General features: G+C 44.1%; 1 protein-coding gene across 1 annotated transcript; it reads right to left on the bottom strand.

Moving 5' to 3' along the window:
- Window positions 1–35580: 35580 nt before the first annotated feature.
- LOC139265424 (extracellular calcium-sensing receptor-like) lies at window positions 35581–56658 on the bottom strand. The gene is made up of 6 exons (XM_070882427.1): window positions 56519–56658; window positions 46774–47065; window positions 42197–43033; window positions 39306–39533; window positions 37962–38085; window positions 35581–36505 (listed from the first exon to the last, which is right to left on the bottom strand). Exons 1-6 carry the CDS (start codon window positions 56620–56622, stop codon window positions 35589–35591), a joined length of 2502 nt encoding a protein of 833 aa, XP_070738528.1. The 5' UTR covers window positions 56623–56658; the 3' UTR covers window positions 35581–35588.
- Window positions 56659–72089: the final 15431 nt, after the last annotated feature.

Genomic DNA, 72089 nt, shown 5'->3' with positions numbered 1-72089 from the left:
AGTTTGGTGGGATTAGGGTCAAGGGAGCAGGAAGTAGGTCACATGGACAGGATGAGCTCGGAAAGGTCATGAGGGAAGTATCGAGAGAAACTGCAGAAAGATGTGAGGTCAGGGCTAGGGCAGGGGGGCATACTTAGAGGAAGTTTGACCTGGTGGGCTAGGGGAAGTGTTATGTATGCAATAAAGGTTCAAACTGAGTACTGTTTAACTAAGCAAGGTACAACCTTGGCTCTGCTTTATTTTGGCCCAAATTGCCTGACTCTCAAAATGGCTGGCCTTTTATACCTGAGCAGCACCATGTGCATGCTGCTCAGTGACCTCCAACAATGATGCAATCTGGTGACTACAAACAGAATGTACATACATGACAGGAAGGAACAGAAGAGGCACAGGCAGCTGAACAGATGATCTCAATCCGAGAAACAAAGAAGTCCATGAGCTCCTCACACTTATTGTCAGAGGTGAGGGTGGAGACTGGGAAGAAGGGTTTAAAAAGATGGTTAGCAGTGGAGAATAGACTCTGGAGTTTTTCTCTACATTCCAGAATTATTCTGGAATAGTGAGCGATTTTGGCAGTGAGAGCAGGACCCCATAGTGATTTATATGGTGCGCTAGATCTGGCGGTGAATGGCTAAACAAGTTGTCCACCATATCCATTCAAATTTGCATCCCCTGGACTTAAGGGTGCAAAATTCAGGGCTGTATCAGGGGGCTCAGCAAGGGTGAGATAGAATAATTGTTTTAACGGGGACTAGGGCATCAAAGGTGGTGGTGAGGATGTGATTGAGCAGATCAGTAGCTGCAGAAATGTCATGGTGAATGGAGGGCCAAAGGCTGGACAGTTGGGAGTTAATAAGTGCAGTTGTAAGAGAGTCGCGAGAGAGCTTTTTCCATGGACCGACACAGACAGAGGTAGGGTTGGGGGTGGGGGTATAAGGGGAATGAGGGTGGAGAGCGACACGAGGAAGTGGTCAGAGATGGCCTTATCTGTGATTGACACGGTGGGAGTGGCGAGGCCATGAGAGATGGCAATGACGAGGGGGTGGCTGTGAATATGGGTTGGGGAGTTTACATGGAGGGAGAGATTAAGGGAGGATAGGAGGAGAAAAAATAAGATGAATTGAGATGGAAGTTGAAATAACCGAGGATGAGAAGTCGTTTGGGGCAGAGGCAGAGGGAGGAAAGCAGTGAAGAAATATCGGTAATAAAACTTTTATGATACTTGGGTGGGCAGTGGAGAACAAGAATTTTAAATGAGAGGTGAGAGGGATGGACAGGGGGAAGATGCTCAAAGGAGGAGAAAGTGCCAGATGGGTAGGGGGACAGATTAAGGTATGATTTGCTGATGAGAGCCACAGTGGTCTGATTGTATCAAGTGGTGGAAGGTATAGCCAGGCGGGGAGGCTTCAGTTAAGGGGAATGTATCATCGCCCCGCAACCAGGTTTTGTTCTGGACCATGATGTCGATGCCATCATCCACAATACGCTCATGGATGGGAAGAGCCTTGTTCGCAAATAAGCATATGTTTTGGAGGGATATGTGGAGCGGGTCAGCAATGGTTGCCCCACTGCCTGTGTCCACAGTGTCAGTGATTGGGGGGGGGCGGGGTGGGGTGAGTTGGACGGGGAGGAGATTGGCAAAATTAGTCTGTAGTGGGCATGTTGGGTGGGAAGGTCAGCGAGAGTGTAGGATGGAACAGTTGGGGTTGCTGCTCGTAAGGAGGCAGCGCCGAATGCCAGAGTGGTCCCTGTGTAGGATGCCAAGAGAGGCACAGAGGGAAGCTGTAGGCTTATCTAGGAGAGAGTCTAACTGGGAAAGCGGCAGGAGAGTAGGAAGGTTGAAGAGTAAGGAAGGATTGGAGTAGGGATTTGGGAGGGCAGAGTATCCGAGAGACTAAAGATGAAAGGAGGCATGACGACAAGAGAGAATGGTCAGGAAGGGATAAAGAGAAAAGGAAAGAGGGGCAAAAGTGGAAAAGTGTGTCTGAATATACACACAATTGCACAGCATGGCTTCCAGGTAGAACTGATATAGCACGTGGTTTAATTGTTATTACATCAGTAGTCCACTCGCTGATTCTACAACAGTCACCAAGAAATCCAATAGGGAATTCAGAATACACTTCTTTACTTGGAGAGTTGTGAGAATGTGATACTCACTACCACAGGGAGTGGCTGAAGCGAATGATATAAATGCATTTAAGGGGAGGCTAGACAAGCATATGAGGGAGAAGGGAATTGAGGATTATGCTGATAGATTTAGATGCGAAAGGGAGGAGGCTTTAGTGGAGCATAAACAGTTGGGCCGAATGGCCTGTTTCTGTGCCGTATATCCTATCTAATGGTCATTAGCTGGCACTTGTGCACTGCAAATGTCACTTGCCACTTATCCGCCCAAGGCTGAATGTTGTCCAGGTCTTGTTGAATGCTGGCACCGACTGCTTCCTTACCTGGGTTTCGGACAGGCAGGCGATGGGGTGTGTGTATCCTCACCCTGCCAAATGCACCCCCTCCCCTCCCCTCTCCACCCCGCCCATCAATTTGACGCCCGAAATAGTTTAACTCCTGGGCCTCACTTACATCCTGCTGCCTGTATCTGAACTCGCACTAAGTCCCGTTCACCCATCAACCACTATGCCTGCCAACATGCATTGGGTTCTGGTCTGGCAACAACTCGATTTTAAAATTCCCATCCTTGTTTATAAATCCCTCCATGGCCTTGCACCTCCCTATCTCTGTAACCTCCTTCAGCCCTATAATCTTCCCAGATCACTGCAATACATCAATTCTGGCATCTTACGTATCCCCAATTTTAATTGCTCCACCATTGGCAGCTGTGCCTTCAGTGCCAAGGCTCGAAGTTTTGGAATTCCCTTCCTATACCTCTTCACTTCTCTACCTCTCTCTCCACCTTTAAGATGCTTCTTAAAACTGACATCTTTGACCAAACTTTCGGTCACCTGTCCTAATATTTCCTTATGTGGCTCGGTGTTTGATAACACTCCTGTGAAGCGCCTTGCGACATTTTACTATGTTAAAAGCGCTATATAAATGCAAGTTTTTGTTGTTGTTGGTGGACGTTTACCCGCCCGAAATGGATGTAAAGAGACATCTGGCTGACTGTTAACCGGCCCAGAGACCATCCTCCAGCACATAGGTACGTTGTGGTGGAGAGTTTCTGCTGGGTCTCGCAGGTAGGAAGGAAGGGAGCCCAGGGCAAAAGGCTCTTGCTCCTTTCGGCCCCACTAAGGTAAATGTAACACTTACCTTTGAGGACCTCTTCTTCCTGCGAGCCAGGTTTCATTGAGTGTGCGATTGCATTGAGTCGGAAGTTAAAATGCCATCAGGTCATAATGACATCATAGGACCCCAATATGCAAGTATTCATAAGTTACGTGAGGGCCTCAGACACCTCAGTAAGAGGTTCAGTTATGGTGGTGGTGGGCTGGAATGGAATGGGAATGGAGTCTGATTTCGGAGGTGATTTCAGAGGTGATTTTAACTGTGTGGCAGACCAGTTCCTGCTGGGTGTGTTGGATTAAAATTGCCCTTTCTCCACCACCATATTAGGATGTCAAAAACAATCTTCCACTTGCAATGAAGGAATCCTAATGATGCATCTTTGGAAAGAGTGCACACTGTGCATGCTCAGATTGCAGCAGTTTCCTTCAACTCAGTGTGAAATCTGTGAGGAAAATATGAGAAAGGTTGAGGTCTTCAAGTAAAACATGAATAAAGGTACTTATAAAGACACCAATATCATGGGCCTGAATTTGCGGTCGGAAGCTTCTCATGGGCGGATGCCTCCGAACCACAATAAATCTACGAACCTACCTGATGGCCCTGGATACATGGAGACCCCTGCTCCTGGGCCTCACATGTGGAGAGGCCCATGTATCAGAGGGGCACAGGCAGTTCGCAAGCGCTCCTGGGATCAAGTGGTCCAGTCCAATTAATCAGAAAGAGAATTTCCATTAAGCTTATGGGGATTCTTTTTATATACAGAATCCCCATAAGCTTAATAGGAATAACTCAAAAACACATGTTCGCAACCTTGAAATTAAAAAAAAATCATTAGATGTTTAAAATTAATTAAAATACAATTTCATTAAACATTTAAAGCAAAAATTTTATTTTTTGAAAAATAAATGTGAACATTTTTTGAAAAATAAATGTGAAAATTTTTTTAAGGGTCCAAAAATAACACAAACTTATTTTACAGGTTTATGAATGTAAAATTATTTTTAAAAATGTATTTTAATATTTATTTTCACCCTTACATTGATAAAAGAAGGCCTTATGCCTGCTTTTACCGGGTGTATGTGTTTCATGGGCATTCACTGGGCCAGAGTTGGGCAAATAGTCCAACTCTCCGCCAGTGGATGTCCAATTCCCAGGGCTGCGGAGGATCTGTTTCTTGACAGATCGCAAGTTCTGGGTAATCGTGCATGCGCCGCATATGCAGTCATAAGCCAAAGAAAATCCGAGCCCTTCTTTTTTTTAAGAGAATTATGTCAAAGTTCATTTTTTTATTGTGATATTGACTTCTTCTAAGACGTTATTGTAGGAGATGCACTTGTTATATTGGGAAAGGTAAACTTTAGATTTTAGGGGGAAGGAAAGATAGCTTTGAGGTGTTGGGAAAAAAAACCCTGGACAAGGTGCTGTCTGGATAGAGAGGGTGTAGTATTCATTGTGTGGGAGCAGCAGTTTTAATGGCACTCGAACTTCTGGTTTGTTGCATTGTAATGCTCATTTATCATATTGGAAAAAAGCAGTCAGTTTATTTGTGATTGTTAAGAAGTAATTAGACAAATCACACTGGGGAATGATTTAATCAGGCAGTACTGCCACACATTCTCGTTCGGATGGAAATTAATGAAATATTCATTAGGGAGGTTTCCCTCTGAGGTCCAGAGCAAAGTGTTTGCATGGCCGAGGTAACCACGAAATCAGATAATCTTGTAACTTCACCATGCAAACAGTTATATATTCAACTTATATCAATCATATACTTTGTTAAGCAGATCAGGATAATAGCTCAGAAACAGTTTCTGACAGTCACCTTTGTTGTACTTCGTGACCCAGATGCCAATTTGCTCTAATAATCTTCTCCGTTCCTTCAGACCTTGCCTGTTACCATCACTGACACATGGGGTTTTGTTATTTTTGTTGATGATGTGCAAACGTTTGTAGCAAGGTGGAAACATTGATCAATTGTCAGTGGGATATAAGGGAAAATTTTCATCTGTTTCCAAAGATTCTATTAAACACGACAGAGTGAACACTATGGCTGATTAATTGGATTGTCATATATCATCCTGTTTTAATTAACTGCGATTAAAACCATTAAATTCCTTTCTGTGAAAATATCAACTGAACAACTCACTATAGTTTTAACGTTGCTTAATTTGTTTACTTATTTTTTCTGATTCTGATATCTGAAATTATTTCCTTGCATAATACATTTGCATATGGTCAATTTTCTGCATAAATTCCATCCATTGCAAAACTAAACATTTGTGCATTTAACTATTTATCCATAAATAATTTTGCAGCAAATCGCATAAATATAATGTTATGGCGTAAATTTTTAAATTGCAACCTGGCCATTAAACTGATGTTGCCCTACAACCTTCCGAGATCTCTTTGCTCCATCAATTTTGGCCTCTTGCACACTCCGATTTTCATCGTTCCACCATTGGTGGCTGTGCCTTCAGCTGCCTAGATCCTCAGTTCTGGAATTCCCTCCCTAAATCTTTCTGCCTGTTTATCTCTCTCTCCTCTTTCAACACTTCTCCTGCTTCACACCTACCTCTTTGACCAAGCTTTTTGGGTTTCTATCCTAATATCTCCTTATGTGGCTCAGTGTCAAATTTAGTTTGATATTCGCTTCCGTGAAGTTCTTTGGGATGTTGTATTATGTTAAAGTCGCTATATAAATACAAATTGTTGTTGTGGCTCCACTCCCAGTTATAGGAAATTGGAAATTAAAATCGGGCGGTTTCAATAACGGGTGGCCAATCAGCAACATCAACTTCATCCTGGTTGGCAATTTGAAAGTCTACACCATGGGAACACCATCACCTCCAAGTAACACATTGTCCCGAATTAGTCACATTCCTTCATCGTCACTGCATCAAAATTCTGGAACTCTCTCCCTAACAGCACTGTGGGATTAACTTCAACACATGGACTGCAGCGATTCAAGAAGAAGGTCCACCACCACCTTCTCAGGGCAATTAGGGATGAGCAATAAATGCTGGCATTGCCAGCGACACCCATAATCACAGAATGATTTTTTAAAAAATTGGCTGTAAAAATGCATGCTTCTGTATTTTACTTCTCCAAGGCAGCCCCTCGTGATGAGGATGACGCTCTTCACAACCAAAAGAAAAATGGCCTCACAGGTCTTACAATGAATTACATCTTAAATGTATTTTGTAGTATGGACAGCAACATTCAATTCAATTTAACGTCAATGGCAATTCTGTAATGCAAAACCTAATTAGCAGGACCCACCATCATCATAGGCGGTCCCTCATATTGAGGATGACTTGCTTCCACGACGAAGAGGGATGAGTTCACAGGTATTTCAATGAAGGGCCTAATATTCCAGGCCCCGAACTACATGTTGAAGGGTGGAAGATGCCTGTGCATGGATTTTTTTAACGTGTGGTGGCCGTTGCACACCAGCCACCACACGGGTTTGATGGGTCTTGGTCCAGTAGCAAGGCTTATCCAAGATAACTGGAGACCTGCTCTGCTGCATGGGCCTAGTGCACACACATATCGCAGTGTGGGCTGGCCCGTGCTGCCCCTGGGCCCCTGGCCCTGAACTCATGCCTCTCCTGGGCCCCGATCACATCCCTCCAGTCTCTCGCTGCTTCTGCTATATCTGCCCATGCTCCAATCACTGACCTGGACCTTGATGACGTCACTCTTTACTGCCATAGCCCTGCTGCACCAGCTCGCGTTGCTCCCTGAAGAACTATGCCTCTACAGCGCTCCCGGGACCTCTACACCGCTCCCGGAGCCTCCACGCTGCTCCCGAGGCCACCGCTCACCGCTCCTTTTATTGCCCTGACCTGCCGCTAGTGCTTTCATGCAGGTCGGGGCCTTCACGCTATACCCAGGCCGCCACACCTCCGCTCCTTTTATGGCCCCGAGCTGCCGCTCCCAGACAGAGATAGGTCTTGGTCCAGTGGCAAGGATCAACCAAGAAGACTGGAGACCAGCTCTGCTGCATGGACCTAGTGCGCACACATATCACAGTGTGGGCTGGCCCATGCTGCCCCTGGGCCGTCGCCTCTCCTGGACCCAGATCACGTCGCTCCACGATCACTCACCACTCCCGTGCCCCAACCTCACCGCTCCTCTCCCCATGCGCCAATCAGCGACCTGGAACTTGGTGATGTCTAATCCACAGCCATCGCTCTCCAGCACGCAATGTACCTTGAAGTGGTATGCTCCTTTGGAGGCCTCGACCTGCTGATGGTCCTTGTAGCTCAGGGCCGCTGCGCCGCATAGCAAATCACACTTCTCAACCAAGAGAGGCAGCTCTGTGCAATTCCTCCCCACCCCTGAGGAAGTATTTTTTTAGAATGCAATTATATTGTGGTTATTGATATCATAGAAACATAGAAACATAGAAAATAGGTGCAGGAGTAGGACATTCGGCCCTTCGAGCCTGCACTACCATTCAATAAGATCATGGCTATCATTCACCTCAGTACCCCTTTCCTGCTTTCTCTCCATATCCCTTGATCCCTTTAGCCATAAGGGCCATATCTAACTCCCCCTTGAATATATCCAATGAACTGGCATCAGCAACTCTCTGCGGTAGGGAATTCCACAGGTTAACAATTCTCTGAGTGATGAAGTTTCTCCTCATCTCAGTCCTAAATGGCTTACCCCTTATCCTTAGACTGTGTCCCCTGGTTCTGGACTTCCCCAACATTGGGAACATTCTTCCTGCATCTAAACTGTCCAGTCCCGTCAGAATTTTATATGTTTCTATGAGATCCCCTCTCATCCTTCTAAACTCCAGTGAATAGAGGCCCTGTCAATCCAGTCTCTCCTCATATGTCAGTCCAGCCATCCCGGGAATCAGTCTGGTGAACCTTTGCTAAATTCCCTCAATAGCAAGAACATCCTTCCTTCGACTAGGAGGACACAATATTCCAGGTGAGGCCTCACCAACGCCCTGTACAACTGCAGTAAGACCTCCCTGCTCCTATACTCAAATCCCCTCGCTATGAAGTCCATCATACCATTTGCCTTCCTCACCACCTGCTGTACCTGCAAGCCAACTTTCAATGACTGATGTACCATGACACCTAGGTCTTGTTGCACCTCCCCTTTTCCTAATCTGCTGCCATTCAGATAATATTCTGTCTTCGTGTTTTTCAGTATGAATTATTTCTGTACCTTGCCATTACTGCCTGACTGTGATTCAGGAGAGAGTTCTGCACATGAATGCATACAACACACTCCACTCCAGCAGGTCCAAATACTCCTGCATTTATTATACCACCTTAACTGCAGAAAAAATGTTTTAAGGCAGTTCAAAGAAATGTAATCAGCAAAAAAGGTGGCAAACCAAAGAAGGAGATATAAAAGGGTGTCAAAGGCCTCAGGAGGAGGCGGAGATGATCATCTACTCGGCACTTCTGGCTGAACAAAAGAATTAGGAGCAGGAGTAGACCATACGGCCCCTCAAGCCTGCTCCACTATTCAATAAGATCATGGCTGATCTTTGACCTCAACGCCACTTTCCTCCTCAATCTCCATATCCCTTGATTGCCCTAGAGTCCAGACTTGAATATACTTCATGATTCAGCATTCACAGCACTTTGGGTAGAGAATTCCAAAGATTCACAACTCCCTGAGTAAATAAATTCCTCCTCATCTCAGTCTTAAATGGCGGGCCCCTTAACCTGAAACTCTACTCCCTAGTTCTAGATTCTCCAGCCAGGGGAAACAACCTCTCAACATCTACCCGGTCAATCCACTTCAGAATCTTAAATGTTTCCATGTGATCACTTCTCATTTTTCCAGAGTATAGGCCCATTCTACAGAATCTCTGATCATACGACAACCCTCTCATTCCAGGAATAAATCTAGTGAGCATTTGTTGCACTGCCTCCCAATGCAAATATATCCTTCCTGTAATACGGAGACCAAAACTGTGCACAGTACTTCAGGTGTGGTCTCACCAAAGAGCTGTACAATTGCAGAAAGGTTTCCTTAAGCTTGCACTCCAACCGCTTTGCAATAAAGGCCAACATGGCATTTTCCTTCCTAATTGCTTGCTGTACCTGCATGCTAGGACTGGAAATTTGGTTCCGGTCATTTTGAGCTGTTATTCCTGGCGGGCAGTAAGTATAATGCCCTCTAAAAGTTTGCGCCTCCTACAAGGAAATTTGTTTGAAACGCAGCAAGAGGGAAAGCGGGCGTTAAATTGGGCATGCCAAACCTGCGCTCAGGCGCTCCAACCAAAAACCTCAGCGCTAAAATGGAAGGTAAAATGCTCATGCACAGAGGCCCACGATAGATCCCAGGCCCAACTGACTGTTAAAGGCGCGGCACGATAATTATGCGTGTGTGCAATTCCAACTGTTCACTCTGAGCAGAGCGGGAAAATGGAGGAGCAGAAAGGTCGTCTATGTGCACACCGCTTCTCAGCCACAGCCGCTAAGGTGTTGACAGAAGCTGTTGAAAGGAGGTAGCATGTGTTGCAGCTTCCCGGAGACAGGAGGCCCGTTTCACAAGTTTACCACAGGCTTTAGAGGGAGGTGGCCCAGGAAATCTCAACAAGAGACACGGTGTCACGAAATGGGACACAATGCCTGAAGAAGTTCAACAATCTCATAAGGGTCGTCAGGGCGAGTCCCTTTTACATTAATGCGCCAATGCCATGATGTGAACCTCACTGTCTCATACAAGGTAAAGAGAACTGGTTGGCAGACAGGAAGCAGAGAGTTAGGATAAACGGGTCCTTTTCAGAATGGCAGGCAGTGACTAGTGGGGTGCCACAAGGCTCAGTGCTAGGACCCCAGCTATTTACAATATACATTAATGATTTAGATGAAGGATTTGAGTGTAATATCTCCAAGTTTGCAGATGACACTAAACTGGGTGGCGGTGTGAGCTGTGAGGAGGACGCTAAAAGGCTGTAAGGTGACTTGGACAGGTTAGGAGAGTGGGCAAATGCACGGCAGATGCAGTATAATGTGGATAAATGTGAGGTTATCCACTTTGGGGGCAAAAACACAAAGGCAGAATATTATCTGAATGGCGGCAGATTAGGAAAGGGGGAGGTGCAACCAGACCTGGGTGCCATGGTATATCAGTCATTGAAAGTTGGCATGCAGGTCCAGCAGGCGGTGAAGAAGGCAAATGGTATGTTGGCCTTCATAGCTAGGGGTTTTGAGTATAGGAGCAGGGAGATCTTACTGCAGTTGTACAGGGCCTTGGTGAGGCCTCAGCTGGAATATTCTGTTCAGTTTTGGTCTCCTAATCTGAGGAAGGACGTTCTTGCTATTGAGGGAGTGCAGCGAAGGTTCACCAGACTGATTCTCGGGATGGCGGGACTGACATATGAGGAGAGACTGGATCAACTGGGCCTTTATACACTGGGATTTAGAAGGATGAGAGGGGATCTCATAGAAACTTATAAGATTCTGACGGGACTGGACAGGTTGGATGAGGGAAGAATGTTCCCGATGATGGGGGAGTCCAGAACCAGGGGACACAGTCTTAGGATAAGGGGTAGGCCATTTAGGACTGAGATGAGGAGAAACTTCTTCACTCAGAGAGTTGTTAACCTGTGGAATTCCCTACCGCAGAGAGTTGTTGATGCCAGTTCATTGGATATATTCAAGAGGGAGTTAGATATGGCCCTTATGGCTAAAGGGATCAAGGGGTATGGAGAGAAAGCAGGAAAGGGGTACTGAGGGAATGATCAGCCATGATCTTATTGAATGGTGGTTCAGGCTCGAAGGGCTGGATGGCCTACTCCTGCACCTATTTTCTATGTTTCTATGTTTGCAGTACCTGCCCCTTCTCTGTGTGTTCCAGGCCATGGTCTTGGTTGGTGAAGCCTCCTGAAAAGTGGAGGCTAAGTTCACCAGCCATGCCTTGTGTATGCAAATGTCACGCACCTTCTTGTTCCCTATTCAATCTCACCCCTCCTCACATTACCCTTTCACTCTTGCTTTGCGTTTACAAAACGTCACCCTAATCCACAATCCTGGGTGGCTCTCACCTTGTTCCCACATGCACTGTGCACAGACACACAGATTCTAATGGACATCCAAATACTTCCAGACAGTAGGAGCTAATCTACTATGGAAGGTACATGTGCTGCAGACTCACTCACACCTTCTTCTTTTTCTTATTGCAGGCCAAATTGGCTCATAATCGTCGAGAACAGCAGCAGTGGGGAGCCTGATCTGCACCTCACTGAGGTCGAAGAGCGAGTGTCCACTCTCCTGGGCACACCAGTTGGTGCGGTGGCAGGCGTTGAAGCAGAGCCCCCTGTGGATACTGACGGTATGTGAGTGGCGTTTGCGAACTATGTGAGTTCTGTGACCCTTGATAGCAAATGGACTACCCCCTTTACATATATATGTGCTATGCATCTTCCTCTTATCTCCCTGCCCCCACCCCCTGCTGCTAACCATATGTCTGTTGCTTTCTGCTTACAGACGATGAGCCAGAAGTGCGGCAGCCTGCACCGGACCCCTTAACAGGGGGATGGGGAAATGACGAGGGAGGGGACAACAGTTTGGTCACTGAGCTAAACACTCCATTGTCTCACTGAGTGGGGATACCACATCGGTCGAGGACGCTGAATTCCTGGGGTTTGAAGAGTCTGAGGCTCCTGGCCCAAGTGACCTCCAGCAACGCACAGCTCTAGGGGAAGCACGGAGGCGAGCTCCCTGGAGGGTGAGTTGGTCCAGGAGTTCTGCTGGCCGACTTGTACCTGGACTTGGAGGCTATGTCCAGGAAGTCCATGCAAAATGCAGCGCAAGCTCATGGGCGCATTGGAGATAAAGATGCACTTGGACAGAGGTTGGAGGAGGCACCTCAAGCATTGCCCATGCCTATAACTTGTCCACCAAACCCATTCTTGCCGACTTACAGAGCAAAATGGACTCAACGAGCGACAGTGGAGTCCCAGGGGAAATGACGTGTGCCATGGTTGACTTGGCAGCAGCTATCTCATCAGAGGTCCAAGCCATGCAAGGACTTCATGATGTGATGCTATCAGTGATTGCTGGCATGAATTCACAGACTGCTGTGTTTCAGGCTCAGTGTGCTCTGAGTCAGTCTCAGAGTGATGCCACTGACCGCATGCCAACCTCTCTGTGTTCACCGCAGTCCAATGGGAAAGTTACGGTGCTGAAACAGCTCAGCAATGTGTCCTCGCACTTATCGCTCCAGATGCTGAGGCTCCACCCTGGGTGAGTGTTATTGAGCCACTTCAAATAGAAGGTGCTGTCCTTCCTCAAGATGACAGCAATCCGGCTCCCACCACTGCCACTCCGCATTTGCACCTGCCACGGTGAATAGTGAGCCATCCGAGATTGCTGCCGCCGATGCTGAGGTGGTGGAGTCTGCAGCCAGGTATTCCAGGCGCAGAGCTGGTGCAGGGCATCCTGCTAGCCTGTCTGTACTGTCTCCCCATACACACAGCAACCCTCAAGCAATCTTGCTGTCGGTACTGAGGCCACATTGAGGAGGAGCACTAGGTGTGGAAGTGGGTGTAAAGGTAAGGGGTGGCAAATGTCAGAGGATGTCTGAGTGAATACTTTGCCCACCATGGTCCGATATCCTCATTGTGTAAATAATGACTCTAAATATGTTGTTGCATTGTTTGAAGCAACCTATTGTTGTGAGGGTGTGTGCCTAATATGCCATATGGATGCTGCTCTGGGATGACTAATGGAAGGGGGCCTGTGTCCATACATTGTTTCAGTTCATTGTGTGATGGTCTTTCAACAGGATGTTATGTTTTGTTTTGTTACTTGCTGGGGAAGGGTTTGATGGTGGTGTTTGAGGCCACTACCTTGTTGTCATGAATAAAATTTGACTTTGAATGTTTTACATTGGTGTTTTGTGTAGAACTGTGGACTTTAACGGAGATGTATCATTATCATGGTACATAGCACGGTCAGTATTAGCTACATCACTCTGTTTCATCCATTCAAGAGAACCGATGCATTATGAGCCACTGACATGTAGTAAAGACAAACGTAGGTCCCCTGCAGTCAGAATCAGGGTAAGTCATAACGGGGAACAAAGAAATGGCAGACCAATTGAACAAGTACTTTGGTTCGGTATTCACTAAGGAGGACACAAACAACCTTCCGGATATAAAAGGGGTCAGAGGGTCTAGTAAGAAGGAGGAACTGAGGGAAATCCTTATTAGTCGGGAAATTGTGTTGGGGAAATTGTTGGGATTGAAGGCCGATAAATCCCCAGAGCCTGATGGACTGCATCCCAGAGTACTTAAGGAGGTGGCCTTGGAAATAGCGGATGCATTGATAGTCATTTTCCAACATTCGACAGACTCTGGATCAGTTCCTATGGAGTGGAGAGTAGCCAATGTAACCCCACTTTTTAAAAAAGGAGGTAGAGAGAAAACAGGGAATTACAGAGCGGTCAGCCTGACATCGGTAGTGGGTAAAATGATGGAATCAATTATTAAGGATGTCATAGCAGCACATTTGGAAAAAGGTGACATGATAGGTCCAAGTCAGCACGGATTTGTGAAAGGGAAATCATGCTTGCCAAATCTTCTGGAATTTTTTGAGGATGTTTCCAATAGAGTGGACAAGGGAGAACCAGTTGATGGGGTGTATTTGGACTTTCAGAAGGCTTTCGACAAGGTCCCACACAAGAGATTAATGTGCAAAGTTAAAGCACATGGGATTGTGGGTAGTGTGCTGACGTGGATTGAGAACTGGTTGGCAGACAGGAAGCAAAGATAGGAGTAAATTGGTACTTTTCAGAATGGGAGGAAGTGACTAGTGGGGGTACCGCAAGGTTCTTTGCTGGGTCCCAGCTGTTTACATTGTACATTAAAGATTTAGACGAGGGAATTAAACGTAATATCTCCAAATTTGCGGATGACACTAAGTTGGGTGGCAGTGTGAGCTGCGAGGAGGATGCTATGAGGCTGCAGATGACTTGGATAGGTTAGGTGAGTGGACTATTATCTGAATGGTGACAGATTAGGAAAAGGGGAGGTGCAACGAGACTTGGGTGTCATGGTACCTCAGTCATTGAAGGTTGGCATGCAGGTACAGCAGGTGGTTAAGAAAGCAAATGGCAGATGAAGTATAATGTGGATAAATGTGAGGTTATCCACTTTGGTGGTAAAAACAGAGAGACAGACTATTATCTGAATGGTGACAGATTAGGAAAAGGGGAGGTGCAACGAGACTTGGGTGTCATGGTACCTCAGTCATTGAAGGTTGGCATGCAGGTACAGCAGGTGGTTAAGAAAGCAAATGGCATGTTGGCCTTCATAGCGACGGAATCTGAGCACAGGGGCAGGGAGGTGTTACTACAGTTGTACAGGGACTTGGTGAGGCCACACCTGGAGTATTGTGTACAGTTCTGGTCTCCTAACATGAGGAAGGACATTCTTGCCATTGAGGGAGTGCAGCGAAGGTTCACCAGACTGATTCCCGGGATGGCAGGACTGACATATCAAGAAAGACTGGATCAACTGGGCTTGTATTCACTGGAGTTCAGAAGAATGAGAGGGGATCTCATAGAAAAAACGTTTGAAATTCTGACGGGTTTAGACAGGTTAGATGCAGGAAGAATGTTCCCAATGTTGGGGAAGTCCAGAACCAGGGGTCACAGTCTAAGGATAAGGGTTAAGCCTTTTAGGACCGAGATGAGGAGAAACATCTTCACCCAGAGAGTGGTGAGCCAGTGGAATTATCTAACACAAAAAGTTGTTGAGGCCAATTCACTAAATATATTCAAAAAGGAGTTAGATGTAGTCCTTACTACTAGGGGGATCAAGGGGTATGGCAAGAAAGCAGGAATGGGGTACAGAAGTTGCATGTTCAGCCATGAACTCATTGAATGGCGGTGCATGCTCGAAGGGCTGAATGGCCTACTCCTGCACCTATTTTCTATGTTTCTATGTTTCTATGTGGCTTTTGCACTGGCAGCATTGCCACACTGCTCCCACCATGGTTGCTGCTCCTCCTCCTGGCAGAAAATGCTAGTGGGAGTTGTGTACAGACCACCAAACAGTCATAGTGAGATTGGGGATGGCATCAAACAGGAAATTAGGGATGCGTGCAATAAAGGTACAGCAGTTATCTTGGGTGACTTTAATCTACATATAAATTGGGCTAAACAAACTGGTAGCAATACGGTGGATGAGGATTTCCTGCAGTGTATAAGAGATGGTTTTCTCGACCAATATGTCAAGGAACCAACTAGAGAGCTGGCCATCCTAGACTGGGTTCTATGTAATGAGAGAGGAATAATTAGAAATCATGTTGTGCGAGGCCCCTTGGGGAAGAGTGCCCATAATATGGTAGAATTCTTCATTAAGATGGAGAGTGACACAGTTAATTCAGAGGCTAGATCTGAACTTAAAGAAAGGTAACTTCGACAGTATGAGACGTGAATTGGCTGGGATAGACTGGTGAATGATACTTAAAGGGTTGATGGTGGATAGGCAATGGCAGACATTTAAAGATCACAGAGGTGAACTTCAACAATTTACATCCCTGTCTGGCGTAAAAATAAAATGGGAAGGTGGCTTAACCGTGGCTTATAAGGGAAATTAGCGATAGTGTTAAATCCAAGGAAGAGGCATATAAATTGGCCAAAAAAAGCAGCAAACCTGAGGATTGGGTGAAATTTAGAATTCAGCAGAGGTGAACAAAGAGTTTAATTAGGATGGGGATAATAGAATATGAGAGTAAGCTTGCAGGGAACATAAAAACTGACTGCAAAACTTCAACAGATACGTGCAGAGAAAAAGATTAGTGAAGACAAATGTAGGTCCCTTACAGTCAGAATCAGGTGAATTTATAATGGGGAACAAAGAAATGGCAGACCAATTGAACAAATACTTTGGTTCTGTCTTCACTAAGACAGACACAAATAAGCTTCTGGAAATACTAGGGGATCAAGGGTCTCGCGAGAAGGAGGAACTAAAGGAAATCCTTATTAGTCAGCAAATTGTATTGGGGAAATTGATGGGATTGAAGACTGATAAATCCCCAAGGCCTGATAGTCTGCAAAGGCCTGATAGTCTGCATCCCAGCATACTTAAGAAAGTGGCCCTAGAAATAGTGGATGCATTGGCGGTTATTTTCCAACATTCTATAGACTCTGGATCAGTTCCTTTGGACTGGAGGGTAGCTAACGTAACCCCACTTTTTAAAAAATGAGAGAGAGAGAAAACAGGGAATTATAGACCGGTTAATCTGACATCAGTGGTGGGGAAAATGTTGGCATCAATTATTAAAGATGTAATAGCAGCACATTTGGAAAACCTGCGTGACATGGTACATCAGTCATTGAAAGTTGGCATACAGCATCAGTCCAAGTCAACATGGATTTATGAAAGGGAAATCATGCTTGACATAGCTTTTAGAATTTTTTGAGGATGTAACTAGTAGAGTGGACAAGGGGGAGCCAGTGAATGTGATGTATTTAGACTTTCAAAGAGGCTTTTGACAAAGTCCCACACAAGAGATTAGTGTGCAAAATTAAAGCACATGTTATTGGGGGCAATGTACTGATGTGGATAGAGAACTGGTTGGCAGACAGGAAGCAAAGAGTAGGAATAAATGAGTCCTTTTCAGAATGGCAGGCAGTGCTTAGTGGGGTACCGCAAGGTTCAGTGCTGGCGCCCCAGCTATTTACAATATACATTAATGATTTGGATGAAGGAATTGAGTGTAATATCTCCAAGTTTGCAGATGACACTAAGCTGGGTAGCAGTGTGAGCTATGAGGAGGATGCTAAGAGGCTGCAGGGTGACTTGGACAGGTTAGGTGAGTGGGCAAATACATGGCAGATGCAGTATAATTTAGATAAATGTGAGGTTATCCACTTCGGTGGTAAAAACCGGAAGGCAGATTATTATCTGAATGGTGACAGATTCGTAATAGGGGAGGTGCAACAAGACCTGCGTGACATGGTACATCAGTCATTGAAAGGTGGCATACAGGTCCAGCAGGCAATGAAGAAGGCAAATGGCATGTTGGCCTTCATAGTGAGAGGATTTGAGTATAGGAGCAGAGATAACTTACTACAGTTGTACAGGGCCTTGGTGAGGCCACGCCCTGAACATTGTATGCAGTTTTTGTCTCCTAATCTGAGGAAGGACATTCTTGCTATTCAGGAAGTGCAGCGAAGGTTCACCAGACTGATTCCCGGGATGACAGGGCTGACATATCGAAGAAAGACTGGATCGACTAGGCTTATATTCACTGGAATTTAGAAGAATGAGAGGGGATCTCATAGAAACACATAAAATTCTGACGGAATTGGACAGGTTAGATACAGGAAGAATGCTCCCCATTTTAGGGAAGTCCAGAACCAGGGGTCACAGTCTAAGGATAAGGGGTAACCATTTAAGACCAAGATGAGGAGAAACTTCTTCACTCAGAGAGTTGTGAGCATGTGGAATTCTCTACCACAGAAAGTTGTTAGGCCAGTTCGTTAGATATATTCAAAGGGGAGTTAGATGTGGCCCTTATGGCTAAAGGGGTCAAGGGGTATGGAGAGAAAGCAGGAATGGGGTACTGGTGTGCATGATCAGCCATGATCATATTGAATTGTGGTGCAGGCTCGAAGGGCCGAAGGCTTACACCTGCACATATTTTCTATGTTTCTTTGTTTCCTTGTATGGCTGGCTATTCGTGGCCTGACCAAGCTCCTGTTCCTCATCCTCCTCCTCCTGAGGTGGGGCTGCAAACCCCACTAGTAATGCTTGGCCCCTCATGATGGCCAAGTTGTGTAGCATGCAGCACACAATGAATAGTAACACCTGTTGATGGGCGTATTGAAAGCTGCTGCCAGAGTGGTCCAGGCATTGGAAAGGTTACTTAAGTATCCTATTGTCTGCTCAATGATGTTGTGGGTGGCTGCATGGCTGTCATTAAGCGATGCTCCGCTTGTGTGGTGGGGTTACAGAGGAGGGTCATTAGCCAGGTGGCTAGGCTATATCCTTTGTCTTCGAGCAGCCAGTCGCGCCTTTCCCATGGTGGCCGAAATAATCGTGGCACAGTGCTCTCCCACATGATGAAAGCATTATGTGCGCTCCCTGGATAGCGGGTATTCACTGTGAGGATGCGCTGTGTGTGGTCTCACACCATCTGCAACTTTAGGGAATGGTATCCCTTTCGGTTTCTGAATACCGCTGCATTTTAGAATGGTGCTCGCAGGGCCAAGTTTGTGCAGTCAATGGCTTCTTGAACCCTCGAGAATTCCACAGTCCTACCAAACCCACATGCCCGCTCATTCTGGCTCTCCCTGCTCATTGGGAACATTATGAAGTCCATTCTGCAGGCATAGAGAGCCTAGTGACGTGGCGAATGCAGTGATGTGCAGCGTACTGAGAGACACTGCATATGGCCCCTGATGCAGTCTGGAAGGAGCTGGAGGCATAGAAGGCCAGTGGGACAGTGAACTTGACTGCGACAGGCAGCGCAGTGCTGGTGCTGATGTGAGGCTGTAGGCCTGTCTGTAGGAGATGACATATCTCTGTCTGCACTTCCTTTCAGAATCGCAGCTTTCTCACACACTGCTCCTCAGAGAGGTGGAGGTATAGACGTTGCTGCCTGTAAACTCGTGGGGACTAAGGCCTCCTGTCCAGATGTCTGCAGTCTCTCCTCATTCATGACCCTACACAGTCAACAGCCCTTGTATCTTCATGCCACCTAACCAGAACATGGTGTTGGTGATGCTGGCGAATTGGTCATGCACCCATTAAATTCTTTCGCTCTCAAGTTGTAAGGGCCCTATAATGACAGATCATTCTTCTGATTTAATGTCAGAGCTTCAAGCAGTGTGCTCGGAGGAAACGTTGCGCTCAATGTGACCTCTGATTTATGCTCCGACTTCCTCCCTTTAAATAGGCGGTAGGTAGCGCCAACAGAAGGTGGTGCCACCTGGTTTCTCGGGCGTGATTATGGGCGGGTGCTAAATGAGGCGGCCGCACCTAATTTTGTGACTGGGGCGCTAGCTAGCGGGTCATTGCACGACGAATGACATCATGAACTGACTGAAAATACACAGTGAGGCGGTAAGGTTTTGAAATGCCGCAAAACCAACACCAAATTTCCCGGAGGGGCACTGCAAGCCGCGTCACCAGGTGGTAAGCAATTCAAGGTGCATTAGCACCCATCCAGGCACTGAGAGAGGCACTATACAACCGAATTTCCAGCCGCTTTGTCTCTTGTAATCGAACAATTGAATCTCTCTGAACACAAATATTTAATAGTTTTTCACCATTTAAACAACATTCTACTTTCCTGTTCTTCCCACCAAAGTGAATAGCCTCATATTATACTCCATCTGGCATCTTAGTGCCCACTTACTTAACATGTCTATATTCCATTGCAGGCTCTTTTTTTCCACCGCAAACCTTACTTTAACACTCGCTTTGTATTATCAGCAAATTTTGATACATTCCACTTGGTCCCTTCACTGATCCTAGCTACACTAATTACAGCCTACCAACATGAAAATGACTCCTTTATCCCTACTCTCTGTCTTCTCTCCGTTAACCAATCCTCTATCCATGGAATTATTTTACCAGCAACCCTATGAGCTCTTAACTTGTGCAACAACCTTTTAATTGCTTCATCTTTGTCTTTTACACCCACATGCTGAGCCCACGTCATTGAAGATGGGATGTTCATGGAGCCTCCTCCTCCTGTTAATTGTTTAATTGCCAATTACCGTTCACAACTGGATGCTGCAGGACTGCAGAGCTTTGATCTGATCCATTGGTTGTGGGATCACTGAGCTTTATCTATAGCATGCTGCTTCTGCTGTTTAGCATGCATGTAGTCCTGTGTGCAGCTTCCCCAGGTTGGTACCACATTTTTAGGTACACCTGGTGCTGCTCCTGACATGCTCTTCTGCAATCCCCATTGAACCAGGGTTGGTCCCCTGGCTTGATGGTAATGGTAGAGTGAGGAACATAGTCGGGATAAATGGTTCATTCTCGGGTTGACAATAAGTAAATAGTGGGATGCCGCAGGGATCAGTGCTGGGATCCCAACTATTTACAAACTATATTAATGACTTGGAAGAACGGACCTAGTATAATGTAGCCAAGTTTGCTGATGATACAAAGATGGGAGAAAAAGCAATGTGTGAGGAGGACACAAAAAATCTGCAAAAGGACATAGACAGGCTATGTGAGTGGGCAAAAAATTGGCAGATGGAGTATAATGTTGGAAAGTGTGAGGTCATGCACTTTAGCAGAAAAAAATCAAAGAGCAAGTTATTATTTAAATGGAGAAAGATTGCAAAGTGCTGCAGTACATCGGGACCTGGGGGTACTTGTAGATGAAACACAAAAGGTTAGTATGCAGGTACGGCAAGTGATCAGGAAGGCAATGGAATCATGGCCTTTATTGCAAAGGGGATGGAGTATAAAAACAAGGAAGTCTTGCTATGCTTATACAGGGTATTGGTGAGACCACACGTGGAATAATGCGTGCAGTTTTGGTTTCCATATTTACGAAATGATATACTTGCTTTGGAGGCAGTTCAAAGAAGGTTCACTAGGTTGATTCCGGAAATGAGGAGGTTGAATTATGAGGAAAGGTTGAGTAGGTTGGGCCTCTACTCAGTAGAATTCAGAAGAATGAGAGGTGATCTTATCAAAACGTATAAGATTATGAGGGTGCTTGACAAGGTGGATGCAGAGAGGATGTATCCACTGATAGGGGAGACTAGAACTTGGAGGCTAAAGCTTTCAAAAAGGGGCTGCCCATTTAAAACTGAGCTGAGGAGGAATTTCTTCTCCCTGAGGATTGTAAATCTGTGGAATTCGCTGCCTCAGAGAGCTGTGGAAGCTGGGACATTGAATAAATTTAAGACAGCGATAGACAGTTTCTTAACCGATAAGGGAATAAGAGTTTATGGGGAGCGGGCGGGGAAGTGGACGTGAATTCATGATCGGATCAGCCATGTTCATATTAAATGGTGGAGCAGTCACGAGGGGCTGTATGGCCTACTCCTGCTCCTATTTCTTATGTTCTTATTTTCTATGCCACGCCATGAGGTTACAGATTGTGGTAGAATACAATTCAGCTGCTGCTGATCACCCACAGTGCCTGATGGATGTCCAGTTTTGAGTTGATAGATCTGTTCTGAATCTATCCATTTAGTGCAACAGAACACGATGGAGGGTGTCCTCAGTGTGATAAGAACATAAGAACATAAGGTCATAGGTCAACCCCCTCATCTCCGAAATCAACCTCGTGAACCTTCTCTGAATTGCCTCCAAAGCAAGTATATCCTTTCATAACTATGGAAACCAAAACTGCATGCAGTATTCCAGGTGTGGCCTCACCAATAGCCTGTATAACTGTAGCAAGACTTCCCTGCTTTTATACTCCATCCCCTTTGCAATAAAAGCCAAGATTCTATTGGCATTCCTGATCACTTGCTCTACCTGCATACTAAACTTTTGTGTTTCATGCACAAGCACCCCCAGGTCCCACTGTACTGCAGCACTTTGCAATATTTCTCTATTTAAATAATAACTTGCTCTTTAATTTTTTTCTTCCAAAGTGCATGACCTCACACTTTCCAACATTATACTCCATCTGCCAAATTTTTGCCCACTCACTTAGCCTGTTTATGTCCTTTTACAGATTTTGTGTGTCCTCCTCACACATTGCTTTTCCTCCCATCTTTGTAGCATCAGCAAATTTGGCTATGTTACACTCGGTCCCTTATTACATGTCGTTAATATAGATTGTAAATAGTTGGGGTCCCAGCACTGATCCCTGCAGCACCGTGCTAATTACTGATTGCCAACCCGAAAAAGAACCATTTAGCCCGACTCTCTGTTTTCTGTTCGTTAGCCAATCCTCTATCGATGCTAGTATATTACCCCCAACCCCGTGAACTTTTATCTTGTCAAGGAACCTTTTATGTGGCATCTTGTCAAATGCCTTTTGGAAGTCCAAATACAGCACATCCACTGGTTCCCCTTTATCCACCCTGTTTGTTAAATCCTGAAAGAATTCCAGCAAATTTGTCAAGCATGACTTCCCCTTCATAAATCCATGCTGATTCTGCCTGACTGAATTATGCTTTTTCAAATGTCCTACTTCTTTAATAATGGACTCCAACATTTTCTCAACCACAGTTGTTGGACTAACTGGTCTATAGTTTCCTGCTTTTTGTATGCCTCCATTTTTAAATAGGGGCATTACATTTGCAGTTTTCCAATCTGCTGGGACCTCCCCAGAATCTAAGGAATTTTGGTAAATTACAACCAGTGCATCCACTATCCCTGTCGTTACTTCTCTTAAGATCCTAGGATGCAGGCCATCATGTCCAGGGGATTTATCTGCCTTTAGTCCCATTATCTTACTGAGTATCACCTCTTTAGTGATTGTGATTGTGATAAGTTCCTCCCCCCCTATAGCTCCTTGTCTATCAACTGGATATTATTTGTGTCCTCTACTATAAAGAGTGATACAAAATACAGGCCCAGATAAAATGCATCCCAGGCTGTTGAGCGAAGTAAAAGAGGAATTAGCAGAGGCCTTGACCATCATTTTCTACTCCTCTTTGGATCTGGGCATGGTGCCGGAGGATTAGAGGACTGCAAATGTAGTAATCTTGTTTAAGAAGGAAAAAAGGGATAGGCCGAGTAATTACAGGCCTGTCAGCCTAACCTCAGTGGTGAGAAAACTATTGGAAAAAATCCTGAAAGACAGGATAAAACTGCATTTGGAAAGGCAAGGATTGATTAGGGACAGTCAGCACGGATTTGTTAAAAGAAGATCGTGTTTGACTAACCTGATTGAACTTTTTGAGGAGGTAACCAAGAGGGTCGATGAGGGTAGTGCTAACAATGCAGTATATATGGACTTTAGCAAGGCTTTTGATAAGTTCCCACTTGGTAGACTGGTCATGAAGGTTAAAGCCCATGGGATACCGGGCAAAGTGGCATGTTGGATCCAAAATAGGCTTGGAGGTAGAAAGCACAGTGTAATGATTGATGGATGATTTTGTGAACGAAGGATGTTTCTAGGGGTTCCGCAGAGCTCAGTATTGTGTCCCTTGCATTTTGTGGTATATATCAACGATTTAGATTTGAATATAGGGAGTATGATTAAGACGTTTGCAAACAACACTAAAATTGGCAGTGTGGTTGATAATGAAGAGGAAAGTCATGGGCTGCAGGAGGACATCAATCTACTGGTCAGGTGGGCAGAGCAGTGGAAAATGGAATTTAATTCAGAGAAGTGTGAGGTAATGCACTTTGGGAGGGCTAATAAGGACAGGGTATACACATTAAGCAGTAGGCAATTTAATAGTGTAGAGCTTGTCCACAGATCCCTGAAAGTAGCAGGCTAGGTGGATAAGGTGGTTAAGAAGGCTTACGGAATGCTTGCCATTATTAGCTGAGGCATAGACTATAAGAGCAGGGAAGTTATGCTTAAATTTTATAATACTTTGGTTAGGCCACAGTTGGAGTACTGCGTGCAGTTCTGGTCGTCGTATTAGAGGAAGGACATGATTGCACTCGAGAGGGTTCAGTGGAGATTTATTCGGATGTTGGCTGGAATGGAGAATCTTAGTTATAAGGACAGATTGGATAGGCTGGGTTTGTTCTCATTGGAACAGAGGAGGTTGAATGGAGACCTCATTGAGGTGTACAAAATGTTGAGGGGCCTGGACATAGTGGATAGTAAGGGTCTATTTCCTTTGGTGGAGGGGTCTATTATGAGGAGGATTATGAGGTGGTTGGTGGAAGGTTTAGAGGGGATTTGAGGGGGGGGGGGCTTCTTTACATAGAGGGTTGTGGGGATCTGGAACTTGCTGCCTGAAAGAGTGGTGGATGCAGATACCCTCACCACTTTTAAGAGATGGTTAGATGGGCACTTAAAGTGCAGTAACTTGCAGGGTTACGGACCTAGAGCTGGTAATTGGGATTAGACTGGATGAACTTTTATTGGACGGCATACATATAATGATAAGTACTGCAGGGAATCGAATACAACCAGGGTGATCTCCTGGACTAGTTTCAATCATCTGGATGGGATGGAGAGGAATTTTCCCAAATTTTTTCTCCCTAAATTGGCCTGGGTTTTTATCTGTTTTGTGCCTCTCCCAGGAGATCACATGGCTCCAGTGGGGATGGAGTGTAGAATGTTTCAGTATAAGGGGTGTCGCAGTTGTGTGAGGCGGACTGGTTGGGCTGGATGCTCTTTTTCTTTCTGTCATTGTTCATAGGTTTATATTTAACCTTTAGGGCTGCTGACCAAGGGCCGTGCGGCTCTTTTTTTGGTCAGCCCGGACACGATGGGCCGGAATGGCCTCCTTCTGCGCTGTAAATTTCTATGTTTCTATGTTTCTATGTTTCTAAAATATTTGTTCAGAGTTTCTGTCATCTCCATGTTTCCCATTACTAATTCCCCAGTCTCGTCCTCTAAGGGACCAACATTTACTTTAGCCACTCTTTTCCTTTTTATATACCTATAGAAACTCTTGCTATCTGTTTTATTTTTTGTGCTAGTTTACTTGCATAGTTTATTTTCCCTTTTTCATCATTTTTTAAATCATTCTTTGCTGGCTTTTAAAAGCTTCCCAGTCTTCTGTCCTCCCATTAGTATTGGCCACTTTGTATGCCCTGGTTTTTAATTGGATACCGTCCTTTATTTCTTTAGTTAGCCATGGATAGCTACCTTTCCTCTTCACTGGAATATATTTTTCTTGAGAGTTGTGAAATATCTCCTTAAATGTACACCACTGTTCAACAACCGTCCTAAACTTTAATCTATTTTCCCAGTCCACCATAGCCAACTCTGCCCTCGTGATGATGAGACTTTGCTGCCACAAAGACTGTGCGGTGGTCATTTCGACCAAAACTGTCACGGACAAGTGCACCTGCAATAAATAGATTGATAAAAATGAGGTCATCCCTTATGTTGTTTCTCTCAGTAACTGATGCAGGTCCAGTCTGGCAGCTATATCATTCAGGGCTCAGTCAGCTTGGTCAGTAGTAGTGCTACTGAGCCAGTCTTGGTGATGGACTTTGAATTCCTCCACCCAGAGTCCAATCTGTGCTCTTGCTATCCTCAGTGCTACTTCCGAGTGATGTTCAACAGGGGGGAGTACAGATTCATCAGCTGAGGGAGAGCGGTAGCTGGTAATCAGTGGGAAGTTTTCTTGCCCGTGTTTGACCTGAAGCCATGAGACTTCATTGGGTCCTAAATCAACATTGAGGGCTCCCAAGACAACTCCCACCCAACTAAATTCCATTTGCTGCCACTTCGGGGAGGTCTGTCCTGCCGATTGGACAGCCATACCCAGGCTTGGTGATGGAGGTCTCTGAGACATTGCCTGGAATCATAGAATCATAGGATGATTACAGCACAGAAGGAGACATTCGGCCCAGTGAGCCGGCTCTCTGCAAGAGCAATTCAGCTAGTCCCACTCCCCCGCCCTTTCCCCGTAGCCCTGCAATTTTGTTTTTCCTTTTGAGTGCAACGATTAAACCTGCCTCCACCACCATCTCGGGCAGTGCATTCCAAATCATAACAACTCACTGCGTATCGCCTTTGGGTCTTCTGCCAATCACCTTAAATCTATGTCCTGTTTCAAGACTCTTCCGCCAATGGGAACAGTTACTCTAAATCTACTCTGTTTAGAGCAGTAGTGATAACCGCCCTCCTGTATGCTTCAGAGACATGGACTATGTACAGCAGGCATCTCAAAGCACTGGCGAAGTACCACCAACACTGGATCTGCAAGATCCTGCAAATCCATTGACAGGATAGGCACACCAATGTCAGTCTTCTTGCTCAGGCTAACATCCCCAGCATCGAAGCATTCACTACACTCGATCAGCTCCAATGGATGGGCCACATTGTCTGCATGCCCGATACTAGACTCCCAAAACAAGCGCTCTACTCAGAGCTCCGACACGGCAAGTGAGGCTCAGGTGGGCAGAGGAAACGCTTCAAGGACACCCTCATAGATTCTTCGAAGAAGTGCAACATCCCGACTAACACTTGGGAATCCCTGGCCCAAGACCGCTCAAAGTGGTGGAGAAGCAACCGAGAAAGCGCCGAACGCCTCGAGTCTTTTCGCCGGGAGCAAGCAGAAGCCAAGCGCAAACAGTGGAAGGAGCGCACGACAACCCAGGCACCCCACCCACCTGTCCCTCCAACCACCATCTGCCCCACCTGTGACAGAGACTGTAGGAGTCATCAGTCACCTGAGAACTCATATTAGTGTGGAAGCAAGTCATCCTCGACTCCGAGGGACTATCTAAGAAGAAGACATGATTTTGAATACCTCTATCAAATCTCCTCTCAAACTTCTCTGCTCGCAGGAGAACAGCCCCAGCTTTTCCAGTCTATCCATGTAACTGATGTCCCTCATCTCTGGAACCATTCTTGTAAATCTTTTTTGCACACTCTCTAAGGCCTTCACATCCTTCCTACAGTGCAGTGCCCAGAATTGAACACTTTACTCCAGTTCAGGTCGGACCAGTGTTTTTAAGAGATTCATCATAACTTTCTTGCTTTTGTACTCTATGCCTCTATTTATGAAGGCTAGGATCTGTATGCTATTTTAACCGCTTTATGAACTTGCCCTGCCACCTTCAATGATTTATGCACAAAACCCCCAAGGTCTCTCTGTTTATGTACCCTCTTTAGAATTGTACCATTTAATTTATATTTTCTCTCCTGGTTCTTCCTATCAACATGTATCATGTCGCATGTTTCTACATTAACTTTCACATTAGAATGTTAAATAACACATTAGAGTATCAGCCAGTGGCTCAGTGGGCAGCAACCTCACCTTTGAGTCAAAAGGTTGTGGTATCAAGAACCACTCCAGAGACTTTAGCACAAAAATCGTCTGACACCCCAGTGCAGTATTGAGGGAGTGCTGCACTATCGTGGATGCCGTCTTTTGGATGAGATCTTAAACCGAGATCCCGTCTGCCCTCTCAGGTGGACATAAAAGATCCCATGGCACTATTTCAAAGAAAAGCAGGGGAATTATCCCCATTGGCCTGGCTAATATTTAGCACTCAATCAACATACCAAAAACAGATTATCTGGTCATTATCTCATTGCTGTTTGTGAGAGAAAATTGGCTGCCGTGTTTCCTACATTACGACTGTGACTACACTTCAAAAAAAAAGTAATTCATTGGCTGTAAAGTGCTTTGGGACGTCCGGAGGATGTGAAAGGTGCTTTATAAATGCAAGTCTGTTTTCTTTATGGCCATGTGGCCACCCATTTCACCAGCCTGTCTATGTCCTCCTGAAGTCTATCCCTATTCTCCTCACTGTTCACTATAATTCCAAGTTTTGTGCCATCTGCAAATTTTGAAATTGTGCCCTGTACACCCAAGTCCCAGTCATTCACCTATATCAATTAAAGCAGTGGTCCTAGTACCAACCTCTGGGGAACACCACTCTATACCTTCCTCCAGTCTGAAAAACAGCCATTCAAAACTATTCTCTATTTCCTGACACTTAGCCAATTTTGTATCCATGCTGGTACAGTTCCCTTTATTCCATGGACTTGAACATTGCTGGCAAGCCTATTAAGTGCCACTTTGTCAAACTCCTTTTGGAAGTCCATGTACACCACATCAACCATATCAACCCTCACGGGTCAAGTCCGTGCCAGCTCTGTGCAAGAGCACCTCAATTAGTCTCACTCCACAGCCCTTCCTCCATAGCCCTGCAATTGTTTTTATTTCAGGTACTTATCCAATTCCCTTTTGAAAGCAGTGATTGAGTCTGCCTTCACCACCCTTTCAGGCAGTGGATTTCAGATCCTAACCACTTGCTGAGTAAAAAAGTTTTTTCTTATGTCCTTTGGTTCTTTTGCCAACTCTATGTCCTCTGGTGCTTGAACCTTCTACCAATGGGAACAGCTTCTCTCTATCTTATCTGTCCAGATCCCTCATGATTTTCAACACCTCTTTCAAATCGCCTCTCAATCTTATAATCCCAGCTTCTCCAGTCTATCCATGTAACTGAAGTCCCTCATCCTTGGAATCATTCTTGTAAATCTTTTCTACACCCTCTCTAAGGCCTTAATAACTTTCCTAAAGTGCGGTGCCCAGAATACAGCACAATACACTAGTTGATGCCGAACCAGTGGTTTATACAGGTTCATCATATAATTTCCACACATTTGTACTCTATACCTCTATTCCTGAAGCCCAGGATCCTGTAAGCTTTTGTAAATGCTTTCTCAATCTGACATGCCACCTTCAATGATTTGTGCACATATATCCCTAGGTCTCTCTGTTCATGCACCCACTTTAGAATTGTACTCTTTAATTTATATTTCCTCTCCTCATTGGACCAAAATGTATCACTTCACACTTTTTTGCATTAAATTTAATCTGCCACATGTCTGCCCATTCCACCAATCTGTCTATATCGTCTTGAAGTCTATCACTATCCTTCTCATGATTCACTATACTTCCAGGTTTTGTGTCATCAGCAAATTTTGAAATTGTGCCCTGTACACCCACATCTAAGTCAATTATATATATCAAGAAAAGCAATGACCCTAGTACCGACCCCTGAGGAACAGCATTGTGTACATTCTTCCAGTCCGAAAAACAACCGTTCAACTGCTCAGTTTCCTGTCACTTAGACATTTTCACATCTATGCTGCTACTGTCCCTCTTATTCCATGGGCTTCAACTTTGCTGGCAAGCCTATTATGTGGCACTTTGTCAAATGCCTTTTGGAAATCCATGTACAGCACGTCAACCTCTTTGCCCTCATCAACCCTCTCTGTTAGCTCATCAAGAAACTCGATCAAGTTGGTTAAACACGATTTGCCTTTAACAAATCTGTGCTGGCTTTATTAATTAATCCACACTTGTCCAAGTAACTGCTAATTTTCTGCATGATTATCATTTCTAAAAGCTTCCCCACTACCGAGGTTAAACTGATTGGCCTATAGTTGCTGGGTTTATCATTACACCCTTTTTTGGACAAGGGTGTAACATTTGCAATTCTCCAATCCTCTGGCACCACCCATGTTTCTAAGGCGAATTGGAAGATTTTGGCCAGTACGTCTGCAATTTCCACGTTTACTTCCCTCAGTGTCTTAGGATGCATCCCATCCGGTCCTGGTGACTTATCTACTTTAAGTACAGCCAGCCTTTCTAGTACCTGATCTTTATCAATTCTTAGCCCATCCAGTATCTCCTTTACCTCCTCCTTTACTATGTCTATTGCCGCATTTTCTTCCTTGGTGAAGACAGATGCAAAGTCCTCATTTAGTACCATACCCTTTGCCTCCATGCGTAGCTCTCCTTTTTGGTCCCTAATCGGCCCCACCCCTCCTCTTACAACTCTTTTACTATTTATATGCCTGTAGAAGACTTTTTGATTCCCTTTTATGTTAGCTGCCATTCTATTCTCATTCTATTCTCATACCCTGGCTTTGCCCCTGTTATTTTCTTTTTCACTTCTCCTCTGAACTTTCTATATTTTGCCTGATTCTCAGATGTATTCTTGACCTGACATCTGTCATACGCGTTCAAACCTGATTTGCCTTTAAATCCGTGCTGGCTTTCCTTAATGAATCCATACTTGTCCCGGATTAGCATGTCTGAAAGCTTCCCCACTACCAAGGTTAAACTGACTGGCCTGTATTTGCTGAGTTGATCCTTACACCCTTTTTATGAACAAGTTACAACTTTTTTTTAAACAATAATTGACAGATTATTGGTCAAAAGACTGATAGATATAACTGTGAATATGATATATGATTATGACAGTCTGTTGTGTGACTAGACTTGGGACAGCTCTCCCAAGTCCCCAGCTTTAATGAGGAGGACTATGCAGGGTCGACTAGGCTGGGTGTACCTTTGTCATGTCTGAATTTGATGCCTAGTTTGATGCCAAGTGGTTCGTCCAGTTTTAATCTTGTGCGTTTTTGTAGTGGTTTGCCACAACTGAGTGGCTTGCTAAGCTACAACTTGGTGCGGAATACGATATGGGCAGAAGAGTTTTGGATTAAATGAAGTTTACAAAACCTAGAAGGACAAACAGGAGAGCATTATGTCTGGAGATGACAAAAGCGTAGACGAAGTTTTCTGCTGCAGATGGACAGAGACAGGGTGGAGGCAAATTATGTTACATAGTAAGTTGGTGTTGTTTGTGATGGAGAGGATTTGGGGTCAGAAGCTCACCTCTGGGTCAAATAGAATGGAGTTTGTGCGGCCAGCGGGGGGTGATGGTGGGGTGCGGCAGTGAAACGATGACTTTGGTATTCCCTTTATTCAGCTACAGGAGATTGTGGCTCATGCAAGACTAGTTGTTGGTCAGGTAGTCTGATAACACAGTGAAAGTGGAGGGGGCCAATAAAGGTAGTGAAGAGGTAGAGCTGTGTGTCATCAGCATTGTAAGCACACTGGGATCGATACTCTGGCAAGTATCTTTACCAAGAGCATCAGATGAATCCTTATCCTCTTTCCCTTACCTCTTTATCTGGAGTTTACCATCCAGTCGATGCTTAAGAGTGAATGATCCCAAAATATGGCTGACTGAACCAACTAGATCAGATTATATTAACGTTTACATTATCAACATACCCATTCAGATATGCACAAACTACTAAGTGAATGAATTAATCCTTTCTTGTCAAATCATCAAAGAAGAAGCCAGCCAACAAGTCATGAATAATCATTTATTAATCTCAAAATCATAAACTTAAAGATTTAGAATGCAAATAATTACTGAATAATGTTAACCGATGAAGTGAATAAAAGAGATTACAAGAAAAGCTCAGTTATGTCACAGTAAATCAGTGTTAACTACTTGTTGATTATAACTTTACAGTTGAGTTTACTATCTGAGATTGGTAAGATTAATTTAGGATTAGTCTCCTTATATAGCTGATAAAGTAGCAGCATTAGATAGCCAGTCTATTGGATAGATTAAAGTTTATATGCTTGTAGTTAGAAGTGTTTCCAGAACGTAGACATCCTCGCTCTTAGGCTGCCGTAGTTGAGCTGGTTGCCTCACCTTTTTCTACGATGATGGTGTTAGCCTTCTGGAACATCAGAATGATAAACCTTTGTCTGTAGTTGTGTGTTCCATTCCTCTTGAATCCTTGGCTCCTGGGAAAATCCACTTTACACGCTGGTAGCTGTATCTGGACTAGTTGGCTTAAATCTTACATCCTTGATCTTTGGGAAATTTGCACATCTAAGTGATATACTTATAGCTCCCTATATCTGGCTGGAACATATTTACAATTTTAACTTCTGTAACCTCTCTCTCTGTCCATCAGAGATGCACTTTCTGCCTTTTACAGAGACACCCATCTAACTACACTAGACAAATAACACATACTGCAAGAAAACTAAAAGAACAAGAACTAACAAGTAACAAACTGCTTTAGTGTCAAAAGCACCATCTTATGTATCTATGATTTTCAAAGAAACCGCCTTGATTTTATTGATTATTGATTTTATTGACCAATCTGAGTGCCATTTGTTAGCCTTTTGGTGGCAATTGCCTCAAACAGAAAAGTTGCTACCTCTAAATGACCTAATGAACAAGCTGCAGGGTCATGGCCTTGATGCATATGTCCTTTATCACTGGTAAGGAATGTTTTGTTTATATATCGTGTAACTGGCATTAGCCCTTTCCTTTCTCATTGAATCTAATAACCGACGCCATTTTGGAGACATATAAAGCAATTTTAGGGCATTTCTCCTACGTCTTATATATGGAAGCTTATCCCATGTCTTTGGATGATGTTCCGAGGGGCAGCATGTAAATGACAGAAAGGAACTGGCCAAATTGCAGACAAGAATAGAAGCCATTGCTGCAGATGCTCTGGTTACAATCAAATAGGTAAGAGTTGAACTAAGCAAGGGTAGTCTCACTGAGCTGGACAACGGAGGAAAGACTGGGATTTGATAAGAGTGGATAGAGAGAAACTATTTCCTTTGGTTGGCGATGGATTGTGTGGACGACGGTGTCGGAGGCTACAGAGGGGTCAGGGAGGATGCGGCATGTACAATAGTCACAGAGAATGTCATTTGTGACTTTGGTTAGGATGTTTTTGATGCTGTGACAAGGGTAGAAACCCAATTAGAGAGATTCAAGCAGGAAATCATTGGAAAGATGTGCAAGAATTTGTGAGGCAACAACACATCCAAAGACGTTGGAGGGGAAAGGGAGATTGGAGATAGAGTGATAGTTTGCAAGGACAGAGGGGTCAAGAGTTGGGTTTTGAGAAGGAGGAGATGATAGAGAGTTTGATAGACAGGAGGACAATATCTGAAAAGCGAAAACCATTTACAATGTCAACAGTGGTAGGGACACTATAATTGACCTTGGTGTTGCTGGACTCGGCATGGGGAAAAATTAGGCAAAGTTTCCCAGCTTGATCATCATTAGGTGACTCCAGCTAGAATGTGTATTTAGTTTGGACATCACAGGTGATAGGATCTGGCTCAACTTTAACACACACCTCCCTCATGACCCAAGAATTACGTGAAAACTACCACATAGCAACTGGCCATTCAGCCCAACTACTCTATCCCAGTGTTTTTATTCCACACAAGCCTTTTTCCATGATAGTTACCTCTCTCCATCCTGCTCCAATACCTCTCTATTCCCTTCTTTCTTGTGCACTAGCTTACATACAATCACTGTTCGGATTTGTACGTGAAGGAAGGAAACTTATGTATGGTACCAGAATGCACCCAGTGTCTATGGAACTGCACCCCAGAATAAGAATCCTCAAGTGAAAATAGGAGAGGAGAAAAATATTCAGAAATAGGACTTATAAATACCCTGTATACCTTAAAAGAGGCTTTTGCCCATTGATAACCTAAATACCAAAGACCCTTAAATGTTATCATCTTTTTTTCAAACCATTCTATTGATGCACCATAAATTCAAAACAGTGGATATACAATATGTACCATTCTAGATTGCATTCTAGAAAACAAGTGTCTCAAGATCCACTGTAACTATTGGCACACTTCCAGGCAGCCCATGCAAATTTTTAAACCGCCCTTCCAAATATTGATACACTCTGGGGGCGCTCTGCAGATACTGGTGTACCTCCAAGGATCTTTATCAAATATTAGCATACTCTGGGGGCTCCTGCAAATAGTAATGCTCTCTTCCAGATGTATATCTGAATGATAGTTCTCCAAAGGAAAATTATTAATGTACAACAGAAACTATGAACTAATAATTCAACATATACAGTGATAGGATCATCTCACAGATTCTTTACAGACCAGATAGAGACTATCAATCCATGCTTAGGGATTTGCTCTTTTCTTACTACAGAAGGACACATTGGTTACTAAAATAATAGAGAAAGCAATTGGATTTGAAATAAATCTATTTGAACAGAATGGAGAGCAAGCATATAGGTGCAAGAATCATAAGAAGTGAGAGGAAATTTCGTAACGTAGAATTAAATAAAGGGGGAAATGATGTATGATAAAATATATTTTGAGACAAGCTGGACCAATTGTTTTTTTCCTGCCCACTAATTTCATATATTGTATATTCAGGTGACTGAAATATCTGCTAACGCTGTGCTGGACTTGAATGCATAAAATTGCATGTTAGGGTTAAACTGTCTGTTATTAGAATCATAGAATCATAGAAGTTTGTGGCACAGAAGGAAGCCATTCTGCCCATCATATCTCTGTAGGGAATATTGGGATAAGAATTCATCTGATTGCTATTTTTAGAAAATCGGTGGACATGTTCTTAGAAAATGGAGCCAATTGTCCTGTACTTGCAGTTGGGAATAATGGATTGCCTGGGTGCAGAGAAAGCAAGAAAATCAGATGTAGAGCAGTGCACACCCCTATCCGAACCCGATAGATTATTGTGGCCATGAATTGAAATGGGAAGGACAAATCAGGTAGGCTCCCTTAACAGCCTGTACTGCTCCTCACTCAAGTCGCCTGTGCTAACTGTATCCAAGTGATTCAGTGGCTGCCAGTGCAGGAGTCAGACAAATTGTTATAATATGCTTAAGGTATCAGTAGAGAAACCAAATCAACTATTTACAATCTATATTAATGACTTGGATGAAAGGACTGAGTGTAATGTAGACAAGTTTGCTGATGATACAAAGATGGGTGGGAAAGCAAATTGTGAGGCCACAAAAAATCTGCAAAGGGATATAGACAGGCTAAGTGAGTGGGCAAAAATTTGACAGATGGAGTATAATGTGGAAAAATGTGAGGTTATCTACTGTGGCAGAAATAATAGAAAGGCAGATTATAATTAAAATAGAGAAAAATTGCAAAATGCTGCAGTACAGAGAGACCTGGGGCTCTCTGCATGAAACACAAAAAGTTAGTACAGCAAGTAATTAGAAAGGCAAATGGAATTGTGGCCTTTATTGTAAGGGGGAGAGAGTATAAAAGCAGAGAAGTCCTCTGTATTGGTGAGACCACATCGAGAGTACTGTGTACATTATGGTCTCCGTATTTAAAGAAGGATATACTTGATCAGAGAAGGTTCACGAGATTGATTCCGGAGATGAGGGTGATGACTTATGAAGATAGGTTGAATAGGTTGGGTTTATACGCATTGGAGTTCAGAAGAATGAGAGGTGATCTTATTGAAACTTATGATACTGAGGGGCTCGACAAGGTGGATGCAGAGAGGATATTTCCACTCATAGAGGAAACTAAAACATGGGGCATAGTCTCAGAATAAGGGACCGCCCATTTAAAACTGAGATGAGGAAAAATTTCTTCTCTCAAGAGGGTTGTAAATCGATGGAATTCTCTGCCCCAGAGAGCTGTGGAGGCTGGTTCATTGTATTTAAGGCAGAGATAGACAGATTTTTGAATGAAAAAAGAGTAAAGAGTTATGGGGACAGGCAGGAAAGTGGAGCTGAGTTCATGATCAGATCAGCTGTGATCTTATTGAATGCTGGAGTAGGCTCGAGGGGACAATTTGCTCTACTCCTGCTCCTATTTCTTATGTTCTTATGTTGTTAAACAGAGAACATATTCACCAATGGCTTTACAAAGTCCAACAAGAGGAATACTTTCCCCACTGCCTTGTTGTCTCAGGGTAGATGGCCATCTTAAATTAACCACAATCTGTGCTTCACAAAAGGCCCACAAAATACAGCAGGGGCAATGATGTATTCTTATTTCATGGGTGAAAGGTTCCTCTATGCACTATCTGTAATAAAATCATTTCCCCATACTTTGGAAACAAATGTGCAATTAAGCTGTACAATCTACATTCCCCACCGTCCTGCAGAGTGTGGAACATTGCATGAATCATCTAACTTGGATTCAGTGAAGTAAAGAGGAACTTGAACTTAAATGGATTTTTTAGGACAAGTTTTGCCCATAAGATGTTTCTTAGTGTTTTGTTCTGGCTTTATCAGGATGATGTAACATTTTGGTGCAAATATGCAGATGAGCAGACCAAAACTCGATGCCAAAATGGCAAAGATCTCGACCGCGACGGTGTATTTTCCGGGTGAGCTGACATAGGCTGGGATAAAAGTCAACCAAACTGCACAGAAGATCAGCATGCTAAAGGTGATGAATTTAGCCTCGTTGAAATTATCCGGCAGCTTTCGAGCTAAAAATGCGAGCACAAAGCTCATACAGGATAGGAAGCCGATATAACCCAGCACGCAGCAAAATGCCGTCACGGAGCCTAAATCACACTCAAAAATAATCTTCTCGTTGTAATATTTGGTCTGCTTTACTGGAGATGGCGATGACAGCAGAAGCCACACAATGCAGATTACAACTTGGACAACTGTGCAGATCAGGACGCTGAGGATTTGCTGCAGAGTGCCGAACCATTTCATCATGTTATTGCTTGGGAGGGTGGCTTTGAAGGCCACCAGCACGACCAGGGTTTTGGCCAGCACACACGAGATGCAGAGAACGAAGCTGACACCAAACAGTGTGTGCCTCAGCATGCAGGACCACACTGACGGCTGGCCAATAAAAGTCAGCGAGCACAGGAAACACAACGTCAAGGAAAAGAGAAGAAGGAAACTGAGTTCAGAATTGTTGGCTCGCACGATGGGAGTCTTCCTGTAATACCAGAGCACCCCTGCAACAGCGACTGTGCTGGCCGTTCCGAGCAAGGACACAGTGGTCAGCGTGATTCCCATGGCGTCTTCAAATGAGAGGAACTCAATTTCTTTTGGGATGCATTTATTTCTTTGTAGGTTGGGCCAGTCTTCCAGTGCACATGGAATACAGTTTAGTGAATCTGAGATCATAAAAAAAAATAGATTCATACACAGCTTGCAACCCATAATCTAACTGCATTGATTTACATGCATTGAAACAGTTCCCGATTTTATTTTTTTGGATGCAACTCAGCCCAATAGAATAGTTTGAGTCTATTGTGGGTGAATGATTAGCTTTTCCAAGCGAATGATGTTGGTGCTGGGAAATACAACACTATTCCTTTTCAAGCACTCAGTTTCAGCATCAAGATCTCCCGGGTCAGGTACAGCACAGAATAAAGCTCCCTCTGTCCTGACCGAATCCCAAGTATGCATCCCATACAGGGGCGGATTAACCATGGGGTGGATGGGGCTACAACCCCAGGCCCATCAAAAAATGCAGGAAAAAATATATAAGGCCTTCCAAATAGGCTGAATAGAATAGACAATAAGAGAGGAAAAACAAGACAGAGGAAAATATTATTTATTGGCCTAAAGTGTACATACCTATTTTTGCCGATACCTATATACACTAATGTACCTATATACAGAACAGAATATGTACTAGCCTATTTTATTTCACATGTTATTGACAGAAATTTGCATATATGTATACAAATCTAGTATTGCAATTTTACCAGAACCAGAATATATACCTACTTGATACAGAATACATGCTTTCATTGTTGAATATACTGGCCTATGTTTTCATACTTAGAATTAAAATCATATACGTAATGTAATGAAATGAACAAACATAACTATAGACCCATTTGGATCAATTTGTCCCAGGCTCGTCAGGCCCTTAATCTGGCCCTGACCCCTTACTATTGCATTGAAATATCTTGCGATTTCTGTGTATGTGGTCTCTCTGAATGAAATTGCTATTTTACCGTCAATTTAAGCCAAATTCGGGAGGGTGTGCAGGACAGTAAACACATGCCCACCAGGAACCGGGTTGAATATGTCTAAGCTGCCAACAGAGAGAAAAACACTTTTATCGCACGAGTCCAGACTTGACTCAAACCGTGGCTTTAAATAGCATTTTTCTGCACACTGCATAATATTATTTAAAATGGAATAGTATAAGTATTTCAACAGGACGAATATGAAAAGAGACAGGGAAAAGGATGGGGGAATGGAATTAGAATGGGTCAGTGCCACGCAGCATGGTGCATATATCCATTGCATCATAGTTAAAAGCATAGAATCATACAGCACAAAAGGAGGTCGTTCAGTCCATCGTGCCAATGTCGGCTCTTTGAAAGGGCTATCCATTTAGTCCCATTCCCCTGCTCTCTCCCCACAGCCCTGTAAATTTTTCAATGATATACCCAAATTCCTTTTGAAAGTTACTATTGAATCTGCTTAGAGGGCGATGCATTCCAGATCACAACAACTCGCTAAGTAAAAAAGTCCTACTCATCTCCCCTCTTATCCAATGAATTCACATGAACATTCTTATGAAGCCTACTCATAAGGTAATTATATATATACCTATTTCATTGCTAATTTCACCATCAGCACATGGTAGACAGTCAAAGCAACAGATCTGTTCCCCGTTTCGAATTGCTTTCCTTGTTCCAGGAGGGCAACTTTTACTGCATAATGACTCTGGGGCCTGACATATTTACGAAAAAGAACAAAGTGAGCGTATAAGTTTATAACACAAGGAACTTATTAAATTCCAGCAAATATGTGGGACAATTTGTTCTGTTTGCGATATGTTACCTTCATTGTAAGATAGTAGGCATATTTCCTATAGCTGGCAAAATTGTAAAAAAAAACACTATGATTTCACTGACAAACAGAGCTCAGAAGAAATGCTCCCACTATAATCATTACTGGGTGGAGTTTCCACTGTTCTGGTTAGCTTACACTTCAAGTGACCACTAAAATTAATTTGCATAATCACAGACGTAAAATCGCACATGAACCAGCGCAATCGGGCAACGTAACAGAACATAATTGTTTCTTTGTTTTTCAATCCATTAAAAAGTATCCATTGATATATTTAAGAGTGGTAACATGGTTGAGTTTCATTAATTCAGCTGAAAACGGGTTTATCATAAAAATCACTGAAAATGACTTAAAAACTATACTGAACCATTTAATAATTTCATTGGTGTACACTAGTCAGTTTCTTAGTAAATTAAATATTTATTGATATTAAAATACTTTTAAATGTGCCTACTAGTGCCTGCACACCAAGAAGCTGAGCACAATTTGAAGAGCCTTCCCGAACCAGTGCAATCAGCAGAGTCTCAATCTCGACCTGGGAACGTGGACAGTTTTGTGGGTGAGCCTGATTCAGGTGAATCAAATGTCAAACCAGCATAAAAGATCGTGGAAAATATGAGCGTAAGTGGTTTTGGTCATAACTCACTTACGTTTAAAATGCCTCAATTGTTTGCGCTGTTTCGGACGGATTTGCCTGGATTGTGCTGAGAAAATGAGTGGAAACTTGTCCCTAACATTAGCAACACGGAGCAAACAGAGCAGTTTTTCCCAATGCATATTTCAAAAGTCATTAAGTGTCATTCATATTTTCGTAACGATTCATTCTAGAGATTGCACTTGTAACATAATAGACAATTAGAGGTGATCGAGTTTCTTGTGTATATGTTTCAATGAGAATTTATCTAACCAGTTTTTATAGTCTCGGTCACAAAGACAGTTTGACAAGCTTAACATGTCGAGCCAATAGAATCAAAATGACTACTGCTGCTACTGGAAAACGCACTTTGGATTCTAGACCTGATGAAAATCACACATTGACACTGCATATTGGTTATGCTAATAACAGGCCTTCAAAATAGGTAAATAACTGCAGTGGTTTACCTCCACCATCCCACCAGTCCAGATGACTGCCTTGTCATTTAGCACAAGATCTTGTCCTGTTTCTGTGGCCGCATCAAAGCGTCCCACGTGCACAAATTTGACTGAGCCATCTTCATTCTTCTGCCAGTTCACAATGTCATATGTTGCAACTATATCACCATTCTCATCAAAATAGATCTCGTCCCCCAATTTGCTGGTGTATCTTACTTCTTGCAAGTAATGTAAGAGCTTAGCAAAGAGTTAGAGGTTAGAACAGATTGCCAACATCATTACAGAACTAGCCAACAAAATCAACATAAATTCTCAGATGTACTTCCCTTTTGTCAATTCATTGTTTCCAATTTCTGCCATTCTTTCGATTCCACCTCCATTGAAATAACTTTGCTGCGACAGAGGGGGTGAAATTGGTCTCGGGCGGTTGCGCAAAATGGGTGATAGTGCATCAACAGCCAGTTTAATGCCTCGCACAATTTGTTTTGTCCATTGAGTACAATGGGCGGGACAGTGGCACATTGCAGTTGTGATAGCTAAAGGACAAACTGATGGTTTTTTTGGAAAAGAACAAGACCACTAGGCCCATCTTTCCAGTCACTTATCAATATATATCAATTGCAGAATCTGTAGCTGTGCTGAATGAGTACAAAGCACATTGGGACATCCTGAGGTTGTGAAAGGTGCTATATAAATGTAAGTTCTTTCTATATCTATAATTATTGTCTATCCAACTTGTGGGTGAAGCAGATTTTCTTAAGTTTAAAAAAAAGTCTACAATGGAGATAATCTACCAGAGCTTCAGATGAATGCAAATCACATTGTTTCTGTTGTGATATTGTTCAACAATCATGCATAAAGCAATAGCATCATTATATTCCATACCACTCTTAGTTCCACATTTTAATTTTATTTTTTTTGATATGTTGAAAGTATTTCACATCCTATAGCCCCTTCCTTTATAAGAACATAAGAATATAAGAAATAGCAGCAGGAGTAAGCCATTTGGCCCCTCGAGCCTGTCTGCCATTTAATAAGATCATGGTTGATCTGATCATGGACTCAGCTCCACTTCCCTGCCCGCTCTCCATAACCCTTTATTCCCTTATTGCTCAAAAATCTGTCTATCTCCGCTTTAATATATTCAGTGACCCAGCCTCCATAGCTCTCTGCGGAAGAGAATTCCAGAGATTTACAACCCTCTGATCTCCTCATCTCAATTTTAAATGGGCAGCCCCTTATTCTGAGATTATGCCCCCTAGTTTGAGTGGAAATAGCCTCTCTGCATCCACCTTGTCGAGCCCCCTCATTATCTTATGTTTCAATAAGATCACCTCTCATTCTTCTGAACTCGAATGAGTATAGGCCCAACCTACTCAAATTATCGTCATAAATCAACCTACTCATCTCCAGAATCAACCAAATGAACCTTCTCTGAAGAGCCTCCAAATCAAATATGTCCTTCCTTAAATATGGAGACCAAAACTGTATGCAATACTCCAGGTGTTGCCTCACCAATGCCCTGTACAGTTGTAGCAGGACTTCACTGCTTTTATACGCCATCCCCCTTGTAATAAAGGCCAACATTCTGTTTGCCTTTCTGATCACTTGCTGTACCTGCATACTAATCCTCCATCCTCGTTGCATTGCAATTAAGACTCATCGCAATTCCCACTCCAACTCATTCTGTTTCAGGACATCAATAATGCAACTCCTTACCTTTTTTTGTTTCTCCAAAAAGCTTTTAAAAGTCAAGCATCAACAACTAAAAAGCCATGAATTTCTGCAAGGATTCTGTTGTAATCCCAGTGGGAGTCAGGCGAAGTCCATCGGAAAAGACAGGGACTAGGTTACGCCAGGTTCTGGTCGACTCCAGGAATTCCTGGTTGGCCTTTTAAGGGACAGAGCCTCTGCCTGTTCCATACATGGAATTCCGCAGAATTTACAACAAAGAAGCAGATCATTTGGCCCAACCTATCCACACGAGCCTGCTCCCAACACTTCATCTAACCCTATCAGTATATCATTCTATTCCTTTCTTCCTCATGTGCTTGACTAGCTTCCTCTTAAATGCATCTATGCTATTCACCTCAGCTACACTGTGTGGTAGAGAATTCCACTTTCTAACTATTCTCTGAGTGAAGACATTTCTCCTGAATTCCCTATTGGACTTATTGGTGATTATCTTACATTTATGACTCTAAGTTTTGGTCTCCCCCACGAGCGGTAATATATTCTCTATATCTACCCTATCAAACTCCTTCATAAAGTTCACCCCTCAGCCTCCCTTTTTGTACAGAAAAGAGCACTAATAAATGCAAGGGAACAAAGCCATGGGCACGGACTCCCTATGCTGCTTCATTGCTTCATAAGGCACCCAGTCAATTATTGGAGGCCTGATATACTAAGAGAGATGAGCTGCACTGGCTTCCCAATTGGACGCAAGTGGGGCTCCACCATGGGGTCTAGGCCAAGGAAGCGGCTTTAAAAAAAATTTTGATTACTCCCCCTCTTCTCCCTTTACAAGGGGGTCAAAGGAGAGGTGGATGGAGTCTTGAGGTGGGCTGACACTGGGCACTCATCCCTGATTGTGGATTTCCAGCCCCATAGGGCAGATGGGCACAGGATACTAGACCATATTTCAGATACCCAGTGGCCCCAGGCAAATGAGGTGCCCTCCTGGTAACTCTGTGAACTCTGGCTGGGTCAGTACTGGAGGATACTGTGGCATCCATGATCCCAGTACAACCAACTGAATCATGGCCCATTGATGTCCTCTTCTTTTATCTTCAATTTCATTCCATCTCTTTTCAACCTGAGAGATGACATGACCCTTGAATCTGCAGCACAATTGAATTATACAGATGTGAAATTGTTTTACAATTCCTAAAATACTTTACCTGCCAAGGTTGGAAGTCAAAGATGTTTGCACAAGTCTGATTGTCAAATGGGCCACGACCATTTGTACATGAATGTAAATTGTGAAGGGAATGAGCTATGGCATATACTGCTTTGTACACGTTATATGAAATTCTTAATTCTGATACATCGGAATATATATTGTAAGTATTGTTTAATTCTTCTGAACCCGTGCATTTTTTCTGAGATAACGTTGATGCTCGCTGCCCTTTGCGGTCAACTGACATCCCAAGAGAACATTGAAATATTGTTTCCCACAACTCTTTTACAAAGCGATTATTCGGAGTTTTGAAAGGATGGGCTTGAAGAAGGAAATTTCTCAGGCCTGGAATTTCTGCTCTGTGAATCGCAAACCCTATTGTCCCGCTCAGAGATAGGAGATTTTCTCTTGTTGCAATTAACGCAGATGTAACCCAGGCCTCGCTCGCTATCCATTGTCTACCACTAATATTTTGCTTTACAACTTCACTGATCAAAGGATACGCATCTCCCTCAAGAGCAAACATGACAATGACCCTCGCGGCAGATGTTTTGATTGTCTCTGTTATTTGAAGTATCTTTCGCCTGGAGTACACTTTTGGAATTACTTCAGTGAAAGCAACGCACACACCATGTTTTCTGACTTCATCGCTGAATGCTTGAATCCCATACTGGCTGTAGTCGTCATCACCTGCGACTGATCCAACCCAGGTCCAGCCGAACCGGTGTACCAATTGAGCTACAGCTCTGGCCTGGAAGGCGTCGCTCGGTATTGTTCTGAAAAAGGCTGGGAATTCGTTTCTGTTACTGAGACAGGTGCAAGATGAGAAGTAACTGACCTTGGAAAAAAATAAATTGAAGATGGAAAGTATCATGTAATGTTTCATAAATAATTGCGAAATAAGAATAGAACTATCATTGGACAGTGTGAATGCAAGGGCAGAAACTACATTAGAATGTTACAGACTTTTGCAAGAAATTGAAGAAAATTATTTCCCAGAGAGTGGTGAGAATGTGGAACTCGCTATCACAGGGAGTGGTTGACGCATATAGTATAGATGCATTTAAGGGGAAGCTAGATAAGCACATGAAAGAGAAAGGAATGGAAGAATATGTCGATAGGGTTAGATGAAGTAGGTTCGGAGGAGGTTCATATGGAGCATAATCACTGGCATGGACCTGTTGTGCTAAAAGGCCTGTGTAAGTGCACTATAATCTATGTAATTCTATGCAATTCGATGTAAGTTACATTATATTAACTTGAGCTAGAGAAGGATTTGGGATCTCACGGTTCTAAATTTTCTCCTCTTATTAACCATTCAGCAGTATCCAACTCCACATCCACTTCAAACCAAATGAAAAATTGAACCAGTTGTTGGGCTGAACCAATTCTTCCAATAATAATTCTCTCTCACCCCTCAACAAACACATTGATCACCAACATAACCTACCAGGGTCAGCCACAACTAAGGACACGAAGGACATTCTGATTGGCCTCACTGGCCTAGTCTAGGATGGGGAATTTGTCCAGGCCCACCTTTCCTTGACTCTCATTGGTAGTATGTCTATGTACTTAATGCCCCCATGATTCAATAGTCTGAATACACTCAGTGTCAAAGCTAGCACATAAACCATAGCCATTTAAGACCATAAAACCATAGGAATTTTTAGATGAAAAAGACTAATGCCCATCTAGTTTACCGTGAACCATCTTGGTAGTCACATGATACAATGATAATGGAGTTGTTGACTAATCACAGCAATAAATTTTTTATCAATTAGTTTGGATGTTTGGATTTAAAGTCAGCAGAGCTACTTCACTCCCTACCTTTAATGGCTTTTTATTAAGTTTTCTACAGGACTGAAATACATTGTCTTAATCATGTGAGTGAAGGAGCAGTTGTGATGACTAAGTCTTAATTTTGATCTGTAGTGAATAATGTAGAGGCATATTGTGAGAAATGATTTTTGCATCTTTATATAATTACTCACAAATCACTATGGTTTATTTCTATTCCTTTTTTAAAATGTTTCTGCAGTTTTTTGGACAACAATAAAACCTAATTTAGAATTGCAAAAGGATGCTCAGTGTGTGTGCTAATTCCACTCAGCACATTTTCTTTTTGCATTGCTAAACAACCTGAACTCAGCTAATGTGCCTTGCACCCTGACTCACCTGAGATTCCGCTCAAACTTCCAATGCTCACCGACTTAGACCCTCACTCCTATGCTTTATCAAAAAAAATGGTGGCCAAGTAAACTGCCTGTTGTCAGCCACCCAGTTTTATGTAAAGGTCCCTTGCCCCGACGACCTGGCTGCTGTGTGGCATCCAACTGAAGGAAAGTAAATTAAAAAAACATTCTAAACACTTATTGTTTCCTGTGTATACGCGCCATGGATGTGAATGGACAATGTTACAGGGTTCCCCCCCACCCCCCCCCCCCCACCTCTAAGGTCACTTTCACTCATATGGCACTGTATCACATCTGTGACACTCGAACCACATATTTTCACCTCTGCAACATTCCCCGGCTTCGCCCCTGCCTCACTCCCAGCCATGCCGAAACCTTTACGAACACTTTAGGTGTGGGTCAGTGAGTAGCACTTTCGCCTTTGAGTCAGAAAGTTGTGGGTTCAAGTCCCACAACAAATCTAGGCTGACACTCCAGTGCAGTGCTAAGGGAGTGATGCACTGTCAGAGGTGTCGTCTTTCGGATGAGATGTTAAACCGAGGCCCCGTTTGCTCTCTCAAGTTGACGTAAAAGATCCCATGGCACTATTTTGAAGAAGACCTGGAGAGTCATCACTGATGTCTTGGACAATACTTATCTCTCAATCAAAATGACAAAAACAGATTATCTGGTCATAATCACATTGCTGTTTGTGGGAGCTTACTTGTGTGCAAATTGGCTGCCACGTTTCCTACATTACAACAGTGATTACACTTCAAAAAGTACTTCATTGGCTGTAAAGTGCTTTAAGTTGTCCGCCACTGAAACGCACTATATAAATGCAAGTCTTTCTTTTTTACAACAGACCCAGACATGAGGTGAGGAAAACCCCCAGTGGGGGAGAGCTTCGGCAACCACAGATCCAAAGTCACCTGTTCCCCCGAGCTCGCTACAGTCACCACACACCATATCTCAAATGACTCATATACTGAATCCCCAAGTGTTATTTTCTGAAGGAATCAATACTATCTACTTCCACCCTTGCCCAAGACAATCTGTTCCATAGATTGACCATTCTTTCACTGAAATATTGTTCCTGCAGACTTGTTTTGAATTTACCCTCTTTCAAGCACAGGCCATGTCCACTGGTTCTACTGTTCTGGACAAGATGAAATAGCTTGTCACAGTCTACATTATCTAGCTCCTTTAGAATGCTAAAAACAGTCATCCTATTATCTCGCAACTTTCTCTTTTGCATTGAGAACAAGTCCAATTTACACAATTGCTCAGCGCCTGCCAGTGCTGCCTTTTAGCAAATGATCTCTGACCCAAATGTTAACCAACAACCCTTTCCCTCAGCAATCCTACAATCCTCCCCACAGCACAAATATCTAGTGCTGTGAAGGAAATCCGACTAAGGTTTGAAGTTACTATAGTAACTAAAATACATGCTGATCCATCTTTTGGGTGAGCTGTTAAAGCAATACCTTGTCTTCCTAATTAGGTGGATGTAAAAGCTCCCAAGGCAACATTTGAAGACGAATAGGAACTGGCCCAATATCCTGGACAACATTCCTGCTTCAATGACCAACAGAAAGAGACTGACAGATTTAACACATATAGGGCTAGAAATTCACCAGCCTGTTGATATTTGTTTTTCAACATCATTTTTGTGAAAAAATAAGAATAAAAATTTTGCCATTTTCACCAAAGGTGTAAATTTGGCCCAAAATGACAGTCTGTCGATATAAATCGGCGTTGCTGGAGGACTCGTGTTGGAAACTGCCATCCTCGCTAATTTTACTGATATTGCCAAAAATACAGGGGTGAAAACACCCCCCAAAAAATGGCAAAAATTTTAAAAATTAGAAAACATTAACAATACCCTTAAGTAATCAATTGCTGGAAAAGATTTTAAAAAACCCTTGAACTTACCTGTTTTTTAGATATTCCTACTTACCTACGTTTGAGGCTGTAATGCCTGCTTTCCCCATGCATTGTTTTTTCACCCGAGTACGGGTTCGCCAAACGGCCAAATTTGGCCGGTCTATTTTTTACGTATCGCGATCCGTTTTTCGTCGATATTTCAAAACCGCCATTCTTAACCTTTGGGCAATTTTGTTAGGTTTCTTTTAACGGCAAAAAAACACTTTTAATGTGGAAAAATCACGTTAAAACATGCGTTAGGTTTGCTCATTTCTAGCCCTTACTGTTTGTGGCATCTTGCTGGGCGCAAAATTGGCTGGATGTTTGCCTAACAACAATGACTACATATTAAAAGCAATTGTTTGGGTGTGAAGTTCTTTGGGTGTCATGAAAATATGATAATATTCTCATAAAAACAAGTTCTTTCATGCTTTCTTTGATGAGCTGCAGTCTGAAGTTATGTTCACAATCATGATCTTACCATTGGAATTTTGAAGGGTGTCATTGTTTTTGCTACTACCAAAGATTGTGTTGACCCAGAGTCGCCGACAATCACAGGAATGGAAGAAGTTCCCTTGCAGTTGTAATTGGAGACATCTTCATATGGTCCACTGGCTAATGTCAACGCTGCCCTTAGTGAATGAGTTGGTGTAGTGCATGTGTCATAAATATTATAGCCTAGTGTTATATTTGGCAGGAGCGCTGGGTCTTTGTTTATTTCTTGTAACGTAAAAAGCATCGTCTGCATCCAGCGAAAGGACCTGGAATTGAAACTGAGAAGTATATGTTCATTGGTTAGATGCTTAATTTATAAATCCAAAGCTTAGAATATTTTCAATATCATGTGTTATTCTAAGATAATTCATATATCAATAGTGTACTATCGGAAATGTGACTCAGAACCAAATGATAAAACTGTAGCCTGTCACACAATGAAAGTTAACAGTAATTACTAAAATTGTTAATATTATAAATGCCAGATTAATGATATTGCTAGCGCTAGCTTAATTTAGTTAGTGCTCTGGCCTCTGAATCAGAAGATTATGTGTTGAAGCCCCTCTCCTAGATTTGAGCTTCTGATCGGGGTTGATACTTCAGTGCAGCACTGAGTGCTGTATTGTTGGAGGTGCCATCTTTCGGATGAGATGTTGAACCGAGGCTCTGTCTATCTGTTTGAGGTGGATGTCAAAACTCCCATGGCAAAATTCTTCCCACCACTAAAACCAGATTAATTGGCATTTCATCTATTTTCCTGACTCTTGTGTGCAAATTATCTTCTGCCCTTTGCTTGCATAAGAAACGCATGAAAATTAATTTCAAATGCTTTGTGACCTCTTCAAGACATGATAAGGTGCTAGTTGGTTCTTTCATCTCCTCCATTTCATGTCAAATTCATTGTCTTACACTTTAAAGTGCCAGACCACAGCAATAACACAAAATGATTCAAGAGAATCAATACATAGAATTTACAGCATAGAAACAGGCCAATTGGTCCAACAGGTCTAAGCCTATGTTTATGCACCGTACAGCCCTCCTCCCATCTTAATTTATCTTATCCTATCAATGTCCTTCTGTTCCTTGCTCCCTCATGTATTTATATAAATTCCCAGTAAAGGAATCAATGATGTATTTACATGTTAAATAATGCATATTAAATGAAAAAATGCACGGAATGAAGACGGAAAAAAAAATTATTCAACGTATTTTTTTTCATTCTACATAATATTTTCACTTGACGCAATCGTTCTGGCCTTTATACCCAAGCTGCTGCAAGACTAGACAATAATCCTTCCAATTAGAAATGTGAGTTGCCATTCAAATGTGAAATGTTTTACAGATTTTCTCCTTCTCACAGCTGGCAGACGCAAAAACCTATGCTAAATAGTTATCTCCTTGTATAGGTTTGATCCAGAATGGAAAGCGTGGGTGTTAGAATCTACATCCCAGCAGCACTGCATCATAGCGAAAGGAAGTTGAATGCTTTAAGATAATTATCCGCACAATGAAACAGAACATGATGTGGAAAACTTATAAAATCATGCTTGTCGAGAAACTGCAAAAATATTTTTGATTAGCATTGACATTCCCTTCAAAAAAGGGTGTACAGATAACCCAGCAACTACAGGCTGGTCAGTTTAACCTCTGTAGTGGGGAAGCTTTTAGAAACAATAATCAGGGATAAAATTAACAGTCACTTGGACAAGCGAGAATTAATTAAGGAAAGCCAGCACGGATTTGTTAAAGGCAAATCATGTTTAACCAACTTGATCGAGTTTTTTGATGAGGTAACAGAGAGGGTTGATGAGGACAATACTGTTGACATGGTGTGCATGAATTTCCAAAATGTATTTGACAAAGTGCCGCATAATAGGCTTGCCAGCAAAATTGAAGCCGATACAAAATTGGCTAAGTGACAGGAAACAGAGAGTAGTGGTGAACGGTTGTTTTTCAGACTCTTTGAAGGTATACATTGGTGTTTCCCAGGGGTCGGTACTAGGACCACTTCTTGATATATATTAATGACTTCGATGTGGGTATACAGGGCACAATTTCAAAATTTGCAGGTGAACGAAAACTTGGAAGTATAGTGAAGAGTGAGGAGGATAGTGACAGACTTCAAGAGGACATAGACAGGCGAGTGAAATGGCAGATGCAATTTAACATAGAAAAATGTGAAGTGATACAATTTGGTAGAAAGAATGAGGAGAGGAAATATAAACTAAAGGGTACAATCCTAAAGGGGTGCATGAAAAGAGGAATTGAGTACAAAAGATTGGAGATTATAATGAATCTATATAAAACACTGGTTCGGCCTGAACTGGAGTATTGTGTCAAATTCTGGGCACACAACTTTAGGAAGGATGTGAAGGCCTTAGACAGGTTACAGAAAAGATTGACGTAAATAATTCAAGGGATGAAATACTTCAGTTACGTGGATTGACTAGAGAAGCTGGGGTTGTTCGCCTTAGAGCAGAGAAGATCGAGAGAAGATTTGAGAGACATTCAAAATTAAGAGAGGTCTGGACAGAGTAGATAGACAGAAACTGTTGCCATTGGCAGAAGGGTCAAGAACCAGAGGACACAAAATTAAGGTGATTGACAAAAGAACCAAAGGTGACATAAGAAAAAACTTTTTTATGCAGCAAGTGGTTAGGATCTGGAATCCACTGCCTGAAAGGGTGGTGGAGGCAGACTCAATCACAGCATTCAAAAGCAAGTTGGATAAGTACCTGAAAGAAAAGAAATTGCAGGGCTATGGGGACTAGCTGAGGTTCTCTTGCAGAGAGCCAGCACGGCATCGATGGGATGAATGGCCTTCTCCCATGCTGTAACCATTCTATGATTCTATGATACTGCCTGTGGGCTACAACATGGTACATTACTCCTGTTCCTCTCTGAGGATGTTATTATGCTACAAGTGCTGCTGTGAGTTTGGTATCTATCTAGGCATGGCTAGGAGACCCATGTGACAGTTGCGCCTCCACATAGCTCTCTGAATGCCATTTTAATTCTCCATCCCACTCCCACTCTGACATCTCTGCCCTAGGCCGCCTACACTGTTCTAACAAAGTGTGATGCAAGGAACAGCACCTCATCTTTCTACTAGATACTTTACTACTTTACAGTCTGAAAACTGAGTTTAACAACTTTAGATCTTCACCACAGCTCCCATTTTCTCTCAGATATCCTGTTAGCATTTACACCTCCACTGGACCCATCTTTTGTTTCCATGTTTGTGAAGTTATCACCTCCTTTTGCCTTGCATCATCATCCCTTTTGTCATTTAATCACTCCTGCTCTCTGTCCTTTCACGACCTTCCTTTTTTGTAAGTTTCCTGCCCCCTCTTTACTTGTTCTATAGGTACATAAAAGCTGCTCATGTCAACATCTTTCAGTTCAGACGAAAGGTCAACGACAGGAAACGTTAACTCTGTTTCTCCCTCCACAAATGCTGCCTAACCTGCTGAGTATCTCCAGCATGTTTTGTTTTTATTTCTCTGAATGCAAGTCTTGTGACATCTGGAAATGACAGGAGGGCAAGAAAAAGAGTGGGACAGCAATAGTGATAGGGGATTCAATGGTGAGGGGAATAGATAGGCGTTTCTGCGGCCGCGACCGAGACTCCAGGATGGTATGTTGCCTCCCTGGTGCAAGGGTCAAGGATGTCTCGGAGCGGGTGCAGGACATTCTGAAATGGGAGGGAGAACAGCCAGTTGTCGTGGTGCACATTGGTACCAACGACATAGGTAAAAAAAGGGATGAGGTCCTACGAAACGAATTTAAGGAGCTCGGAGCTAAATTAAAAAGTAGGACCTCAAAAGTAGTCATCTCGGGATTGCTACCAGTGCCATGTGACAGTCAGAGTAGGAATCGCAGGATAGCACAGATGAATACGTGGCTTGAGCAGTGGTGCAGCAGGGAGGGATTCAAATTCCTGGGGCATTGGGACCGGTTCTGGGGGAGGTGGGACCAGTACAAACCGGACGGTCTGCACCTGGGCAGGACCGGAACCAATGTCCTAGGGGGAGTGTTTGCTAGTGCTGTTGGGGAGGATTTAAACTAATATGGCAGGAGGATGGGAACCAATGCCGGGAGACAGAGGGAAACAAAAAGGAGGCAAAAGCAAAAGACAGAAAGGAGATGAGGAAAAGTGGAGGGCGGAGAAACCCAAGGCAAAGAACAAAAAGGGCCACTGTACAGCAAAATTCTAAAAGGACAAAGGGTGTTTAAAAAACAAGCCTGAAGGCTTTGTGTCTTAATGCAAGGAGTATCCGCAATAAGATGGATTAATTAATTGTGCAAATAGATGTTAATAAATATGATGTGATTGGAATTACGGAGACGTGGCTCCAGGATGATCAGGGCTGGGAACTCAACATTCAGGGGTATTCAACATTCAGGAAGGATAGAATAAAAGGAAAAGGAGGTGGGCTAGCATTGTTGGTTAAAGAGGAGATTAATGCAATCGTTAGGAAAGACATTAGCTTGGATGATGTGGAATCTATATGGGTAGAGCTGCAGAACACCAAAGGGCAAAAAACGTTAGTAGGAGTTGTGTACAGACCTCCAAACAGTAATAGGGATGTTGGGGAGGGCATCAAACAGGAAATTAGGGGTGCATGCAATAAAGGTGTAGCAGTCATAATGGGTGACTTTAATATGCACATAGATTGGGCTAGCCAAACTGGAAGCAATACGGTGGAGGAGGATTTCCTGGAGTGCATAAGGGATGGTTTTCTAGACCAATATGTTGAGGAACCAACTAGGGGGGAGGTCATCTTAGACTGGGTGTTGTGTAATGAGAGAGGATTAATTAGCAATCTCATTGTCCGAGGCCCCTTGGGGAAGAGTGACCATAATATGGTGGAATTCTGCATTAGGATGGAGAATGAAACAGTAAATTCAGAGACCATGGTCCAGAACTTAATGAAGGGTAACTTTGAAGGTATGAGGCGTGAATTGGCTAGGATAGATTGGCGAATGATACTTAGGGGGTTGACTGTGGATGGGCAATGGCAGACATTTAGAGACCGCATGGATGAATTACAACAATTGTACATTCCTGTCTGGCGTAAAAATAAAAAAGGGAAGGTGGCTCAACCGTGGCTATCTAGGGAAATCAGGGATAGTATTAAAGCCAAGGAAGTGGCATACAAATTGGCCAGAAATAGCAGCGAACCTGGGGACTGGGAGAAATTTAGAACTCAGCAGAGGAGGACAAAGGGTTTGATTAGGGCAGGGAAAATGGAGTACGAGAAGAAGCTTGCAGGGAACATTAAGGTGGATTGCAAAAGTTTCTATAGGTATGTAAAGAGAAAAAGGTTAGTAAAGACAAACGTAGGTCCCCTGCAGTCAGAATCAGGGGAAGTCATAACGGGGAACAAAGAAATGGCAGACCAATTGAACAAGTACTTTGATTCGGTATTCACTAAGGAGGATACAAACAACCTTCCGGATATAAAAGGGGTCAGAGGGTTTAGTAAGGAGGGGGAACTGAGGGAAATCTTTATTAGTCGGGAAATTGTGTTGGGGAAATTGATGGGATTGAAGGCCGATAAATCCCCAGGGCCTGATGGACTGCATCCCAGAGTACTTAAGGAGGTGGCCTTGGAAATAGCGGATGTATTGACAGTAATTTTCCAACATTCCATAGACTCTGGATCAGTTCCTATCGAGTGGAGGGTAGCCAATGTAACCCCACTTTTTAAAAAAGGAGGGAGAGAGAAAACAGGGAATTATAGACCGGTCAGCCTGACCTCAGTAGTGGGTAAAATGATGGAATCAATTATTAAGAATGTCATAGCAGTGCATCTGGAAAATGGTGACATGATAGGTCCAAGTCAGCATGGATTTGTGAAAGGGAAATCATGCTTGACAAATCTTCTGGAATTTTTTGAGGATGTTTCCAGTAAAGTGGACAAAGGAGAACCAGTTGATGTGGTATATTTGGACTTTCAGAAGGCTTTCGACAAGGTCCCACACAAGAGATTAATGTGCAAAGTTAAAGCACATGGGATTGGGGGTAGTGTGCTGACGTGGATTGAGAACTGGTTGTCAGACAGGAAGCAAAGAGTAGGAGTAAACGGGTACTTTTCAGAATGGCAGGCAGTGACTAGTGGGGTGCCGCAAGGTTCTGTGCTGGGGCCCCAGCTGTTTACATTGTACATTAATGATTTAGACGAGGGGATTAAATGCAGTATCTCCAAATTTGCGGATGACACTAAGTTGGGTGGCAGTGTGAGCTGCGAGGAGGATGCTATTAGGCTGCAGAGTGACTTGGATAGGTTAGGTGAGTGGGCAAATGCATGGCAGATGAAGTATAATGTGGATAAATGTGAGGTTATCCACTTTGGTGGTAAAAACAGAGTGACAGACTATTATCTGAATGGTGACAGATTAGGAAAAGGGAAGGTGCTACGAGACCTGGGTGTCATGGTACATCAGTCATTGAAGGTTAGCATGCAAGTACAGCAGGCGGTTAAGAAAGCAAATGGCATGTTGGCCTTCATAGCGAGGGGATTTGAATACAGGGGCAGGGAGGTGTTGCTACAGTTGTACAGGGCCTTGGTGAGGCCACACCTGGAGTATTGTGTACAGTTTTGGTCTCCTAACTTGAGGAGGGACATTCTTGCTATTGAGGGAGTGCAGCGAAGATTCACCAGACTGATTCCCGGGATGGCGGGACTGACCTATCAAGAAAGACTGGATCAACTGGGCTTGTATTCACTGGAGTTCAGAAGAATGAGAGGGGACCTCATAGAAACGTTTAAAATTCTGACGGGTTTAGACAGGTTAGATGCAGGAAGAATGTTCCCAATGTTGGGGAAGTCCAGAACCAGGGGTCACAGTCTGAGGATAAGGGGTAAGCCATTTTGGACCGAGATGAGGAGAAACTTCTTCACCCAGAGAGTGGTGAACCTGTGGAATTCTCTACCACAGAAAGTAGTTGAGGCCAATTCACTAAATATATTCAAAAGGGAGTTAGATGAAGTCCTTACTACTCGGGGGATCAAGGGTTATGGCGAGAAAGCAGGAAGGGGGTACTGAAGTTTCATGTTCAGCCATGAACTCATTGAATGGCGGTGCAGGCTAGAAGGGCTGAATGGCCTGCTCCTGCACCTATTTTCTATGTTTCTATGTTTACTTATTCGGATCCATATAAAAGTGGAACTGTTCCACTTCAGTGCACTCCTGGCAGTATAACTGGCTTGTAAGCACTGAGTAAATGTCAAACCCATACAGATGAAGTAAAGCTCTCCACGACTTTAACTTGTGGTAATAAGTGAAATATAATCTGGCATCTAAATCCACTTCCCAGTAGATATTTATGCACAACATAAGGTAGATTCACGTTCAGCGCTAATTGTCACTAATTTGTTAATGTCTCCTTGGGGGCAACAAGATGAAAATATATCTTGCTGGTTAAGAATTTGTCGGCCTCTCGAGGCTGCAGTGCAGTCATTTTGTCAGCATTGTTTATGGAGCTTTATATTACATCGGACTTCCATTGAACCTGATCTTTGCAGGGCTCTTAGAGTAAGAGAATGTTTATTCCTCAGGGTTGCATCTCCACACTTTTTGATAAGCACACAGGTGCAAAAATAATCTAGGTTGCAGCATACTAATATAAATTTAAGGATAAGGATGTATTATTTAATTCTAAAACACATTGGGGTAATTTTCCCTTTGAGTGCGAGCAGAAAATTGGCTTGGACTTTTCAAACTTAATTGATGCTGCTTACATGATCTGTGCACAACTGATCTGCTCTGTAACTTGAAAATTCTGCAAAGCAGCTTTATGAGGGTGAAATTCGACTTGGGAAGGCTTGCAAAACAAACAAATCCAGCCGCCTGTTATACGTCCGATCTGATATTCAGTTCCGTTGAAGTCAGTGGGACGGAATATTAGACAGAGCTTGTAAAGGCCGGCCAATGCAATACTACTCATTTTGTGTCCCTGCCAAGTTGAATTTCACCTTGGCCGTCTATAAACCTATAAATTCTCTGAAATAATATTGCAACAAATCCAATGCATCTTTAGTACTTCTTCAGTGAAATTGGAATGCCTTCTTCAGTAACCATTATTTTCTTTTAATTCTAGTAATAATTTACAGTGTTTAGGACAGATATTTATTGTTAGATATCTTATCTTAGATATTGGTTAACCCTTGCCACTGGATAAAGACCTAGCTCTGTCAAGCTGTGTGGTGGCTGGTATGCAACGGCCACCACATGTTAAAAAAATCCACACACAGGCATCTTCCTCCCTTCAGAATGTAGTATATGACTTGGAATATTAGGTCCTTCATTGAAACATCTGTGAACTCATCCTTTTTTGGCATGGAAGCAAGTTATCCTCGTTTCGAGGGACTGCCTTTGATGATGATGATAAGAAATCTATTTATTTAAATTCATAACTAAATGCCATTCGATGGTTCACTTATTAAAGGCCATCTCCTGTGATATTCCTGAGCCATACAGAGCAATAAGGTTCTTGGATTGATTCCCAGGTTGTGGGGTTAACTGGTTTCAGCAAGGATACTACATTTCGGTCTCATCATCTCTGGGCTATCAGGAGGAATAAAATTAATTCCTGATCATTATCCAGTGACCACTGCTTGAAAATGTTCCTTTGTTGGCATCAAGTAAGCCCAGGAATAAGACTGACTATGCTGGGGCAGTCAGCCTACACTAACTCTCTCGGCTCACACATAAAGAGTGACCACTTGATCAAGATACTAGCTGGTGCCTGTGGAATTATACTGCAGGGTATTCTGGAAAGTAAAGAAAGAACTTGCAATTATACAGAGCCATTCAGCACCTCACGACGTCCCAAAGTGCTGTACAGCTAATGTAATACTTTTGAAGTGGCATCACAGTAGGGGAGCATATTTGAGGGATGGGGTGGGAAAAGATTCTTTAAATGCTAATTTCCTAAGTTCTAGATATATTTATTTTCCCCCAGAGATTTAAGGAAATCAAATGAAAATGCTTTCTGGTCAATCTATTTCATGACTAAATTATGAATTCCAAAGAATGTGAGTGAACTCAGCATTTACTAAGTTTTTTAACGAAATATTACTCAACTAATCTGTTGGACTTTTTTTTCACAATTTGTATAATGCAGACAATGAGTCTACACTTAGAGAGTCAAGAAAATTCTATTTTCCCTGCTGTTTAACATGATTGTAATGATAATGCCTAGTGCTTTGACAATCTTATGATTATATTTATGTAGTTAACACATACTAATTCAGTATTGGCTATGTCATTACAATGGTATATTAATAAGCATTTTATATAATATATTATTATAGAGTCAAATACATTTAGGCAGAAAGGAAGGCTTTTTGCCCATTGTGTCTGTGGTTTTTTACCTCCTCATCTGAGCTACCTATCCTCATCACATTTTCCAGTTCATTCCTATTAATAATTTTCTTCTTTGATGTCAGGATTGACCCAGCTTTAATAGCCACTTGTGATAAACAATTTCAGATCTTAACAATCTTCTATGTGAAAAAAATCCTTCTAAGTTCCTACTCTTAAAACATATTGTTATTAAATGCTTATTTCATTCTGTAAAGATGAAGTATTACTCTGCAGTCTTGTGTTAATTTAAGATAGAGTTAAAAATAATTTTAGTGCCACGTGAAAACATTCACTCGAATTGTTTGAGATAATTTCCAGTGTAAGGAAATACAAGATCTCCTCAGATTCTGACTTACCCATCACAGACTGGTGGCTCTGGTTCCTCACTGAAGGACAGGTTCGGTTTAATTATTCTAAAATGAATAGGAAACAAGCCATTCAGGATAACATCTCCCTTCATAGAAACTCCAGAAAGATCAAACTTCCCTTGGTGTCTGCACGTTGGTGCAGCTGTTCCAGCAGTAGGAGACATCAGGAGAAATAAGCTCAAAGGCAAAAGGAAACACATTGTCATATTTCTCATGTAGCAATTGTGACTCGCTATCCCTTCCATCCCCTTTTATACACTCTCAGCAGATTAGATAACGTCAAGTGAATAGATGGGTGATTAAATGTTGCAAGTAAATGCATCTGAATTGCTCAACTCTGCCCAAATCACTAAAGCCTTCGGTACACCTGAGAATAGATAATAACTGAAGAACGCACATTGTTATAATGTATATCTCTATGGATAAAGGTAACTTGTCTTTACACTGGGTTTCAATATCTTATGAAATAAGATTTAAAAAACACTCACACCCACCACCCCCCCACCGGAAGGCTCAGTGGGTTTACTCAATGTGCAGCTTAATCATGAACACAGGAAGGCCCCAGGTTGGATCTGTGGTGAATCAGCTGATTGCAACTAGGGCACTCGTTAACCAGGAAGACACACATTTTCATTGCGGCTTATCGTTATCCAGAAAACATCTAACAGCAAGTCAAGCAGAGTCAGCATGGTTTTATGAAAGGGAACTCATGTTGACAAATTTGCTGGAGTTCTTTGAGAATGTAACAAACAGGATGGATAAAGGGGAACCAGTAGGTGTAGTGTATTTGGATTTCCAGAAGGAATTCGATAAGATGCCACATGAAAGGTTACTGCACAATATAAGGGCACATGGGGTTGGGGGTAATATATTAGCATGGACAGAGGATTGGCAAACTAACAGAAACAGAGAGTTGGGATAAATGGGTCATCTTCAGGTTGGCAAAATGTAACTAGTGATCAGTGCTGGGGCCTCAAATATTTACAATCTATATTAATGATTGGATGAAAGGACCAAATGTAATGTAGACAAATTTGCTGATGATGCAAAGATAGGTGGAAAGCAAGTTGTGAGGAAGATACAAAGAATTTGCAAAGGGATGTAGATAGGTTAAGTGAGTGGGCAAAAATTTGGCAGATAGAGTATAATTTGGGAAAATGTGAGGTTCTCCATTTTACTCAGAAAAATAAAAAAGCAAATTATAATTTAAATGGAGAGAGATTACAAAATTCTGCTGTACAGAGTGATCTGGGGGTCATTGTCCATGAAACAGAAAAGGTTAGCATGCTGGTACAGCAAGAAATTAGGAAGGCGAATGGAATGTTGGCTTTTATTGCAAGAGGAATGGAGTATAAAAGGAGGGAAGTCCTGCTACAAAAGTACAGGGCGCTGGTGAGACCACACCTGGAGTACAGATTTGGTCTCCTTATTTAAGGAGGAATATACTTGCATTGGAGACCCATTTAAAATGGAGATGAGGAGGAATTTCTTCTCTCAGACGGTCGTGAATCTGTGGAACTCTCTACTCCAGAGAGCTGTGGAGGCTGCGTCATTGAATATATTTAAGGTGGAGATAGACAGATTTTAGAACGATAAGGGAGTCAACAATTATGGGGAATGGGCAGGGAAGTGGAGTTGAGGCCAAAATCAGATCAGCCATGAGCTTATTGAATGGCGGAGCAGGCTCGAGGGGCCAAATTGGTCTACTCCTGCTGCTATTTGTTATGTTCTTATGTAATTCACACTGCAGTGACTGATGTTATCTCGGATAAGTTGCCATTTTTCCAGTATTGCTGACCTTTGGCGGCTGATTGGAACCTCAAAAACTGAATTTTGAATCTTTTTCAACTAGAGATCGACACAAATGAGGGGGTCCATAAGTAATAGGTACATATGAACAGGAGTAGGCCACTGAGCCCCTCAAGCTTATTCTGCCATTTAATGAGATTATGGCTGATCTGCGACCTAACTCTATACATCTGCCTTTGCCTCATATTCCTTAACAACTTTGGTTAACAGAAATCTAAGATTTAAAATTAACAATTGAACGAGCATCAATTGCTATTTGCAGAAGAGAGCTCCAAACTTCGACCACCCTTTTGTATGTAGAAGTGTTTCCTAATTTCACTGCTGAAAGGTCTGGCTCGAAGTTTTAGACTATGGCCCCTACTCCTAGACCCCCCAACTAGCGAATGTAGTTTCTCTCTATCTGCTCTATCAGTTACCCTGAATATCTTGAAAACATAGATTAAATCACTGCTTAGCCATCTAAATTACAGGGAATACAATCTTAGTTTGTGTAATTTAACCCTTAATGACTCGGTATCATTCTGGTACAATTACGTTGCACTCCCTCAAAGGCCAATATATCCTACCTAAGATGTGGTGCCCAGAACTTCTCTAAGTACTTCGGTGTGGTCTAACCAGGGCGTGTTTTGCTGCAGCATAACTTCTAACCCCTTGTATTCTAGCCCTCTAGTTATAAAGGCGAGCATTCCATTAACTTTTTTACATAGAAACATAGAAGCATAGAAAATAGGTGCAGGAGTAGGCCTTTCGGCCCTTCGAACCTGCACCGCCATTCAATGAGTTTGTGGCTGAACATGCAACTTCAGTACCCCATTCCTGCTTTCTCGCCATACCCCTTGATTCCCCGAGAAGTAAAGACTACATTTAACTCCTTTTTGAATATATTTAGTGAATTGGCCTCAACAACTTTCTGTGGTAGAGAATTCCACAAGTTCACCACTCTCTGGGTGAAGAAGTTTCTCCTCATCTCGGTCCTAAATGGCTTACCCTTATCCTTAGACTGTGACCCCTGGTTCTGGACTTCCCCAACATTGGGAACATTCTTCCTGCATCTAACGTGTCTAAACCTGTCAGAATTTTAAACGTTTCTATGAGATCCTCTCTCATTCTTCTGAACTCCAGTGAATACAAGCCCAGTTGATCTAGTCTTTCTTGATATGTCAGTCCCGCCATCCCGGGAATCAGTCTGGTGATCTTTCGCTGCACTCCCTCAATAGCAAGAATGCCTTTCCTCATGTTAGGAGACCAAAACTGTACACAATACTCCAGGTGTGGCCTCACCAAGGCACTGTACAACTGTAGCAACACCTCCCTACCCCTGTACTCAAATCCCCTCGCTATGAAGGCCAATATGCCATTTGCTTTCTTAACCGCCTGCTGTACCTGCATGCCAACCTTCAATAACTGATGTATCATGACACCCAGGTCTCGTTGCACGTCCCCTTTTCCTAATCTGTCACCATTCAGATAATAGTCTGTCTCTCTGTTTTTACCACCAAAGTGGATAACCTCACATTTATCCAAATTATACTTCATCTGCCATGCATTTGCCCACTCACCTAACCTATCCAAGTCACTCTGCAGCCTCATAGCATCCTCCTCGCAGCTCACACTGCCACCTAACTTAGTGTCATCCGCAAATTTGGAGATACTACATTTAATCCCCTCATCTAAATCATTAATGTACAATGTAAACAGCTGGGGCCCCAGCACAGAACCTTGCAGTACTCCACGAGTCACTGCCTGCCATTCTGAAAAGTACCCATTTACTCCTCGTCTTTGCTTCCTGTCTGACAACCAGTTTTCAATCCACGTCAGCACAATACTCCCAATCCCATGTGCTTTAACTTTGCACGTTAATCTCTTGTCGAAAGCCTTCTGAAATTCCAAATACACCACATCAACTGGTTCTCCCTTGTCCACTCTACTGGAAACATCCTCAAAAAATTCCAGAAGATTTGTCAAGCATGATTTCCCTTTCACAAATCCATGCTGACTTGGACCTATCATGTCACCTCTTTCCCAATGCGCTGCTATGACATCCTTAATAATTGATTCCATCATTTTACCCACTACCAATGTCAGGCTGACCGCTCTAAAATTCTCTCTCCCTCCTTTTTTAAAAAGTGGGGATACATTGGCTACACTCCACTCCATAGGAACTGACCCAGAGTCTATGGAAAGTTTGAAAATGACTGTCAATGCATGCGGTATTTCCAAGGCCACCTCCTTAAGTACTCTGGGATGCAGTCCATCAGGCCCTGGGGATTTATTGGCCTTCAATCCATCAATTTCCCCAACACAATTTCCAGACTAATAAGGATTTCCCTCAGTTCCTCCTTCTTACTAGACCCTCTGACCCCTTTTATATCCAGAAGGTTGTTTGTGTCCTCCTAAGTGAATACCGAACCAAAGTACTTGTTCAATTGGTCTGCCATTTCTTTGTTCCCCATTATGACTTCCCCTGATTCTGACTGCAGGGGACCTACATTTGTCTTTATTAACCATTTTCTCTTTACCTATCTATAGAAGCTTTTCAATCAATTTTAATGTTCCCTACAAGCTTCCTCTCGTACTCTATTTTCCCTGCCCTAATCAAATCCTCTGTCCTCCTCTGCTGAGTTCTAAATTTCACCCAGTCCCCGGGTTCGCTGCTATTTCTGGACAATTTGTATGCCACTTCCTTGGCATTAATACTATCCCTGATTTCCCTTGATAGCCACGGTTGAGCCACCTTCCCTTTTTTATTTTGACGCCAGACAGGGATGTACAATTGTTGTAGTTCATCAATGCGGTCTCTAAATGTCTGCCATTGCCCATCCACTGTCAACCCCTTAAGTGTCATTCGCCAATCTATCCTAGGCAATTCATGCCTCATACCTTCAAAGTTTTCCTTCTTTAAGTTCTGGACCGTGGTATCTGAATTAACTGTTTCATTCTCCATCCTAATGTAGAATTCCACCATATTATGGTCACTCTTCCCCAAGGCTCCTCGCACAACGAGATTGCTAATTAATCCTCTCTCATTTCAAAACACCCAGTCTAAGATGGCCTCCCCCCTAGTTGGTTCCTCGACATAATTGTCGAGAAAACCATCCCTTATGCACTCCAGGAAATCCTCCACCACCGTATTGCTTCCAGTTTGGTTAGCCCAATCTATATGCATATTAAAGTCAGCCATGATAACTGCTGCACCTTTATTGCATGCACCCCTAATTTCCTGTTTGCCCTCCCCAACATCACTACTACTGTTTGGAGGTCTGTACACAACTCACACTAATGTTTTTTGCCCTTTGGTGTTCTGCAGCTCTACCCATATAGATTCCACTTCATCCAAGCTAATGTCCTTCCTAGCGATTGCATTAATCTGCTCTTTAACCAGCAATGCTATCCCACCTCCTTTTCCTTTTATTCTATCCTTCCTGAATGTTGAATACCCTTGGATGTTCCCAGCCCTGATCATCCTGGAGCCACGTCTCTGTAATCCCAATCACATCATATCTGTTAACATCTATTTGCACAGTTAATTCATCCATCTTATTACAGATACTCCTTGCATTAAGACACAAAGCCTTCAGGCTTGTTTTTTTAACACCCTTTTTCCTTTTAGAATTATGATGTAGTGTAGTCCTTTTTGTTTCTTGCCTTTGTTTACTCGGCCTTCCACTATTGCTTTTTACCTTTCTACCATCTGTTTCTGACCCTGTCTTGCTGCATAGCCCTGCCATATTAGTTTAAACACTCCAGAACTGCATTAGCAAATGTTACCCCTAGGACATCAATTCCAGTCCTGCCCAAGTGCAGACTGTCCCTTTTGTATAGGTCCCACTTCCCCCAGAACTAGTTCCAATATCCCAGGAATTTGAATCCCTCCCTCTTGCACCACTGCTCAAGCCACGTATTTATTCTAACTATCCTGCTCCCTCTATTCTGATTAGCAGGTGGCACTGGCAGCAATCCAGAGATTACTACCTTTGAGGTCCTACTTTTTAATTTAACTCCTAGCTACCTAAATTCAGCTTGTAGGACCTCTGCCCGTTTCTTACCTATATCGTTGGTACCTACATGTACCATGCCAACTGGCTGGTCACCCTCCCTCTCCTGAATGCTCTGCAGCCGCTCCAAGACATCCTTGACCCTTGCACCAGGGAGGCAACATACCATCCTGGAGTCTCGGTTGCAGCCGCAGAAACTCCTATCTATTCCCTTTACAATAGAGTCCCCTATCACTATAGCTTTCCCATTATTTTTCGCACCCCTCTGTGCAGCAGAGCCAGCCACGGTGCCATGAACTTGGCTGCTGCTGCCCTCCCCTGATGAGTCATCCTCCTCAACAGTACCCAAAGTGGTGTATCTGTTTTGGAGGCAGATGACCGCAGGGGACTCCTGCATTACCTTCCTGCTCTTGCCTTGTCTCTTGGTCACCCATTCACTATCTGTCCTAACTCTTACCTGCGGTGTGACCAACTCACTAAATGTGCTATCCACAATATTCTCAGCATCGCGCATGCTCCAGAGTGAGTCCATCCTCAGCTCCAGTGCCGTCATGCAGTCTGTCAGGAGCTGCAGCTGGACACACTTCCTGCACACATAGTAGTCAGGGACACTGGAAGTGTCCCTGACTTCCCACATAGCACAGGATGAGCATGGCATGAGTCCGAGCTCTCCTGCCATGACTTAACCCTTAAATTAATTTACTTACTAAAATTTACTTAAATACCAAACAGCTACTTAGTAGTTCACTGCCAATTAAACCAATCTAAAAGTCAGTCTAAAAGAGAGTCATACTTACCAGTCGAACAGCCAACCACTTACCAGCTTGGCTGTGATGTCACCTCTTGATTTCGCACCCCTCTATCTTTGTCTGCAGCTGGTTGGGCTGGTCTCTTGGCCTCCATCTCCTACTCTTACACTCCTTATCAGCTGCTCTAGTGTCAGCACTGGTAAAAAAAACAAGACAAAACAGCACCTGCCACCCCCCACTTGCCCGAACTCACCCACTTACCAAACTCACGAATGCCACTCTTTGCTGCTGTGCTTTGATTACTTTCTGTACCTGTTCATAACATTTTAATGATCTATGCTCTTGGACCCCCGAGTCTCCTTGGACCTGCACTGTTTTTAGCTTATCCCAATTTAGAAAGTACTCTGTTCTATCCTTTTTAGGTCAAAAGTGGATGACCTCATATTTGCCTATACTGGAATCCATTTTCCATAGTTTTGCCCATTCACTTAAGCTATTAATGGCCCAGAATTAAATCCTGCGGGCGGATGCATCTGAACTAAAAAATATTTACGATCTTACCTGGTGGTACGGGTGGTTCAGAGACTTGTGGTCCTGGGTGTCATGTATTTAACCATCTTGCAATGATAGAGTCATGCAACTGTAACTCATGTACACTGTACCTGTACCCTAGAAATGCACACCCTGACCACAGAGGGTGAACTTGTGGAATACACCCCTCACCTGAGTTTCCAGGTATAAAAGGGGAGGTCCCACCCAGGGTCCACACTCCTTGGTCCTGGAAATAAAGGTGAAGGTCACAGAGTGACCGTGTCTGATATTATCATGCCTCGTGTGAGTTTGTAGTAAGGTGCAGGGATCCTACCTTTGACGACGAGAAACGGGAATCACCAAACCACGAGGATGGCCACCGGTGGCACAGAGGAACGTTACTGTGTGGGTGAGGACTAGGACGATTTTGTGGAAAGACTCCAGCAGAGCTTTGTCACAAAGGACTGGCTGGAAGAGACAGCGACTGACAAGCGGAGGGTGCATCTACTGTCCAGCTGTGGACCACAGACGTATGCGCTGATGAAAGACGTGCTCGCACCCCAAAAGCCGGCGCACTAGTCTTTTGAAGAGCTCATCCAGCTGACCATTGAGCATCTCAAGCCAGCAAGTAGTGTAGACATGGCCCGGCACCAATTCTACTCTCACCGGCATCGGGAACGACAAAACGTCTCAGACTTCATGGCGGAACTGCGGCGCTTGGCCAGTCTCTTTAAGTTCTCCAATGCCTGCAGCGGGGAAGATGTTACGGGACTTTTTCATTGAGGGCATTAATCATGCCGGCTTCTTCAGGAAGCTCATAAAGACTAAGGACTTGACTTTAGAAGGGGCAGCCTTGATAGCTCAGACCTTTATTGCAGGGGAAGAAGAGACCAAACTAATTTACACACGCAGCCCTGGTCCAAACATGCCGATGGACCAGGGAGTTAGCATGGTGAATGCAGCTTGGGACCCCGCAGGCAGGCAAGGGCATTTCGAAACCACTAGGCAGCAACAGGCTCCAGGGTAGGCCCGCAACAAGGACATTGGAAAGGGGATCGGCAATTCATGCCATCTCGAGGAACAATGTGTCCCGCGATGGGACCTTTAACACCCACGATCAGAGTGCTTAGAGCAGAAACAGCCAAATGGGCAATCAGAGAAGAATGTCTGGTAATAGTCTTTCTGTTAACAGCAATCTCAATCTCAGCTCATGCTGGAGGTGCGGGGGTAGACACACTGCGAGAAGCTGCAGGTTCCAGCAATATACCTGTAGGATTTGTAATGTCAGTGGACACTTGACTAGGATGTGCAAAAAGACATAGCGAGGCTAATCTGCAAGACAGAGTAACCAGACGAGGGGTCTGCAATGCAGGATGCAGCCTGGGGTAAAGCCATAGATGCTGAAGTTCAGCGGGTTCATGCAGCTGACGTCCACAGCTCATACACTAAAACGCCACCCATGGTGATGAAAGTCTTACTGAATGACATCCCGGTGCACATGGAGCTGGATACGGGAGCGAGCCAGTCACTCATGAGCACCCAACAATTTGAGAGACTATGGCCACACAGAGGTAGCAGGCCCAAACTGGAACACATTGAGACGCAGCTACGAATGTACACCAAAGAGATCATCTCAGTGCTGGGCAGTGCAAACTTGGTGATAACACATAATGGATTACAGAACCGGCTGCCACTCTGGGTCATTCCGGGAAATAGCCCCGTGCTTTTGGGGAGGAGTTGGCTTGCTGAGATAAATTGGAAATGGGGGGATGTGTACGCCATTTCATCCGTGGAGCGAAGTTCATGCTCACAGGTCCTGCAAAAATTCGGGTCACTGTTTCAACCTGGTGTCGGAACGTTCAAGGGCACTAAAGTAGAGATACGTATCACTCCGGAGCCAGACCTGTGTACCACAAAGCCAGAGCGGTGCCGTATGTGATGCGTGAAAAAATTGAATGTGAACTGGACAGGCTGCTCAGAGAGGGCATAATTTCGGCCGTTGAATTCAGCGACTGGGCACGTCCCATCAATCCCGTCCTCAAAGCAGATGGCTCGGTTAGGATTTGTAGCGACTACAAAGCCACCATCAACCGAATATCACTGCAAGACCAATATCCACTTCTGAGAGTGGAGGACCTTTTTGTCATGCTGGCTGGTGGCAAGTTGTTCACGAAGTTGGACCTCACTTTGGCCTACATGACTCAGGAACTGGCTGAAGAATCCAAGCTTCTGACCACCATCACGACGCACAAAGGATTATTTGTCTACAACAGGTGTCCATTTGGCATTCGTTCGACAGCAGCCATCTTTCAGAGAAACATGGAAAGCTTGCTCAAATCCATTCCTGGAACGATCGTATTCCAAGATGACATTCTCATAATGGTCAAGACACCGAAGAACACCTCCACAACCTGGAGGAGGTGCTACGCCGATTGAGTTGGGTAGGCTTGCGGCTGAAAAAGGCCAAGTGTGTGTTTTTGGCCGCAAAGGTTGAGTTTTTGGGCAGGAGGGTTGCCGCAAACAGGATCCGGCCCACTGAATCAAAAATGGAGGCGATCCGCCGGGCTCCCAGGCCCGGCAACATGTCGGAGTTGCGATCATTCCTGGGACCTTTGAACTATTTTGGGAACTTTCTGCCGAACTTAAGCACATTGTTGGAACCATTACACATGCTCCTGCATAAAGGGTGTGAATGATTTTGGGGGGACTGTCAAGAATGGGCTTTCAATAAGGCGAGGAACCTGTTGTGTTCCAACAAACTGTTGACTTTGTATGATCCCTGTAAAAAACTGGTCTTAACTTGCGATGCGTCATTCTACGGTGGTTGGGTGTGTGTTGCAGCAGGGTAACGATGACGGCCGACTCCAACCGGTGGCTTACGCCTCAGGTCGCTCTCCCAGGCAGAGCGTGGATACGGCATGGTCGAGAAGGAAGCACTCGCGTGTGTGTATGGTGTGAAAAAGTGCACCAGTACCTTTTTGGTAGACTCTTCGAGCTAGAGATGGACCACAAGCCATTAACATCCTTGTTGTCCGACAGCAAGGCTGTCAATGCCAATGCCTCAGCTCGTATACAGCGCCGGGCCCTCACGCTGGCTGCGTATGACTACACCATACGGCACCGGCCAGGCACCGAAAATTGCGCTAACGCGCTCAGCAGGCTCCCACTGGCCACCACCGAGGGGGCGTCGGAGCAGAGCGCCGGGATGGTCATGGCTGTTGAGGCTTTTGACACTGCGGGCTCCCCCATCACTGCCCGCCAGATCAAATTCTGGACCAACAGGGATCCCCCTCCTATCCATGATAAAGAAATGTGTCCTGACTGGGGATTCGCCGCCCGCACTCAGGGCGTGCCCCGAGGAAGTCAGACCGTTTCAGAGACGGGTGGATGAGCTCTCCATCCAAGCCGACTGCCTGCTATGGTGCAGCCGGGTAATCATGCCCCAGAAAGGAAGGGAAGCGTTCATCAGGGAACCCCACAGCGAGCATCCTGGCATCGTGTTAATGAAGGCCATTGCCCGGTCACATGTATGGTGGCCGGGGATTGACTCAGACCTGGAACACTGGGTTCGCAGGTGCATGACGTGTGCCCAGCTGGGCAATGCCTCCAGGGGGCCCCACTCAGCCCGTGGCCCTGGCCCACCATACCATGGTCACGCATTCACGTAGACTATGCGGGCCTGTTCATGGGGAAAATTTTCCTGATGGTTGTTGATGCAGAATCGAAGTGGATTGAACTCATGCACGACATCGATCACCGTGGAGAGTCTGCATACAATTTTCACGACCCATGGCTTGCTGGACATCCTTGTCAGCGACAATGGCCCGTGCTTCACCAGCCATGAATTCCAGGAGTTTATGTCGGGCAATGGTATCAAGCACGTCTGGACAGCACTGTTCAAGCCGGTTTCCAATGTCCAGGCAGAACGGGCGGTCCAAGTCAGAAAACAGAGCATGCTATGCATCCAAGGACCCTCCCTTCAGTACTGCCTATCGCGCCTCCTGCTGGCCTACAGGTCCCGCCCACACTCGCTCACGGGAGTCCCGCCAGCGGAACTCCTCATGAAATGCACGCTCAAGATGTGGCTGTCCCTCTTTCACCCAGTCCTGGCAGACATTGTTGAGGGCAAGCGCCAATCCCAAACCGAGTTCCATGATTGAAACTCAACTGAGGTGTATAGAAATCGATGACCCGGTATTTGTTCTTAACCATGCTTTTGAACCCAAGTGGCTTGAGGGCACCGTAATTGGCAAAGAAGGAAATAGAGTCCTGGTTGTCCGACTAAACAATGGGCAGATATGCCGCAAACACTTGAACCAAGTAAAGAAAAGATTCAGCATAGACACGGAGGAACCTGAAGAAGAGCATGAGATGGCACCCACACCACTGCCAGCGGACGAGCAACAAAGACAGTCCTCAGCATGCACAGTCCCTGCGGCCAGGCCAGACAGGCCGGAATCACCTCAAGTGACAGAGACGGGTGCCAAGGCTCAGCCACCAGAGCCACAACTGTGGCACTCCACGAGAGAGCGTCGACCACCTGACAGGCTTAACCTCTGAAACAAAAAGACTTAAGGGGGGAGGTGATGTCATGTATTTAACCATCTTGCAATGACATAGTCATGTAACTGTAACTCATGTACACTGTACCTGTACCCAAGAAATGCACACCATGACCACAGGTGTGAACTTGCGGGAGACACTCCTCACCTGGGTTTCCAGGTATAAAAGGGGAGGTCCCACCCAGGGTCCACACTCCTTGGTCCTGGCAATAAATGTGAAGCTCACAGAGTGACCGTTTCTGATATATCCATGTCTCGTGTGAGTTTGTAGTAAGGTGCAGGGATACAACACTGGGGATATAGGCAAAGGCCTGCATAGAAGCACACGTATCCCTGGGACATAGACACTTTGCTTCGCACACGTCTCTGGGATCACATGGGCCAGCCCAACCAATCAAAGTAGGGCTATTCCCATTCATATTTATGATGAGTTCCAATCACCGTAAATATGAATGGGAATAACCCCACAAAAACTTACAAACACTTAAAATAATTTTATTGTGTTCCTAACACAGATGAGGCTGCACACAGGGAAGTTAAAGGAACAGTGACCTCAGTCTTTAATAAGACACTCCAGACTGAGGAACAGGCCTTAGGGGCCGGCTTATATACAGTGCTCCCAAGGGGTGCTGGGATCCCTTGGGACTGCAGGGGACGGGCTCCCTGGTGGCGGATAATGGGAGTGCATGCTTTACAGATACACAACATCACTCGCCCCCACAAAAGTCAAAGTGAAAACTATTTACAAGGTGAGGCGTTCGGGAGCCTTTCTTTCCCTGGTGAACCGCCTCGGTACAAATGTCTGTTCTGGTGTGTTGGCTGTGCCCTCGCTGGGCTAGCATGTTGTTGGTCCTGCAGGGCTGCTAGGTGAGCCTGGCCTTGCTGGGCTGTTGGACGTGATGGGTTCGATTTCCTGGTCCGGCGTGGTGTCGTTGATCCTTTGGGTGTGTGTTGTGGGTTCGAAAAAGGTGGTGTCTGCAGTGGGTTGTTCAGGGCAGTCTGTGAACCGCAGCCTCGCTTGGTCCAGGTGTTTTCTGCAAATTTGTCCATTGTCTAGTTTGATTACAAACACCCTATTCCCTTCTTTAGCTATCACCGTGTCCGCGATCCACTTGGGACCATGTCCATAGTTTAGCATGTACACAGGGTCATTCAGATCAATTTCCCGTGACACAGTGGCGCGACCATTGTTAACATTTTGTTGCTGCCGCCTGCTCTCTCCCTGATCATGCAGGTTGGGGTGAACCAGCGAGAGTCTGGTTTTAAGTGTCCTTCTCATGAGTAGCTCAGCCGGGGGCACCCCTGTGAGCGAGTGGGGTCTCGTGCGGTAGCTGAGCAGTACTCGGGGCAGGCAGGTTTGGAGTGAGCCTTCTGTGACTTGTTTAAGGCTCTGTTTGATGGTTTGTACTGCCCGCCCTGCCTGCCCATTGGAGGCTGGTTGAAACGGGGCCGAGGTGACATGTTTGATCCCATTGAGGGTCATGATTTCTTTAAATTCGGTACTGGTGAAACATGGTCCATTGTCACTGACCAGTATGTCAGGCAGGCCATGGGTGGCAAACATGGCCCGCAGGCTTTCAATAGTGGCGGTGGCGGTACTTCCCGACATTATTTAACATTCAATCCATTTTGAAAAAGCATCCACCACCACCAGGAACATTTTTCCGAGAAACAGATCCGCATAGTCGGCATAGATCCTCGACCATGGTCTGGAGGGCCAGGACCACAAACTTAGTGGTGCTTCTCTGGGTGCGTTGCTCAACTGAGCACATACGCTGCATTGCCGTACATAGGACTCTAAGTCAGAATCAATACCGGGCCACCACACGTTGGATCTGGCTATCGCTTTCATCATTACTATACCCGGGTGTGTGCTGTGGAGATCCTGCCCTTTTTGGGTAGCACTATGCGGTTACCCCACAACAGGCAGTCTGCTTGAATGGACAGCATGTTGTTTCGCCGCTGGAACGGCGTGAATGGCTTTTGCATTTCAACGGGGATGCTGGCCCAGCTCCCATGCAGTACACAGTTTTTTTACTAGGGACAGCAGAGGATCTTGGCTGGTCCCAGTCCTAATCTGGCGGGCCGTGACAGGTGATTTATCATTTTCAAATGCTTCCATGATCATCAATAAGTCTGCGGGCCGCGCCACCATCAACAAGTTTGCAGGCTGTGCCATTTCCACCCCCGTGGTGGGCAATGGTAGCCGACTGAGAGCATCCACACAGTTCTCGGTGCCTGGCCTGTGGCGGATGGTATAGTTATATGCTGATAGCGCGAGTGCTCACCTTTGTATGTGGGCTGAGGCATTAGTATTTATTCCCTTGTTTTCAGCAAACAGTTTTGTGAGGGGCTTGTGATCGGTTTCCAGCTCAAATTTGAGGCCAAACAGGTATTGATGTATTTTCTTTACCCCGAACACACACGCTAATGCCTCTTTCTCAATCATGCTGTCCTGGAAGCATAGGCGACAGCTAGCAACTTCCCCGCAACGTTAGCTTGTTGTAATACACACCCGACTCCGTACGACGATGCGTCACATGCTAGCACAAGTCGTTTACATGGGTTATACAATACAAGCAGCTTGTTGGAGCATAAAATGTTTCTGCCTTTCTCAAAAGAATTACTTGTTTTTTTCCCCCATACCCAGTCCTCACCTTTGCGCAATAACACATGTAGTGGCTCTAAAATGGTGCTTAACCCCGGTAGGAAGTTACCAAAATAGGCGAGGTGTCCCAGGAACGACTGCAGCTGCGTGACGTTCTGTGGCCTGGGCGCATTCCTGATTGCCTCTCTCTTGTTGTCTGTGGGCGGAATGCCGTCCGCCGCGATCTAACTTCCCAAAAACTCCACTTCTGTTGCCATGAAGACGCATTTCGACCTCTTCAGCCGTAGCCCTATGCGTCCCAGTCGCTGGAGGACCTCCTCCAGGTTTTGGAGGTGCTCGGCGGTGTCCCGACCCGAGAACAATATGTCATCCTGAAAGAGCACCGTGTGTGGTACCGACTGGAGTAGGCTCTCCATGTTTCTCTGGAAGATCGCTGCAGCCGACCGAATTTCAAACAGTCATCTGTTGCAGATGAACAGTCCCTTGTGCGTGTTGATGCAGGTGAGGCCCTCAGAAGACTCCTCCAGCTCCTGCGTCATGCAGGCCAAAGTCAGGTCGAGCTTGGTGAACGTCTTGCCTCCTGCTAGCGTCGCAAAAAGGTTGCCTGCCTTAGGTAGCGGGTATTGGTCCTGTAGCGAGAAAAGATTAATAGTTACTTTATAATCGCCGCAAATACTGACCGTGCCATCACATTTGAGTACTGGAATAATCGGGCTGGCTCACTCGTTGAATTCCATTGGGGAGATGATGCCCTCGCGTTGCAGCCTGTCCAGCTCGATTTCCACTCTCTCCCTCATCATGTGAGGTATCGCTCGGGCCTTGTGGTGAAAGGGTCATGCTCTGGGACCAAGTGGATCTGCACCTTCGCCCCGGAAAAGTTTCCAATGCCTGGCTCAGAAAGGGAAGGAAATTTGTTAAGAACCTGGGTACATGAGGCCTCATCGACTTGTGATAGCGCTCGGATGTCATCCCAGTTCCAGCGGATTTTGTCCAGCCAGCTCCTTCCATGCAGTGTGGGGCCATCGCCCGGGACAATCCAGAGTGGCAGTTCATGCACTGTATTCTCGAAGGTAACTTTGACCATGGTGCTGCCCAGGATAAGCTCTTTGGTGTACGTTCGCAGTTTCGTGTGGATGGGGCTCAGGGTCTGAATGCCTTGTTGTACTACAGTCTCTCAAACATCTGTTTACTCATGATGGACTGGCTAGCGCCAGTGTCCACCTCCATGGCTACGGGTAAGCCATTCAATTTTACGTTTAGCATTATAGGTGGACAGTTCATTGAAAATACGTCAGCATCTGCCTC

Source organism: Pristiophorus japonicus, chromosome 6 (genome assembly GCF_044704955.1).
Source record: "Pristiophorus japonicus isolate sPriJap1 chromosome 6, sPriJap1.hap1, whole genome shotgun sequence".
Lineage (NCBI taxonomy): Eukaryota > Metazoa > Chordata > Chondrichthyes > Pristiophoridae > Pristiophorus > Pristiophorus japonicus.
The sequence above is the reverse complement of the archived record's forward strand: the minus strand, read 5'-3'. Positions and strand labels throughout refer to the sequence as shown.

Coding starts and splice junctions, on each gene's coding strand:
- LOC139265424 (XM_070882427.1), bottom strand. CDS start 56,622: ATGAAGGGAGATGTTATCCTGAATGGCTTGTTTCCTATTCATTTTAGA. Junction 47,066..56,518: donor GAGCCACCAGTCTGTGATGG/GTAAGTCAGAAT, acceptor TATACTTCTCAG/TTTCAATTCCAGGTCCTTTC. Junction 36,506..37,961: donor TGAAATTAGCAATGAAATAG/GTATATATATAA, acceptor TTATGATCTCAG/ATTCACTAAACTGTATTCCA.